This window comes from Benincasa hispida, chromosome 3, assembly GCF_027475165.1.
Source record: "Benincasa hispida cultivar pf3 chromosome 3, pf3_genome.v1.1, whole genome shotgun sequence".
Lineage (NCBI taxonomy): Eukaryota > Viridiplantae > Streptophyta > Magnoliopsida > Cucurbitales > Cucurbitaceae > Benincasa > Benincasa hispida.
In genome coordinates, this window is record NC_143480.1 from 31,460,912 (window position 1) to 31,532,433 (window position 71,522).

At 35.4% G+C, this 71,522-nt stretch overlaps 5 protein-coding genes across 23 annotated transcripts; all 5 read right to left on the reverse strand.

Annotated features, from left to right (window-relative positions):
• Positions 1-2,688: 2,688 nt before the first annotated feature.
• On the reverse strand, positions 2,689-18,794 carry LOC120073126 (Zinc finger C-x8-C-x5-C-x3-H type family protein). 13 transcript variants are annotated; one of them, XM_039025756.2, is made up of 5 exons: positions 18,536-18,747; positions 12,600-12,955; positions 10,260-10,694; positions 7,764-9,948; positions 2,689-2,941 (listed from the first exon to the last, which is right to left on the reverse strand). In XM_039025756.2, the coding sequence occupies exons 3-5, from the start codon at positions 10,658-10,660 to the stop codon at positions 2,909-2,911; spliced, it is 2,619 nt and encodes an 872-aa protein (XP_038881684.2). In that variant the 5' UTR covers positions 10,661-10,694; positions 12,600-12,955; positions 18,536-18,747; the 3' UTR covers positions 2,689-2,908. The 13 variants fall into 13 exon arrangements, with proteins under 13 accessions (XP_038881684.2, XP_090167879.1, XP_090167878.1 ...); XM_090311753.1 differs by lacking the exon at positions 12,600-12,955 and adding an exon at positions 15,703-15,968; XM_090311752.1 differs by lacking the exon at positions 12,600-12,955 and adding an exon at positions 15,599-15,968.
• Positions 18,795-21,385: 2,591 nt separating this feature from the next.
• On the reverse strand, positions 21,386-25,052 carry PGSIP1 (plant glycogenin-like starch initiation protein 1). 2 transcript variants are annotated; one of them, XM_039025285.2, is made up of 5 exons: positions 24,982-25,052; positions 24,342-24,451; positions 23,657-23,839; positions 22,953-23,581; positions 21,386-22,713 (listed from the first exon to the last, which is right to left on the reverse strand). In XM_039025285.2, the coding sequence occupies exons 2-5, from the start codon at positions 24,386-24,388 to the stop codon at positions 21,686-21,688; spliced, it is 1,887 nt and encodes a 628-aa protein (XP_038881213.1). In that variant the 5' UTR covers positions 24,389-24,451; positions 24,982-25,052; the 3' UTR covers positions 21,386-21,685. The 2 variants fall into 2 exon arrangements, with proteins under 2 accessions (XP_038881213.1, XP_038881214.1); XM_039025286.2 differs by lacking the exon at positions 24,982-25,052 and having other exon boundaries at positions 24,342-24,577.
• Positions 25,053-28,706: 3,654 nt separating this feature from the next.
• On the reverse strand, positions 28,707-32,557 carry LOC120072600 (Ribosomal protein L17 family protein). The gene is made up of 6 exons (XM_039024998.2): positions 32,375-32,557; positions 32,243-32,297; positions 31,709-31,759; positions 29,539-29,630; positions 29,376-29,453; positions 28,707-29,121 (listed from the first exon to the last, which is right to left on the reverse strand). The coding sequence occupies exons 1-6, from the start codon at positions 32,428-32,430 to the stop codon at positions 28,974-28,976; spliced, it is 480 nt and encodes a 159-aa protein (XP_038880926.1). The 5' UTR covers positions 32,431-32,557; the 3' UTR covers positions 28,707-28,973.
• Positions 32,558-57,472: 24,915 nt separating this feature from the next.
• Positions 57,473-61,156, reverse strand: LOC120072549 (Amino acid kinase family protein). The gene is made up of 7 exons (XM_039024938.2): positions 60,624-61,156; positions 59,366-59,516; positions 59,214-59,267; positions 58,912-59,003; positions 58,326-58,552; positions 57,937-58,113; positions 57,473-57,788 (listed from the first exon to the last, which is right to left on the reverse strand). Exons 1-7 carry the CDS (start codon positions 60,836-60,838, stop codon positions 57,679-57,681), a joined length of 1,026 nt encoding a protein of 341 aa, XP_038880866.1. The 5' UTR covers positions 60,839-61,156; the 3' UTR covers positions 57,473-57,678.
• A 1,086-nt stretch (positions 61,157-62,242) lies between these two features.
• On the reverse strand, positions 62,243-69,335 carry LOC120073335 (Transducin/WD40 repeat-like superfamily protein). Of its 6 annotated transcripts, none has more exons than XM_039026117.2 (9): positions 69,186-69,335; positions 65,972-66,377; positions 64,607-65,617; positions 64,439-64,529; positions 64,194-64,351; positions 64,031-64,082; positions 63,854-63,933; positions 63,677-63,770; positions 62,243-63,152 (listed from the first exon to the last, which is right to left on the reverse strand). In XM_039026117.2, the coding sequence occupies exons 3-9, from the start codon at positions 65,564-65,566 to the stop codon at positions 62,584-62,586; spliced, it is 2,004 nt and encodes a 667-aa protein (XP_038882045.1). In that variant the 5' UTR covers positions 65,567-65,617; positions 65,972-66,377; positions 69,186-69,335; the 3' UTR covers positions 62,243-62,583. The 6 variants fall into 6 exon arrangements, with proteins under 6 accessions (XP_038882045.1, XP_038882044.1, XP_038882043.1 ...); XM_039026116.2 differs by lacking the exon at positions 69,186-69,335 and adding an exon at positions 66,471-68,202; XM_039026115.2 differs by lacking the exon at positions 69,186-69,335 and adding an exon at positions 67,643-68,189.
• Positions 69,336-71,522: the final 2,187 nt, after the last annotated feature.

The following is a 71,522-nucleotide window of genomic DNA, read 5'->3' on the forward strand; positions in this document are numbered from 1 at the left end:
TACAATGATTTGCGTCTTTCTTAAGTATAATATTTGAATTTTTAGCCAAATTCCAAAAACAAAAACAACTTTTTGAAAGCTATTTTTTCCCTCAAAATTTGGTTTGATTTTTTAAACCATTGATGAAAAGTGAATAATAAAATAAGAAATTTAGAGGTAGAAGTAATATCCATAGACTTAATTTTCAAAAAAAAAAAAACAAAACAAAAAACAAAATGGTGGAGATTTGATTTTTACTCTTTATTTTCAATATTAAGCTTATGTGCCAGTTTCTTCCTTTTAAAATCTGTTTGCTTAAGAAGTATTCTTACAAAATGATCGAACAACAACAAATAATAATAATAATAATAATAATAATACATTTTTTATAAAAAAAAAACTGTTTAATTATAAAATAGTTTTTACATAAAAGGCCCAAATTATCTTCAAACTGAGACTATACATTTGGTGTAATCTATATTGATCTAAACCATACAAATTAAATGATAATAGAAAAAATCAATTCCTTCTCTTTTTCATAAATCTTAAAGTTGGTAACTGCAAATTGTTGATTTTTTTATAAGAAAAACCTTAATTATTAACATTTTCAATATAAATTTTGAAATATATTCACATATTATATCTTCTTGCATGAAAATTATTAATAATATTTAATCAATTTTGATAAAAAAAAAAAAAAAAAAACCAAATTTTAGATTTATTCAAAATATTGAAACTAAAATTCAACCACCTAAAGTATTATAACCAAAATTAGTATTTTAAAAAAACTCATGAGAAATTTGAGGCTGTAAGCCAAAAATTGAAAAATTATTTAAAAAGGAAGATAAAAGCTTTTATGATTTGGAAAGGGGAAAAAATAACAGTTTACGAGAAGGATTGGTCTTTTTGGATCAGAAAACCATGCGTTTTCATTAATTTCATTAATTCCATTTCACATGGAAAAGAAAAAAGTGTTTATTGAAATGAAAATTCCACCCACTACCCCTCCTCATAATCTGGACTCTGACTAACACTTCCCCTTCACAACCTTTACTATTTCTGCAAAAAGGTCGTCCTTAACTTGTTTGCCCTTAAATTAGCCCTTTGAAAAAAAACATTCATTTCTTTTTCTTCTTTCCTTTTTCTTTTACCTTTTTTTTTAAAAAAATTCTTTTTCGTTAAACTATTTGTTTGACTATGTAATTTTGGCTCATCTCTGTTCGAAACGAATGATATTTTCACATTTTGATGAGTATACTACAATTTTAATCGTTGAAAATTGAGTTCGGTGTCTATTTAGTCGTTTAGCGTTTAAAAAATAATCACTTTAGTCCTCAAATTTAGAAAATTATTCAAATGGTCTATGACCTTATTTGATTTAATAAAATATTGAGTGACTATTAAGATGTTGGCTAAAACTTCGATGATGTTACGATTTTGTTTTTTGATGGCACACATGGCCTTCTTTCTTTCCTCTTTGGCGTAAGTGACTTTCGTTCATCTTAGATCACTTGTCCTAATAATAAAGAAAAAAAATTAAAAATTTTTTTAAAAAATTGAAATATCATATCAGATTTTAGAGTTTGTTCAATTTTAATTCATTTACTTTCAAATGTCCGACTTTAATCACTATGTTTTCAATAAAATTTAAATTTAGTCCATCAAAATTAACTTTTGTCGAAATTGCTTGAATAATAACAATAATTTTCACGAAAGTATAATATGTGAATAAATTTCCAAAATTCATATTAAAATGCTATTATATGATAAAAAATTTTGAAAAATCAACAATAAACTAATTTAAAATTAAATTTAAGATTTATTGAAAATATAACCTATAAAATTATACATAAACTAAAATTAAATAAATTTTAAAATTAGAGACTAAAATAATATTTTAACTCAAATAACATCACCAATCATAATCATGCTTTAGCTATAAATGAAAATAAATAAATCAAAAATAAATTTGAAAGAAGATAGTCAAAGAATTCGACCTTTTTTCAAGTTCCCCCAAAATATTGATTGATCAAGGGTTTGTATGATTGTGGGATTTCTTTTTTTTCTTTTATTTTTTATACTTTAAATATCATACCCATAAACAAGTTTATTTTTCGAAGTCAGAAAACTACATCTAAAATCATATTCAAATATGCACCCTTGTTAAAATTTCTTCAATAAGCTATTTTCTAAATTCAGAAGCTCGTGAAGATGAGATTTAAGAAGATACGTGTGGACGTATAAAAATTAAATTACAAATTTAATCTATGAAATTTTAGTCTTGTACCATCCTGAAACTCAAAATGCTTTTCATGATTTTTAATTGTCTAAAAAGATCCATTCAACTTGAAAATTTTAAGAAGTTAATTGATATATCAAATACAGATGAATTTTATGTCAACTAAGATAAAATATAAACCTTTCAAATTGGTGTCTAATAGAATAAAAAATATCAAACCAATCAAAATTCATCTATTAGACATAAAGTTGAACGTTCAAACCCCTATTAAAACATTTTGAAGTATAGAGACCTCTTGAACACAACCACAAACTTCAAGGTTCAATAACCAAATTTGTAATTTAACCATATATAATAATCCATCGTTTTGGATAAAAAAAAAAAGAAGATAAAAACTTTAAACCCTAGGTCAAGAAGACTTGGTTCTTGAAAAGTGATAGCCATTCATTCAACAATAAAAGACGGAAGAATGCACAAACTAAAACCAACAAATTTCCATATATCTAATTTGCAGAAGGCTGAAGAAAGGTGTAACTAAGACTGCTAATGGGAGATACATTACACTACATTAGTAAGACATCACAAACATCATTCCGAAGGCTGCAACATTCTTTAACAAATTAGTACATCGGATGATTTTGAAAAAGAAAAAAAAAATACATAAGAATGTACTTCGACAACCTCGTCTTTTCAAGTCGTCTTCTGAACTCTGTCCACGTACGCCTGACAAGGAAATGAGAGACATTGAGGAAACATATTATACAAAACAGAGAGTAAAAGCTATTAGTCTCAACCAAATCAGAGAGGTAGAAGATAGATTATTCTAATTTGTAAAGATCAGCATCAGAACACTTGAGAAACTGAACCAAATACTTTACCAAGAATGAATACACAACAAAAGAGAAAGGACCATGAAAGCTATGGATATATATAGCTTTAATAGGAATCCTAAGAGAGCTCCCATAAAAGCTTGATATCTTTCATTTTACAGCAATTTGATTGCCATCTTCAAAGGTCTAGGTGTAACGGAGATGATGCAACTGGAAGACTACCATTGAGTCAATTACAACGATACTGGAGAGGTTATAAAAGGTATATCTACAAGCATTCGGGGTACACTAATATCTCTAACCCTAACAATTACCCGAATGGCGAAGTTGCTGCACAAAGTGTTCACATGTCAACTGAATAACTAAAATAATAAATAGGGGAGTCCATTTACTAATTACAAATAGGTAATTGACACACGTATTCGACCAACTCTTCTTCAATTTTCTAACTGTTATTATTTTCTTTAGTTTGTTTCAAGAACCAGCAGAAAACCTTTTGTTGATGAACTATATACCAAGGTTACCCTTTTCAAGCTTTTTTTCCCCCAGCAAACTGCACAAGTTCCATTTGTTCCAGACAACTTCTGCACGACCCTGTAATGGATTTTACACTGCACTTTAGATACAACATCAGCTGATTAAGGAGTATAAAATTCCAGTCAGTCTAAGTGCTTCAGTATATCTCCTATTTCACAGAGTAATGCTAGATCCTACTGTCCAGGTTCAGGTACGCTCAAACATCTCACTGAATCTCCTACTGATTTCCTAACCTCTGTTAGACCATTAGTTCACACTATGCAGTGCTAAGCTTCAATTTGGCCCAAGATTTTTTTTCACGGTAATTTCCAGAATAGATAATAGCCTCAAGCAGCATCGCCTGTCATGCAACAGATGAAGGGTTCCTATACCTATCAACAATAATGAATATTGCTTTGTGAACACATCGAGAATGATTTTTTTTTTTTGACAACCTGACAAAAATTACTCAATGCATTACCCAAGACTCTTTATTTTAATTTTTATCATTGATACTATCTCATCGGTACTCTTGGCTTTTCTCTCCTTTCCAGTCACTATATTTGTTCAATTGACAGAGGGAACGTTGGCTTGGGTGCTGTTTTGCATTGGTTTGATTGACAGAGGGAACATCGGCTTTTCTCTCTTTTCTCTCCTTGGACTGATGTTTTATTTGGTCTCCCCATATTTGTAGGCTTCTTGCATCGACAATCCATTTTACATCTTTCTGTTGAGGTATCGCTTTGTTTGGTTCATCTTGTACTTGGATTTTTACGGCAATCTTTAGATATTTCGTTCATCAATGAAATGGTTTTTTTATCCAAAAAAAAAATCACTAGTATTAATTTTATTGATAGGAAACTGAACAACCAAGAGGGTCAGCTACCCAACTAATCTTCATAATTAAATACTGTTACTTTATCTTGTTAAAGACAGATACTAGTTAATTCACAGTTACAGACAAATAAACAATCTAAGGACAACAGGGAAAGGGAACTCTTTCCTGAGGGAGGGATCAAACAAAGGCTCTTCAATCTGACAAATCGCGAAAAGGAACTAGGGTTTGCAACTTCTTGAAACTCTTGAGCAAAATGTCTTAACAAGGAGCCAAATCTTTGGATGAATGAAAGCCATCTTGGCTGCATCCGTTAATATTGTTTTGAGAATCAAGTACCTTGACCTCTAATAATTGCTTAGAATTAAAATATCCAGCCCTGAAAATAATGCCTCCCACCATTACAAAGCACTACCAAGCACTGTTTGTTGGAACTTTTTGGCATGCTTCACTGGGTTTCTCACTGCAATATTCAATAGGATATCGTCTATCTAGAAATAATATTCCTCCAATCCTTATCCAGGGGTGTCCATTACGAATATGAAAAGCTTGTCAAACTGTGGTAGAGGGAGCACAGTTGTCAAACTTAGCTTCTGTTTGATGTGATCTAGATTGATCTTAACTTAGCGTCTGCTTGATAATAGCAGAGCTTTGTTCTAAGTTCTAACATCTCACCCCGCTAGAGCTTCCCTTTCTTCAGGCATTGCACTTGTACTATAAAATACGAGTTCATAAAGCTCTGTACTTCTTTACCTGTTGAAAGGTTAGACTAGTTTTGTATTGCTCAAACTCTATTTTCATCAATCTTCAAAAAAATTAATGCAGTCAGATTGGGAATTGAAATGTGAAACATTTTTGTAACCTAATGTGGATCAGGAACCGTATGATTCATTTCATTTATATATTATAATTTCACATTTAATAATTGGCTTGTAGCAATCATATGGATGTAAAATAAATTTTAGAAACGTTAAAACATAATATGTACTTGTTCCCCAAATGGTGGACTAACACTCACTAAGAACTACCAAAAAGAAAGGCTTTTTTATAGCTTCATGGACTTGGTTCTGTCTATTGCTTTATATTGGTGCAAAACTAGGCACCCTTTTGAGAATTTTCGTCTTTCTTATTTAGTTTACGATTGGAAATCTCTTCTATAATCACCTATAGGTGCTTTGGGGTCTCCCTTGTTTCATTTATTCATTGAAATGATTCTTCTCTAAAAGGGGAAAAAAATCTAGAACCACCACCTACATTTAGGTTTTAGGTAATTCTTTCTCTTGCTCCCTTCCCTTCCTCATGCAGCTTCTTCACTATTCATTTTCTAATATTTACATAAATGAACCCATCTTTTTCTTTTTCTTTTTTTTTTTTTAAGGATAAAAGGCTATCCATTAAAGACTGATGCTCAGAATAAATGAACACATCTTAATCACTTGATCCTGATAAATTTATGATATCAAACTACTATGTCACATTATGTTTATAAATTACATATTGGATCCAAAAGTACTAGTTTTTTTATAAATTATTCCAAAGATTTGAACAACGATGAACCAAACAACTCAAGCCCACCCAAATATTCCAATGTCTGGATTGACTCCACCACCTATGAGAATCATTAGGTTGTAAAATTTTGCAGCCCAGGCAATTGACAGCATCCATACCAACCCATGAATACCCTTCACTAGTCCTAAAGAGCTTATGCATCCTTTTGCCACTACACCCGAGACAGACATGATCTTCATTTTACAATGAACAGCCAAATTTCATTTAAACAAAAGTAAAAAAGAGAGGGCCACACAAAACCCCAAGGGAGGCATTAAATGGACCACAAAACGAACACTACTTCTAACGACCCATCTAACACAATGAATGTTCTCCTATTTCTTTCCAGCCATATAAACCACAAAACAGTGAAGAAGCAAACTTGTCATAGCGCACACACAGCCTTTCCTCCAAAATGGAAGATCAATACAACTTTCTCCAGCATCCACACAAGGCTCAACCGCTAATAAGCTAAATATAAGGTCAAAAACTCAATCATGCCAAACTCTAAAAGCAAAAGGACTCTACTTTTCTCTAGCTTAAGTCGCAGCAATTTCAAAATCTGGATCAAGATTACAAGTAGAGCTTCTCCACGTAGTGTTTAAGGTGCTAATCCTTCCCATGGCTACTAGCCAAATAAAGAGATAGATCTTCTTGTGACATTAAAGACCCCTGATTGATTACCATTTGGTTTTTTATTTATGAAAATTAGGATTATAAACACTACTTCCAGTTATTGTTTTCAATGTTTTATTATGTACTTTTTAGGAGTGTTTTCTTTTTTTTGTTTTACTATGGTTTTTATTATGTCCCTTTAAAACTACTTTTCGGAATTTTACTAAAAGTTCAAATGATCAGTTTTATTTTTTATAAGAAACATCATGAACAATATAAAAAGAGTTCAAATGTTTAACCATAATAATAAAAAAAAAAGTTGTAAAAGAACAAGCACAATTTTCAAAAACTAAAACAAAAAACCAAATAATTTTCAAACGGGTTTAAAATCTTACAAAGAAGAAAAAAAACAAGTCTAAGAAGGGGCCAAAGGTAAAATAAAATGAAGGTATAATTACTAACAAGAAAAACTGTGATGACTTAAGAAATCACCAACAAAGGCCCCTACAAACTGTAAATAGAATGACCAGCTATAATAAGACAACCGGGAGACTAACTCAAAAGAATATCAAAAGAGGGTACCACTCACACAAATAAATAACCAATGAAAGGTTGGGGAGTCTTTGGAAAAGGTAATAGAGTAAATAAGCAAAACAATGCTGATAAAGAGCATGTATGAACCAACAAACTCTTTTATTACAAGAACATATGAGGTCTTTAGAAGGAAAACCAAAATATAAAAAAAAGTGATTAGTACTATTACAGTAAGATAGAATTGTTAGACACAGTAAACTACCGTGAATTGTTAGACACAGTAAACTACCGTGTTCCAAACAGCACCACAAATGATGATTAAGTTGAAAGCCCTTATGACGGGTGTGTGTGTGGGGTGGGGGAACACAGAAATAACACAGTGAACTGTGAAACATAAAACAAGAGTATGAATATCACCCATTCCAGTTATTTATTTGGAGATAAGATAACAGTTTAAAAAAATACAATATTCCTTTCAATGTGTATGTTGTTGTGGAAATTAAAAATAAATGATAATATAAAATAATAATAATAATCAACTCACAATTATCGTATCATCATTTAAACATCTAGAGAACTTCACTGAAGTGATGAAAAATATGATAAACCAAACAAAATAGTCAACTGTCAGTGATAGAGAAAACTCAATTAGGAAATTTGAAGTTACCTGAACAAGTTTAGTGAGCTTTGGTTTTGAAAATGAAAGATAGTGATCAATTTTCTCCTGCGTTTGAGGAATATGACCCCCCTGCAAGGTACCTGTCACTTTGTCCACCACTTTCTTGACTATGGTTTTATAAACATCTTTGCTGATATGACCTTCCTTCCATGTAGGTTTTAGAACTTCCTTGACAAACTCCACAAGTGCAAATTTAAAAGCACGAATTCCCTTAGCATCCTTACTTTTCTTCTTATCATGGACCCCATCATTCCCATTTGCATTTTCTGTAGCATCATTCTCTTGAGAATCCTCTGGGTCAGTCTTGTTCTCACTTTCCCCATCACCATTCTTCTCTTTGATAGCCTCACCATCAGCTGCTGGCTTCCCATGATTTATTGCATCACTCCCATGAAGAGTTTCTTTAGCAGAGATGCCAATCTTGTTACAAGAATCAGATGATAGAGGCAAATTTGGTATCTGTACTCCATCCTTCACTTCTGTAGTGCTTTTCTGTCCAGTGGAATTCAGCAAACAGTCTGAAGGTGTTTTAGTGACTTCAAGCTTCTTCAGCTCTAAGCTATTGCAGAGAGTAGGATCATGTTGCTTCGAGGATTCAATTATGGGACCTGACTTCATCGATACTCCCAAAGCACCCACGGATGCATCAGAATAAGGGAAGGAAGGTGTTTCTGACACACTATGTGTGTTAAGGGAGGTATACAATTGAGGCAATGGTTGCACATTTCCAAAATATTGTGCAAGAGAGACGGAAAGGTTAGTTAATTGGGTAATTTGTTCGCTGGTTACTATGTTTGGAGTGATAGTTGTTCCAGAGTTAATTCCCGGCATGCTTCCACCCTCCTCCTGCTGTTTAACTCTAAAATTTCCATCTGAAACTTTCGGATTCATTACGATTCCGCCTGGATGGTCAGTGTGATATGTCATTCTTTGTCCAAGGACAATATTACTAGAAGGATTGCCTTCAGCATGTGAAGCAATAGGTTTGTCGATTGTAATCTTATCATTGAATGCTGGTGAAATAGTAACATCTTTTGTTAGATTATGGTTTTGCCGAAAATGAGTATTATCAACTGTTATAGGCTCTATGGAAATGTCTTGCTTCTTAGCCAGAGCCTCTTGAACTATCGCATGGCTAAGAGTGGCCAAAGCCATGGAAGTTTTAGAGCCAGATTCCGGCATGATGTTGCAATCGCCTTTCACCACATGACTGGATGGTTGCACAGGGTAGTGCCAATCAGGAGACATCTCCATATCATCACTTGGCCACTTTCTGTGACCTCTAGGGTCAGAAGTGCCCATGGAACCACCAGCGTCTTCTGCCTTGCTCAGAATAGTATCCTTCTTGTTGCTCTGAACTGCCTTGATGCCAACAGTTTGATCCCACTGAGTTTTGCTCTCATTATTCAAACCATGAACCCATTTTTGTTCCGAAGGCCATGTATAACTTGGTTCTTGACTAGCAATTTGTTCGCTTTTGTCCTCCCTCAACTGAGTGAAATCGGAACCACCGGCCAATTCACTCGATTTTGTGCCATCCCACAACCGATCCCTACCATCTGAACTTTGAAACTGTTCCCATCTATCAGTACTTGATTTTCTCTCTGGACTTGGACGTGGCTGGCTATGATGAGAAAACTTGCAATTCTTTCCATTACGACAAGTTCCAGCAGCAAAAAATTTACAGATAACAAGACTGCTACTGCAAGGTTCACGCTCACCACGTGAGAAGTATGGTTCTTTACTCCTATCATTGTCCCTGTCTCTACTAATATCATTTGGAGAACCTCGTGACAGTTCATGAAATGCACTGTCATGAGGATACTTGCAAGAGGCACCCCTATGACACCTTCCCTTCACAAAATCGGTACATTGAGCAGTTGATCTTCCACCCCTGGGATGGTCCCTAAAATCATGGGGAGTTGATCTTAAAGGTCGCCCCCCCTTCTTGTTCCTATTTTCCCAGCTATCATCCAGATTTTGATTGTCCTGGTGAAGAAATTGACAACCATTACCTCGCCTGCATCTTCCAGAAGCAAAATCTCTGCACAATTGAGTTGAACCACGGGATCTGTTCCTGTTTCTATCATGAAACCCAGAGTCCCGCTTAAAACTATGAGGACTTCTACTTCTACTCCGGCTTCTACTCCAACTCCGGCTTCTACTCCTACCCCTGAAACACAATAAAAACAAGCAAGTTTAATAAACAAAAAATGTAATTGCAATAGATCATCCCATCCCTTGGAAAAGAATTAATAAATCCTACTAGAAATACATAGGTCCAGGTACTCTCGTTCATATGACATAACATGGATACCCAAACAAGCATGAAAATTGAGGATCAAACTTGAGAGATTTGTATAACTGACATTGTGTTCTAAGCAAAAAGTGCAACTTCAGCGACAAAATTTGAGATTGAATACTTTTGCGATTAGGAAGTTGATATAAGCTCTTGAAGCTACCAGTGTATCTAACCTCACTGACCTGCTCCGATCATTTCTATCAGACAGGTTAGAGCTGTGTCTTCTCCATCCATCTAGACCAGGAGACATTCTTGTGCCGTAGCTTTTATCATCACAATCCTGTTCAGCCGTGCCTTCCATATTTTTATTATAACCTTTATTATTGTAATCCTCCTTATGTGAAGCTCTGGCAGGTAAAGGTTCCTCCGACAGCAATCCCCAATCTTGCTTAGGTTTTGAAATGGTATTGGTGGTTCCCATACCAGACCACTTGGAACCATCATCACTTGCAAGTTCAGGAGAAATCCAACCAGGACGTGATTCTTTTCCAGGCCAACCATGTTGTTGCACACTGTCAGTTTCCAAGTGAGAATCTTCTCTCAAATCCCATTTTGACGTGCGTTTTCTGCCACTTCCACTCATAACTCTAAGGATTTTCTCCTAAATACAGTAAAATCTGAAGGCAGGATGAAAATAAGTTAATTTTAGTGGTAAGTCCTTCCCACTTTGTTGTCAAATCCAAGTTTTTCATATAGATTGAATTGGTTGAGATTCAGCAAAGAATAGATTAGACTACATTTCCCCGTTGAAATTACCTAAGCTCATTTAGCAGTATTCCGTTAGCTCTCATTACAAATTATCCGAGACATTAACACTGAACGAGATGGGAATCCCCCAACACAGAGAGAAGAAAAACCCAGTACGTACTCACACGGTCCAGTCAGAATATAAACAAAAACAACATTTTATTGCCCAAGCTTTTTGTTTATAAAATGAATTTTCTCACTTGTAATCAGTCATATAACTAGTATATCATAAAATAACCAAATTTCCTGCCAGTCTTTTAAAATGCCCAAGGCGCACAATGGCCTTCTGGAGCCTAGGCGCATAAAGGTGCGGACTTTTTTTTCGTGAAGCACACTATTATAAAAAATATAAAAATATATATATATATACTATATAAATGTTTATTTACACAACCAAAATATAGATGGATAGAAATGTGACTTAAAGAAGAATATACAAAAAAAAATAAAAGATAGATATTAGTCATTGTCATTCAACACCAAGTTAAGTGAAATGACATAAAAACAATCACAAATACAATTCTAAAATCCTAAATATTAAACTCATCTTCACTAAAGAAGAAGAAGTAGTTGATTCGGTGAAAAAGGAAGAAGAAGAGGAAGAGGAAACGGAAGAGGGAGAAGAAGAAGAAAAGACTTACAAACCGTGAAGGCAAGTCGTCCAATTTCAATAAGACGTTGATTTGTTGTTGTAGACATCGTAGGACTTGTACGTAGTATAATGATGCCAAATTAGGTTTAAAAAACTATAAATATAAATATTATATTAAAACGCAAATAAAGTTGCGTTATTTATAAAAAAAAAAAAAAAAAAACTGATAGACGCGAGGCGCGCCTCGGCGCTTCATGGAAGGTGCAAGAAGGCACACGCCTTCTATCATGCACCTCGTCTTTCCGAGGTGAGGCGCCACTGTTGCACCTTGTGCCTAGGCACGCGCCTGGCCACGCCTTTCAAAACACTCTTCCTGCCAGTAAATACTCCACCTCTAGCTACCAACCAAACTTCAAAAAATTACAGATGCACTTTGCTCAAAAGTGAGGGTATCAGAATCAAAAGAAGCTTGTATGAGCAACCAACTTCAAGGAAAAAGTATTTGCAGTACTTGTGATCATGTAAAAAGTCTAGCAAGGTATACTACCCCATCATGATGGGAAGAGAAATCTGGGAATATAAACCAATCTGGCGAAGCAATTAATCCAACAGCTCGTCATAAAACGTGGCATTTCATGTTAACTGAGATATAATCAACATCACAAACAAGGAAAACAGTCAAGCATGCACACGAAGAGCACAGCAAATCACAATCAATCCAAAAAACATATGCAATGTTGATGAAACTAGACCCTACAAGCTCTCCATATGCACTATTGTAATCATGCCATAATTATATTTCATTTAGACGGAAAAAATTAAAAAAATCAAAAATCAAATCAAATATGCAGTGTTCAAGTTTCACATAATTTTCAATTCCAAACAACTAATTCCTAGACATCACATTGACACTGCAAAATATCCAACTCCATGGAACCACAAACCTAGGCAGCCCAAGGACTTGAATTTCATAAGAACGTGGAAATTAGTTCACATTCAATTCGTAACCACTATCACTGGTTTACATTGACATTTGTTAAATGCCAAGGGAAACCTCTTTCCAAAAATTGTTCCATAGGGAAATAATGCTAAGGAAACTGCTTTCCAATAAACTAGAGAAATCTTCTTCACAGGTTACCAACCCCAAAATCCTACCTATTTTTTTATATAACAAGAGACTAACCTTAAAAGAGAAACAGACATGTTAAATCTTATGCCTTCTGTTCAGCGATCCATGTTGGATTGCTAGACCTCCGAAAGGATTCTCCTTGGAGTCCTTTTTTAGTATGTTGTGTAGCTCGAGTTCCCTCACCTCCCCAGTCCTTTCCTCACTATGAAAGGTGACTAGGTGAGTATCCCAAAAGGTCAAATTCCTAGTCTTGCAAATTCTTCACACGGAGTTAACACCATGGATTGAATTTAGAGACACTCTTCCTTTGCTGAGAGGACCCAATGGTGCATTTCAAACTTCTTGGTTTTCTTCAAAAGCTTCCATAAAGAAGTTGCATTAACTATACTAGTCGGATGTAGCATCCCCACCTGTTAGGAGGACAACTAATAAACATCGTCAAAAACCATTTCTCTTCTTCCATGAAAATAGCTTTACCCATTTTGATAATGAGGTTGGAGCAAGAAAAATCGATACTAAAGGGTCATTTTCTTGAGTGCATTTTCAAAAGCCAAAGGCCTCACAACTCTCAAGGGTCGTAAATTTGAATCTTCAGCCACCACATATATGTATCATGATATTCTAAAAAGCCATCATATGAAGGGACTACTTTTTTGGCATCATTTAAAATCTTTTGAAAAAGTGGACTAAACAATGATCATTACAAGAAGACTTTTACGTTTTTTTTTTATAGACCATAATTTGCATCTAAGGGACTAGAGTTGTTAAGGAAATGTTATAAGAAACATAAAATCCACATGATGTCTAATTGAGTAGAGTACAAAGATCCCCATGAAAGCAAACATTATTTCCATTCAATATTTTATAATAATAGCTATTATTATTTAGATGAAACAAACTTTTCATCAACAAAAGATGAGTACAAAATGAGGGGAAATGAAATATTCCCACACACCAAATGCTTACAAGAAGGATGTCCAATTGGTAACATTTTTTGGGGGGGATAAGAGAATTTCATCGATAGAATGAAAATCCGAAGATATCCAAGGGTATAAAAGGAACCAATCAAATGGTATGTAAAGATGTTGCCAATTAGCAATAAGGAAAGACGAACTATGGCTTCTAAAAGCCGGTATATCTTTACAATAAAAAAAGCATTAGAGATGGCGGCGTCAAAAATGTCCTTTGAAGTCTTGTACTTCTCTTGGAAGATTTGAGCATTTCTTTCATCCTATATCTTCCACAAAACCACTTATATAACGCATGTCCATATGTGTTCTTTAGTAGCATTGAGGGGTAGATCAAATTGTTCGAACCGGTAACACTTTGAGATAAGCTATAATTACAAAATGATTTAGAAGTGCAAGGCAAAGAAGAACCAAAAAGAGTGACAAGATCCTAAACCACCTCCCCACAAGAATCATGGCTATTAAAAATTCTTGAGTTTCTTTCAAACCAAAGGCACCAAGGAGGGCAAACACCCCACTAGACCAAAGAATCACGGGTTGCCCTTTAAAATGTGTGCCACCAATGAGTTGACATAGGGCCTTCTTTAAAGCTTTGCTAGCCCAAAAACCTTTGAAGACTTTGAGAAGATCTTCCCAAATTGTATAGCAGAAAGACATGAGAAGAATAGATGCATCAAGGGTTTTTCAGTACCCATACATAGAACACTCCAATTTGGGGAGAGAGCCATATTTTGAAGGACCCTTTGAATACCACATAACAAGTGTTCAATCTTTCAACATGGAAAATCCACAAGAAAATCTTCACATTTATTGGACAAGAGGCTTGCAAAAGTAGGTCAACAAGCTAGAAACCGAAGGCTTCTTAATGAGTGGTCAACTTAGGCAAAAAAACAAAAGCCCCCCAATTCTCAAGGGTCCATAGTTTACATTCTTGAATTTTCTTTGACACTCAGCCTGATGTTAAGACAACAAATGAAACAAAGAAGCTCACTCTTCCACCTCCAAATCATTAAGTTTCTTCCAAAATCCACCTTCCATTCCAATCATGAACTGACAACGACCACGAATGGATGAAGAGCTTTGAGGCTTTGGAAGAAGGAAAATTGTCCAACATACCCTAAGAGTGGGCCTCTTTATCCAATCATTTGCTTTCTATCCATATTCGAGCTTCTCCAGATATTTGGATATGGCCCCTTGATTCCTCTTTGATATTTTCTGTTAATCTCTGACGACTGATCTGGTGAGTGTCATGGATTCGATTTTATCTGATCTTTATTCAGTCATTTGAAAAGATAGTTATCCAAAAAGGATTAAAAATTTTCTTTAGGAGCTTAGTTGGAGTGCCATCAATACTGCAGACCGTTTACGACGTGCCATGCCTTATATAGCTATCTCTCCCTCCTAGTGTCATATGTGTTGTCAACCGGCTGAATCTCCGATTCATTTGTTTTTTCCACTATTCTTTTGCTGTTAATTTTTTGGCCATGGTTTTGCCTGCTTTTAGTTGGTCTTTCACTTGCCCCAAGTCCATTTAAGACGCATTGGTTTCCTTGTTGGTGGGTCATACTTTTGGTGGTACGAAGAAGTTGACTTGGTTGGCCCTCTTGCATGCTTTCTTTTGGAGTTTATGGGGCAAGCGGATAGACATCTTTTTCATGGTTCTCTTTATACTTTTAATCGTTTCATGGACTCCATTTTATCTATGGCTTTTTCCTGGTGTAAAACAAAGTACCCTTTTATACACTTTAGTTTATCTTTTTTAGTCAACAATTGGCACTCTCTAATGTAATCTTTCTCTGTATTTTGAGGTCCTCCCCTTATTTCATTCATAAATGAAATGTTTCTTTTACCGAAAAATGAAATCCTCCCTCCCCAAACTTTCGTCCACCTAATTTGTCATTTTGGTGCTTGAAGATTGAAAGATGGTAAGTTATGGAACATTAGTCACTACTAGTATAAGGGATCTCTCATGTAGACTTCCATAAGAAAGCCACTTAAAGGTCACAAAGTAAATGGGAGTTACAAATTGAGTAAATGACATTGCCTTTAAGGGTACATTTACAATACTCGAAGTGGCCAACATACATAAAAGTAGACCAGTTGAACTATTACTCTTGGCAACCCTTCAAACAAATCATATGTATTCTTCAATGACTAATGAATTATGAAGTCAACTTTTCAATCCATACATCTCTCCCTTCACCAAGTAATCATCCACAATTCCGAGCAAAATAAAGTTCACAAGCACTTTGTCCATGATTCATTCTCCTTGTGTTTGATGAACTATAGTTTTCTCATAAAATCCTTCGAAACAAGCTTGAATATAAAAATTGACTTAGTTCCATGAATTTTGTACTAATGCCCAATTGCTCTTGTAGTGGAATAGAAAGCCATTGCCATAAGTTATTATTGAACACCCTTGCTAATCTTTCCATCAACCGACCACGTGAAGATACTGCAGAAAATTATATGTTGACATTAGCACACTCTACGTGATACATTAACTAAAGAAGAGGACATCTATCAAGGAACCTAATAAGTTGGGGTCTAATCAATTAACTTCGGCAGGAAAAAGAACCTAAGACTTAAGCAAGGGGTAAATTAATAGATACACATCCAGTAACTAAATTATTTAAGATTCAGCCTAAAGCTTTAATAAGAAATATAAATGATAACAATAATTTACAACTTACAACAGAAAATCAGTCAAACTACAAATGTTTAAACTACCAAGACCTCCCATACAATATTTAAAGAAAAATATAAACAGAATACCACATTCTGTGGAGAATCTTCTTTTTTTTTTTTTTTTGGAGCTTAATATAGGCAAGAAAGAAAAACTAAAAAGGGGAGAGAAATGTGCAGACAAATAGGGACTACTCCACAAAACCCTACAACAGAATCACATGGAAAAACATGTGAAAGAGCATGTGAATAACTGACAGAACCAACTTTTGGCTTTCTTATCCACACCCACAGATACTATAAATTGAGCTCCCCACATTAGATTCCTATGTTAATCAGATGATTGGTTGCAGAAAATAAGAAGCATGCGCCCAATGTTTCTACAAGCAAACCTAGATTGCCAATATAAACTTGAGCCTTCCTGTTTCTTATAGATACTTTTGTTGTGTGTGTGTGTGTGTGGTGGTTGGGGGGAGGGGACTAGAACTTTTTTTTTCTTTTTACTAATGAATTGAAGTTCATTGGGTTAGTTTGTTAGGTTTTAAGTGTTTGTTTTTTGGTGTCTTATCCTCATTGCATCTCAATAGTATTGTCTTCTTTTGTTTTTCTCGGTCTATTTTCATTTTTAAATGAAAAGTTATGTTTCCTTAAAGAAAAACTAAACTTTCATTGAAAAAAAAATGAAAGAATATAAGAACATCCAAAAAAACAAGACCCAGTAGGGCTCCAACCAAGTAAAACAAGACCCAAAGAACAATAAATTTTAAAGAAAAAAATGCCCAACCAAAAGAAAATATAGAATCTAGTGAGAGAAGAAACATAGCTAGGGTCATTCTCAATCCCTCTAAAGGTCTTATTATTCCTCTCTCCCATCAAGCCCCAAACACAGCACAAAACCCCACTTGAACAAGAACCTTCTATTCTCCCAAGAAAGACAAATGGAGAAGGAACTCATCAATAATCTCCCTGTACCCGCTATGTCTGGCAAACGGAAAGTCAAATACGACAAACAAGAGACTTCAAAAAGTCCAAGCAAAATTGCTGCTCCAAAGAATATGCTCAAGATTCAAATAGAATAGGTTGATACCTACCTTGAAATTCCATCCACTTGTCCAAGAACTTTTCTTCCAATGACATCACTTAGAAAACATATTCCAACAACTATAAAATAAACAAGGCACGAGCATTCCACTCCATATATGCCAACATCAAGAAAAGGGAGTCCAATGTTGCACTAATAAACACCAACAATCTGCACACAACTCACCTTTTTCTATATATGAACATGCACCTACGAGATGTGCTTAGAAGAAATTCTCTTTCACTTACAATCATTTGAATAAATTCTTCCACAAGCTACCAACCAGAAATTCTCTTTCACTTACAAACATTTGAATAAATTCTTCCACAAGCTACCAACCAGGCACAAGGACTTTCACTTGTAAGAAAAGATTAAACGAGATGGAAAAGTCAAGTGTGCCCCTGCCATCTTTCTAAAGCAACAAACAAAAAACTTGCCTTCAACAATAACATGGGGGGGAAGTGTCCAATATTTTGAGACCCCCAATAGAATGTCATGGCCGCATCTATAGGGGTAGCCTGAGCTCCCTATCTCAAACTCCTCCAAAGGTTGATTGAATTTAAAAACCATACTAGAAGATATATGACTTCTAAGTTACAAAAATTGAACTGGAAGTGTAACGACGGTGTGAGAGCCACCAGGCAGTACACGTGTGGTTAGATTCCATGGGAAGGATCATAAATCCACTTAACCTTTTCTTTCTTAAGAAAGACCACTTTCAACAATGAAATAGAGAATAAAAGTTCTATCAACTCCATAATATAGCATTTGTCAACAAAAAGAACAAAGTATAGCATTCCTTTAGGACACCCGACGTTAATCTTCAACTCAGCAACTACTCAATCCATCAACTTAACTTCGCCTAAAATCCAGTCGAACTACAGCTCTATGTAAATGTAATCAAATCCCAAGGAAAGATCATTTCCTTTTCCCAAAAAGCTACCTCTCATTTGAAATACTTCACCAGAAGGCCAAAACAAAATCCCAATTTCAAATCACCGATTCCCAAAGATACCCATAAGCACAAACAATCTCGACCACAGAAGAAAAAAATACACTGAAAAAAAAAAACGCGTTATTCTTTGCCCTGATGATATGGGGAGTAATAGCCGGAAAGCCCCAAACTTTAAAGTCGAAGAACCTCGACCCACATACAGTCTCACACAAAACGAGTAAGAGATCAAGACCCAGATAGGAAAACATCTATACAAACAAAACTGTAGAAGATTAAAGGAAGAGGGAAACATAGAACTCACATGAAAGAAGAGAACTTCCGGCAGAAAGCGGCAGAGGTGTAACCCTAGAATATGATTGAAGGAGAATAACAGGCGCGAACTAAGCAAAATCAATCTTTAGAGAGGATATTTTGGGCATCTTGTTTGCAGAGTGAGTGGGAGGAAGAAGATGAAGAGTGAGGAAGTAGCAATGGGCGAAAAAGGGTTCAAAGACTTTTGGGGGGCGAGAACACAGTTTTTTCTTTTCGCGATTAATTATATAATAATTGTTTTTTCTTTTCTTTTCTTTCTTTTCTTCAATATTTTGATCTAATTCTCGAGAATTTCAATAGATTCTGTTTTTTTTTTTCCACAGCGAAGATAAGAATGTCCTTTTTTTGTTTTTTTGAAAATCAAATTTAATAAGAAGTGTGCTTCCCTTTTTCTTTCTTATATTATTACCACATTGATTCTTTTTCATTGTCTTTCCCCCCTTTTTGGAAGTTAGAACACAAACAATGGTAAAATTTAGAGAATTTATAATGGAACAAATAAAATAATTTTCAGGTTTGCAAATAGAGCAAATAACTTTTTAGTTTGGTAAATATGGTAGGTTCTCTTAACTTACAAATTTAATCCTATGAAAAAAAAATATTGGATTCTAAAAAAAAAAATATTGGATTCTAAAAAAAAATATTGGAATTTAGTATTTATAATTAGAATTTAATTTTTATGGTTGGATAAAAAAGCTTTCTAAAATATCTTTATGGTATAGATTTTTTGTGGGTGGTTATCAAATCATATAAACCATTTATGAGGATTTATCAAAATCAAAAAGACTAAATTTTACCCTTTATTTGGATACGAGAAAGTCTAAGAAATGGTTTGGTAAACCATGTGATTTGAAATCCGAAAATTTATTTTGTTTGGAATGAGAAACATTTGAAATTAATGTATTTGAAACTTTGTGTTTGGATGGTAATTGAAAAAAAAAAAGTTAATTTATTAACATGGGTTTTTATATATGATGTGTTATTGAAAATTAGAATATAGTGAGTTTAATTAAGTAATTTACTTTTAGATCCTATAAAATTTGAGCATTCTAGTCCAAAAAGAAAAATTCAAGTAAAGATGAGATTTGAAATCACTTCGAATTTTAAAATCAGTATCTTTCTTATAATAACAAACAAAGTAATCTATTTTCAATTCGTTATGAATTGAAATCTCTCAAAATCATAAGGTTCCAACCTAGTCATTAACTTTTAAAATTATATTAACTAAATTATAACTTTCTTCTAATTATAGGAACCAAATTTGTAATTTAATTCAATATCTAAATTTTATATATAATTTTTAATTATGTTAATTTTATCCCACCATTATTTCAGACATTAGCATTAGGTTTATATTTTAGATGTATCATTAATATATCAAAACTCATAATCAGATAGTTCAATATTTTGATCCCTTTAGTAATGTAGCAAATTAAGTAAATTACGGTCCTTTTGCATTCATATTGAGTATAAAAGATAAGATTTAGATTATAAATAACATAAAATTCATCTAAAAATGGTAAATAACACAACATAACCCAATAATTTTTTAGACACTCTTGATACTTAAAGTTTGAGGTTTATATCAACTTGACCTAATATTTCAAAATAAATATTTATCATTGAGGTTTTAAAAAACCTGATAGGAAGTTAAATTGATGGAGGGGATGGGATCAACAAAAATTATCTCTATTCTCGCACCCACCTCTCGGACATGCTCAAATACCGACGTGTCATCTCATTCTTTTCTTTCTACCCTCTCCATTTTCTTTTGTCATGTGTTCATCTACCTTCTTCTTTGTCACTCTTTGAACTATATCATCATATTCTCAAAGTTTCATTTTTTTTTTTTCAAATATTTTTGTTGATAGCAATGTTGTTCATTCATGTATTAACGAATTTCATTTGATAAACAAATTTATACGCACCCAAATTGGAAAGATGGACTAGTTGAGATGAACAATGTTGTGCATCCCCCACATCTAGAACAAAATGGTTAGATTGTGCATTTATGGCATATAGAAAGAATGGTTCATTCCTTAATATATAAAACTAATGATTTTCCTTGGTCCTTAATTTGAGACAACTAAGTGACTATAAATGTCACCGATGGAGAGTGATAATGACAATCAAGTCTACAAGAGAAGAAGGAGATGACATGTTGACAATCCAACCAACAAATTGCAGAGTTTAGGTTTAGCCAACTAATATTCAAACGAGGTTGAAGCTCGTTTAAAACCACATTTTTCATATCCATACACTTGAGAGTTTGTTGTCATCCGACCACATATCTTTTGATCGCTAACACATAATTTGGAGTCATGCGACATATGTGATTCCATCCTCCGTTAGTCGGTGTGTATGAGCTTCCCTCCAACTAGCTCTACACGGCCGTCAATCACTTTCACTTTTCTACCATATTCATAGATTTAAAGTTGAGTTGTGTTTGCTTTGACCATAAGATTAAGATTTTAAAATCTCATTATTAGACATGATAGTGAATGTTTAATAAATTATTAAATACTTTTCAAACTATAAACATCAATTGATACAAAATTAAAAAGAAAAATTTAAAAATAGAAAAATAAGGGAAACTATTTACATAAAATAACAACATTTAATATTTTTTAATTGAGATTGATAGAAATTTATCAGTGTCAATCAGTTATCACTAATAGAAGTCTATTATTGATACTATGTCATAGATGTTGTATCTATCAATGTTTTTTTGCTATTTCGATAAATAATTTGCCATTTTTTCCTGAAAATTTCCCAAATTAGAAGTTAGGAGCATTTATTTTTTTAAAAAAATTATACTTATGTTTAATAAGCTTGAAACTTCAATAACTAAAACTTGTAATTAAAAAAAATTAATAACAATGATCTTCTTCTTTCCCATGAGATAAACTATGAACCCTGTGTCCAAATATGAAATGATCTCAGTCACCCTAAAAAGCCACCAACTTCATGAAATCAACTAAAACCCTAAACCCACTTCAAATACAGTATAAAAATGGGGTAAAAAATTAGATCTTTTTAGCTTTCTTCAGAATTCCCACCTTCATTCTACACAAAGCAAGAACACGATGAGATTTCAGACCCCCATCAACCAGAATCGTCAAAAATGGTGGCAAGGAATTCAAGCAGAGAGGGCGGCAGAATCAATGGCCGGCGGCGTAGGTACGTAAAACTCATCATCGGTCCAATTCGTCTCCCCCCAATGCCTCAACATCCCTTTCCAAGAACATACATTGTCAATGCATTTCTTCAATCTCTTGTCCTTTACTTTGATTCTCCAGTGGCCGTCTGTGTAATTCCCAATCTCTGCTTGCCTTCTGTCCCATTCCAGTTGAGCCTTTTGTTTCGATCTCAGCAGGCAAAATTGTTGCAAGAGCTCTGGCATTTGGTCGTGGACCTTCCACCACCGTTGATGTGCAACATCACTTGCAAATTCTTGCATTATGTCCACATTCCAATTGCAGTCATAATCTCTGAAGCACATCCATGGCTTTGTTCCCAAATAGTGAAGAACATAAAGGATTGGTGGGTCTGCCCCAAATAGCCTTGTTTTCATTTGTTTTGTTTCTTCATCATCACCCATCCAGAAGTTCTTCAAGAAATTCATGTGCTTTGGGATTCTATGCCACCAGGTGAATACTTCGTTTAAGTATCCTTGGTCCCCTCCATTATAGGATTCAAATTCGTTTATGTGATCCATTAGAAGTTGGAAGGTGCAATTTGAAGGCTCTATAAGCATTACCCCTGAGTTAAAGAGTGTGCCATTGTTTCCTGTTGCTGAGATCTCTGGCATTCCGAATAAGAAGTCGATGTTTCGGAAGATTAGAAGGTCGGCATCGATGAAGATGATCTTGTCATAGTCTGTTAGTTGCCATAGCCTGAACTTGCTGTAGTTCCACTCGTTGTATGCATCTTTCTCTGCTTTTGGATTCCTGATCCTTTGGATTATCCTTATTTTCCATCCTGCAGCTTCTAGGCCACTCTTGTGATAGGAACTGATTGTCTCGTCGACGAGTATCACGAGGTCCCGAGTCGACCCCGACATCCGAATGCTTTGTGCTGCTGCTATCGCACCGCAGACATAAACGTGAGCCGAATGGAGAATTGTTGCATATGCTTCTCGGAGCATGTTTCCTGAGTAAGCAACCTCTGTTTTGAAAGAGAACTTATTAAAGAAGAGAAAGAATTATTGCTGATAAGTATTATACTCAGTTTAGCTCAAGTTTAGCTCAATTCCATTTGGGGTTAAAGATTTCCTAACTTCTCTTAAACAAAACTGCATTTCATCATAGGAAAGATATTCACATGAAGTCTTTTGTAAAAGGATGAGTTTGTAGTGTCATTGTTATCTATCATGATTGTGGAGCAAAGTTCTATCATGGACTGACCTTTTCCTTTTAGGGGAAGTGCAAGTTCACAAGAACCTACTGGGAGCTGGATCTTTTCCCTGATCACATTCAAGTTGGGTCGGTACAGCCACACATTTCCTCGCCGTGCAACGAGATCCTTGCACGTAAACAAGTTTGGTATCGGAAAGCATTTTGTGATGAAAAGCAAATGGACAGGATAGTTTCCTTTAGCAGAGGCTGCAACACTAGCAGCTGCAAGCTGCAAGTGCAGTCTAGCCACATCTCTAGACCAATTACCCTCATTTCGACAAGGAAGCTTGACAGCGATCAGATCAAGCCGTTTCCCTGGCGCTCTTAGCTTTGGCAAAGACGGGCAAATAGGAACTTCAGCTTCTTCTTCCTCGTCAATCCATTCAGGGTATAAGGAATCCCATGTCACATCTTCCTCAGCATATTCCAGATTCAACACTGTGTACTCTACATCAGTATTGAGCTGCTTCCAATTGATGACTTCATTCTTGTTGAAGTTTAAAAGTCCAATTCCTTGATACTCCTTTTTATCTCCTAACCTCTCAAGGACTTCAACAACATCATCCCAAACAATATCGAGACGAGATACATACCGAAGATCCGGGCCGCCCCATATCCATCTATTAACGAACTTTGGCCTGCAAATAAACAAGTTTGGTCTCTTTGGGATATACAAACTGCAGAATTAACAGCAAAAAGAGAGCAAAGCATACCCAGAAGCTGTGTTTGATATATGGTTGTTCACCTCTGGAGAGTATAAAAGTGTAATAAAAGTGCCAGAAACAGCAAACAGAAGAACAAGTTTCAAGAGAGGAAGCTTGCATCTTGAAAATCTTTCATTAGTTGATAAGTTGAAGGGCTTGTCCAGATCTTTCATTTTGCTTCTTTGCAGTTTTCTTTTGGAATATGTCATCATAAAGAAATATGGTTTTGATGTCAGAGCATTTAAAGGCTGGAAAATGAAAACAATATCACAAGTTTGCTAGAGAAAACATAGAGAAGAATGATCCTGTTGAAGATTGAAAATGAAAGGAAAGTTGATTTCTAAGCAAAAACAAATCTGAAATCACAAAAAGGAACAGAATATTAAATATAGAAATTTAGTTTATCCTTGGCATATGTCAAACTTTCAATATGGAATGTCGATAGAAAACTGTACATATGGACGAATATTACTCCAAGAACACATGGAGGTTACTTTGTCTCTAGAAAAAACCCAAATCATAAATGGTCATGAAAATATAACTTATGGCTCTAGTTTCTTTTATGTCTATTGTTACTTATTGTTGGAAAGGATCCCAAGTTTTTAGCTATGAAGCTAAATAAACCATAAATGCAAACTCATACCAATTGGATTATGATTGTTATAACAATGCTTTGAAGTGAAGAAAAACTTACATTGATGAAGATAATCTATGTCTGGCCTCAATTGGGAAGGTGCCCATTGTTTCTTTTTACACACAAAAATGGCTCTGAAACATTTGCTCTACAAAACAAACAAAAAGAAACTACAAAAAAAAACTTAATGGAATCAATATCCCAAGTGAAAGAAGAAGATGTTCAGAAGCCAAAGCAGAAGGAAAAACCAGATAATATATAGACTTCAGAAAGGAAAAGGGAAAAAAAAGGTGGTCAAAACTGGGAAATATGATGATGCACAATAATTAAGATTAAAGGAACAGTAGTTAGAGAAGTGGTTGAGGTTGTTGTTAAGCAAAAGTTGTCAATCAACTCAGTGATGACTTAAAGCATAGAGAAGGAAAAGAATTGAACTTGAAAAGGAAACATGCTCAACACTTCATTTATGGGTAAAAAGGCAAAAACCTAGGAATGTAGGCCAAGTTCGATAACGATCTGGTTTTTGAAAATTAAGCTTATAAATAATACTTTCAAATCTGATTTTTTTTCTTATTTTGTTTTGTTATCCACTTTCTAATTATATTCTCAAAATTCATATTTCAAGTCTTAGAACACCAATGAAACTAAAAGTGTTATGAGTTTGAAAGCCATAGAAGCTAGAAAAGGAGAGAGACAATACCTGAGAAAGAAGTTGTTCAAGTCAGTTGAATAGAGGGGAAAATGTGAAGAGTGAGTTTAAGGACATAGCAAGGCGGCTGAGTGAATATAGACATGTCAAGTTACTTGTACATGAATATTCATTTTCTATTTTAAATTGTCATTTCCTTTCTCAATTGATTTGGGTCTGTCACCAACTTTTTTTTTCTTTGAAAAAAATAAAGTAATATCAATTAGAACATGCAATGTGGATAGTAAAAACCCAAAAAAAAAAATTGTATATTTCAAAACACCCATTTGCTTGTGGTTGCTTTTTTTGTATTTTTAGTTGTTTTGTTCTCATTATATTCTCACTGGATACCCTTCTGATCTTACAATACTTTATTTAGTACAACAATTGCAGGATGGGAGATCGAATCTTAAACCTCTAGGGAGGAAGGTCATACCAATTATTGTTAAGTTAAGCTCTTGCAATATTTGGATGTCAAAGAAACTTGTAGGATATTAAATCATAAGTAAAAGATACTATAGATTGAACTCGTTCCATCTAAGCTCTTTACTATTACGTTCCTTTACATTTAGAAAGACATTTGTATGTAGATTTATATATATATATATATATATATATATATATATATATATATAATTGCCTTGATATTGTTGGAAATAGTTGTTAGATTGGGTAAAATAGTGAATAGTTTTCACCAAGTCTGAGTGATTATGAATGTCATCTTTGAACTTAGGACCAGAGATGCATATATTTCATCTAATTAACCCCAACTAATACAATATTCAATGTATCTCTCTTTTCTTATTATATTCATCTCAAAAGCAAGACTCAGTTATTGCAATTTGTTACCTTTTAGTTCCCTTTATTCCCCTAATTTTCTTCAAAGTGAAAGCTCACTCTGTGTAGAAAGTAAAAGTATTTTGAAGTGGGGATTGGGAAATTAGATAAATGTGTGGGTATATTGGGAATTAGATTGCCCTTCATTTTCATTTTTCTAACTTTGATTATTATGTTTGCTGTTGACCAAAATAAGTTGGCATATAACTTCAAGAATGAGATGGATATATACTTCAGCACCTAATTTAATTTCACAGATGAAAAAAATATATATTGGAAAAATAAACAAAAAATACCCACTTATTGTATATACATATATATTGAATTTAAATTATTTCTTATGGAAAAAGTAATACTGGAGATGATTGGTTGATATAAGGTTTAAAGGGCACTTTCATCACCTAACTCATAGCATTAATAATGATAATTAATCTTAGTCAATATCTCATTAAAAAAAAAAAAAAAAATCCTACAAAGATGTACAAACCAACTTCTCATCCTATTTTCTATATCATGATTATATACATTCATCCATCTTACCATTCATTAATTATTATTCTAAAAGTTGATGGTTTGATTCTCTATTATATGTTATTACCATAAACGAATTTACCATAGATCCAATGGTTCGAGCCACCCTCAATTTCAATATATTTTATATGAGCATAAAAAAATCATTTTAGTTATTAAAATATAATGATAAGACCCTCCCACCCCTAATAGGCTCAGGATATAATCCTTTTGTGTGTAAACATAAACTTAAAATAATTTGTGTGAAATAAATCTAAAACTTTCGATATTTATATTCAATTAATTTATTTTAAAAACGAAGATGTCAAGAACGTATTAGACAGTAGATTTGTAAGTTAATTAATTTATTTTGTAGCCATTTTAATATTTTTGGAAAATTTTAAAAAAGATGATGAGATGAAGTGAAGAGTGAGACGTGGAAGGTGTAAGAGGTTGTTTGTGATGAACGTCATGCATGGTGGTGGGAGAGGGTTTGTTTGCACCTATCGCTACGTATTGCATAATTTTTCCAATACTTTCTATTTTTCCCATTTATAGAAAATAATAATATTATTATTATTTAAGAGAAGGACACAAATGGAATTGTGAAGATTGAATTGAAAGCAAAGCAAGGGAAAGGCAGAGTTTGGAGAGTGTTGTGTGAGAGATGTAGTGGCTCAGGAGCTTTGCTTCCCCGTTTCATTGTTCTTTTTTCATCCAATTTCAACCAATTTTTATATCAACCAAGTTTGCACGGATTTTCATTTTTTGGTTTAAATTTTAATTTTTATTGGATATCGATTCATTTTGATTTCTAAACATACAATTTCGTTTCATTTACATTTTCGTCCTATAAAAATAAAACGAAGGTCCTTCACATTACTTTTCGTCTCCTCGATAATTGGAAGTTTTCCAAAAATATGAAAAGTTTGAGGACTTTGTACCATCCATTCTAGGAATTGATCGAGCCTCTTGCAAGTTGCAATTCTTCCATTCTAGGAATTAATTCCACTGGATTGAATGCATCCCTTATTTCATCTTCATAGACCTTACCGGAAGGGAAACAAATAGAGAATGAAGGTTGAATTCAATTTATTTCACCTTTGTGCCTTATCATACGCACGAATTTAACTCGTTGATTGCTCCGACAACATATGTATCAATAGCTTGGCAGGCGCACACAAGAGAACACTGGAATTAGCCGATCTGACCTGATGGAATATTAGAGCTGGATCCCATCTCCCATTTTGGACAGGCCGGTATACAAAGAAAAGATCAATCATAACTTTTTCTTTTCTCTCATTCACTTTGCACTCTCTCTCTCAAACTTTGTTAAACAAATTTTAATTACCAATAATCCAACTTGAGAACCCTCTGATTTTTTTATTATTTATTTATTTTTATTTAAGCTTATAACCAACGGGTTCATTTGTTTTATTGTCTAATTTGTAAAAATATTTTAAACAGTTTTGACCAAAAATTGAAAACTAAATAAAAGCTTAATAAACTTTTAAAACTTGTTTATATTTTTAAAATATGACTCACAGTTCACAGAAACAAGAGAGAGAATCACAATTATATTATATTATATAATATATACATATATTTGTGTGGGATTAAGACCTAAATTGTAAATAACCGCTGACATTAGTGAAAAACAAAATCCAATTGTAATTTAAAAAATGAAAAGTTAAAGACATATAGCCCCTATTTTAAGGTATTTTATGTCAAAACCCTTTTTATGTCGAAACCCCTTGAAGAAATCCTCACTAAAAGTACTGACATATCTAGAATACACATTATAGGGATAAATGCATTGACTTTAAAGAATTATAAATGAAGCAAATTTTGAAAAAAGAAGAAAAAAGAAAAAGAAAACAAACCTGACCCCTTTCCTTCTTCCCTGTGCGAACCAACCATCACCAATTTGCCTTGCCTCCAAACCAAGCAAGGTGAGTTTCAGGCTACCTGTGTGAGAATTTGACACATGAACATAAAATGCATGCACGTGGAGGCATGGATCGGAGAGAGAAAATTAAGTATTATAATATTTTTCATATTATCTTGCTGGACACTAACATAGCATAGCATTCAATAATTATGTGAGGTCCACAAAATAAATAAATACATTATTTAATGATGTACCAAATAATGAATAGGAGTATTCATTTTTAATCATGTATCAAATAATGAATAGGAATAGTAGATCTATGGTAGATCATACACGATTCAAAATATTTGAAGCCATCAAGCAATTGCTGGCTGTCAACAAGACGACAAGATCGGAATTTGCAACTCCAGATGCACAATCCACCATCATCCTTGGTCCTCACCTATATTCAACCAAAATCACCTAAAGCATATATATTTTGAATAAGTTGAGATGAGACTTGAGAGAGACTCGGCCTTTATCAGTTTGAGGTCCGATGTCATGTTTTATAGATAAAACAGTATATGGAATTCTCGAGAAATGGGGAACTTTGAGAGCTGAAAAATACTCCTTTTGTTTGAGGGAAAGCATAAACATGTAAAGATAATACATGTAAAAGCAGTGTCTATACTCATTTGGTTTACAACTGAAGTTTGCAAAACAAATTGGATGGGGGTGGCTAGATGAACTTCTGGGGGAAAAAGGCCTTCTTATTGAACATGAAGTATCAGATTTCGGAGTCAGATTTGATCTCTTTGGGTGGTGCGAACTGCTTGCTAAGCCGTGATCTTGTCCATGGATCCAATGGAGCCCTCTGCGGTGGTGGAGGATTTGGAGGCTTTGACTGTCTGAGCTCATTTTCTCTATCGATAAATCTGTATCAATAGCATAGAGAAATTACGAATTAATACAATCAATTCAACTTTCATGAACAGTGGGTTATCAAAAAGGTTATTGTTTTGTTTCCATCCCTACCAGTAAATCTGTATCAACAGACAAATAGTCAATTAAAAATTACACCAGCAGGATTTATTTACAACCGATTATGAGAAAAATACATCAGCTATTGATCATGTATTACAGTTGTATTACTGGAGAAATATAGCAGATGCCGATGGTAAGCACTTACTCTATGTAAGCCATTGGTGCAGCATCGCCAACACGTATACGAGTCCGCAGAAATCTTGTATATCCACCAGCTCTATCTCTGTTAAACATGATATCTGTCCAATTTAATAATCATAAATAAAAGCATGAACTAGAGCCTAGAGCCTAATAGATTTGGGATTCACTTGTATCGATAAGCCATTTCTGTGAATAGTTTGTGAAGGACAGCATCGCCTCTTACAAATGCAGCAGCACGCCTTGCAGCACAAAGTGTGCCCTAGATTGAAAACAAAACAAAATAAGTCACAACATGCTCATCTTTTATGAATCAAAAAGCAAATAGTGACGAAAGATTTTTTTTCCTTATATAAAAAAACCCATACTTTCACGGAGAAATATGAAAGATGGCAACAAAAAACACTAGCCACAACACAGGAAAGGAAAAAAAAAAGAAAAGAAAAGAAAAGGAAAGGGAATCTGACTATAACGACAACTGAGGAGATGGCAAATCGAACATCGGACCTTTAGTAAAGAAGGCCATGTCAATTCTCATTGAGTTAAACTCACTTTGGCAATAACCACAGAGTCCAAAAGAATATGACCAAACTTACAATACAAAAAGACTTAGGGACAAACACCCACAAAGAGGCGTTAAATCTAACCACTTCCTGAACATCATCACTCAATTTCTCCACCTCTCTAAAAATCCTATTATTCCTCTTCATCCAAATATGAAAATACCCCACAAAACAATAAAGAAACTAGCCTGCCACAGACGACAAAGCTCTACCATGCTCATTCAATGAAAGGGAGTGCAAACTCACCTTCTAAATCTGGTCTTTACCATCTCTATTTCAAATCTAACAAACTCCAAAAGCTCTCAGCCGGCAACTACAAAGGCAGTGAGCAAACCAGCAAAACAGAAGAACCAAATCCTCCTGTGCCGAGCAAACCGGCAAAACAGATGAACCAAATCCTCCTGTGCCTCCTACTGGAGTGCACCATTGTAGACACAAAACATAGGAAGACTGTCTTTGCACACAATCATGGCATAATAGAGTTATTAAACTATCACACCAACTCTATTAGTGGGTTGACTTCGTTGTTTTTCTTCTAGATCCCAGTCTGTTAGTCTGAAGTAAATGACAAAGCGTCCTTCGTGCAAACAAGAGTAGGCAAAAGCAGAACCAAATGCATTCACCATTGTGTAGTGCAGAGCCATTATATTTTAAATTCAAATATTATAGTATGTCTCTCAAATTGCAAAGCCACTTCAATTTCAACATCCAGCGAACCTCAAACCATTGCTCCTTCACTTTCAAATGGTTCCAACTAATCTTCATTCTGAAGATCTTTCTTTCTCGTATCGATATCCCATTGTTAATTTCTGGTTTCCATCTTTTGAGGATTACTCGACTGACGTAAGAAGCATTTGAAATAAAGGTGTCATCCTCTGCCAAAATTTCAGTGGTCTAACCTATTAATTGGACACACCTCTTTCTTATTTGGCTTAGCTTCCAATGTTGGTGGCAGGCCATATCCAATTTTCCTCCTTCGCCCGCAAGCATATTTACCAAGCCCATGCCCAGTGCCATCATCTGCTTCCTGCATTCTTGAATTGCAAACTTGACCTCCGTGCCTTGTCCTTTTTCTCTACCTTGAAGTTTTACATGTTACTAATTTAAGATCCGCTAATCTTGAACCAGGTGCGTTTTTTACTTATGAATTAGCCCTTTATCAACAAATTTAATATCCTAAGACTAAGTGCAATTTCATATATAATCTAATTGACAAAGAATCCAACCTAACATGCATGGATGTATATAGACACAAATACAACATGACACTCGCACAGTAACAGGCCATATTTTACAACACAAAGAGGACACATTTATTAAAATATGCATTTTTTAAAACTATACATCCTTTTTATACAATATGAAAATTCACAAGTCAACAAGTTTATGGACTTGTATAATTGAAAAAAAGTTTGAGGCATCTTTTACCCAAAATTTATTTATTTTTCCTATAATATTGAGTCTATTAAGTATGCTTAATTAACAAGTGTTCAAGCATGTTTAACAAATGTTAGATTTAATATTCACTTTGCACAACTGATATTTAAATATATCTATTGTGCTACCAAGTGTCTAGTACGTGTCCAATAAGTGTCTGAGTGTCTAATACACATCGGCCACAAACATGTTACCCAAACTGAAGTGTCGGTGCTTCTTAGAATCCAACTAATATCAAATTTTGAAGGCAGAACGCAGCCTCCCCAACAGAAGAAAAAGAAGAGGAAGAAAAAAGGTAACAAATTGAGAAGGAACATAAAAAAGCTAAAGTTCTACGGACCTCTTTTCCAAATTGAACCATGTTATCAGCAAGCCGCCGAACTTCTTTAGCCTACAAACAGGTTGGCAGAAAAAGGCATTAATAAGTTCAAAATAAGGTCATAAAATTCATAATAGTTTTGATGTTACAAATCCAAAATATCTATTTGATCTCAAGGAATGATACACATCCTTCAACACAAGCTAGTTGTTAAAATCTGAAAGAACAGAAAAGATCCAAACCAAGGGGAAAGAAATAACATATATCTAACTATCGCAAAACTGTAAATTCAGAGTATAAGAGGGGAAAAAAAAAATTCAAAATCTAAGATCAATTTAGGCAATACAATACATCAAACTCAAACCTCCAGACATATCGCATTTACAATGCAACAAACCTTTGATTACTTTACCTCTTAAAAAAATAAAACTAGTAACCATTGTGATACAGGGAAATTTCATCACTCGGAAAAGCAAAATTCAGCTAAGTTGAACATCGGGATCCCAGGATGATAAGAAGAAAGTCATTGGGGGTTGAAATGAAGGATATGAATACCTTAGCAACAGTAGTCTCAATACGTTCGTGCTTCACCAACTGAGAAACCATTGTTCTGCCAGAAGAAGAGAAAAGACATTAAAAAATTGGGACATAAAACGTAATTAATGGTACCTGGAAGAAATGAGGAACCTGAGCATGGACATCCGGTGTTTCGTATGTCGACCAAGCTTTCTGAACTTCGTCATCGTTAATGGCGAATAGAGAGCAAAGACTGAGCTAGAAGATGAAAAACCCCTAGGTTTCGTTTCGGGGTTTTTGATGCAATGAAGGAGACGAAGCCGAAAATGCAGCGTCTGGGCTTCAACCTTGGCCCAACCAGAAAAGCCACGTACTCAGCCTAATTTTAGTTTTTTTTTTTTTTTTTCTAATTTTCTTTTTTTACTATATATAAAATTACATTGCATGGTTGCGTTTAATCACCGTTTTGTTTTTAAAAATTAAGCATATTTTCTTTTAAATTTTTATATGATTTACACAGTGAAAAAATTAAGGAATATATATAAATTTAATTTTAGATGTGTCACTATAATATTCAAGTCATATAATATCATCAAAGCAAATATAACTAATTGACACACAAATGTCATATTCAAAATTTCATGTTAGGGACACAACTTTATATAATGTTATAATTTTCGCCCAATAACTTCTAAATTTATGTCATATATAGATCTTGAACTTTAAAAAAATATATTCTAAATCCTAAAATCACAATTTGTGTGTCTTATACATAGTAACTATTAGTTACAAATTTGATAAATTGAGCTTCAATGAGAAACAAAAATATTTTTTCTTGTCTAATACAACGGTTACTTTTTAAGTATTTTTTTAAATATTTTATGAGGTTTTTAGATACTAAATTGAAAGTTTATATATTTGTTAGACATTTTAAAATGATTGTTTAGTACTATTTTTAAGGGACTTATTAGAGTTAAAATTGAAAGTTTAAATATTTATTAGCCATGATGATTAAATTTGTATTAACTTAAATATAACTTAAAATAATGGTAAAGTAAATAAAAATAAAATATTAGGTGTAAAAATGGTGTTGCATGCCTTAATTTACAAAAACTAAAAACCAATAACTATTATAAATATGATAATTATATAGATGTCCATGCATGACCTTCATAGGTTAAAACTCATCCATTAGCCTCTTCAATTAGTCCTCATAATTATCTTGTCCTCACTTTATGTTTCATTATCGTAACCACCATTCTCACAACCCTATAAATAGAGGTTGTAGAGATCATTTGAAAACACACCTCAATTAAGTATAACACATATGTTCTTAACTTTCTTCTCTCCATTTCTTCTTATGTTCTTATGTTTGTTCTTCTCTCCTCTCTACTTTATAACACATTATGAGCACGAGTTTTTAACATTGAAATGTTTGTAGAGGTTGGAGTTGGTTCACTAGAACATCAAGAACGTTAAAGACCCACTTGAATTATCTACATATTTTCAAGGCATTTAAAATTAAAGTTTAAATAACGTGAGTACTCTATTTTAATCATATATGTGATTCATGTGTTTGAAAATTGATTTATTTAATAATGAATTTTACATTTGATCTAACCAAATTGTAAAACTCATACAAAGTTTTATGTGAGCATTAAAAAATCTTGGTGGCTTGAAGCATTTTTGAGTTTTTTTTTTTAGCATCATTTGCAATTTGGGTTTACATCCTTTGTTGGCTAATTTGGAACTTATTCTTTGTTGGCTTCTTATAAATTAAAGGGAAATCTTTTACAACTATTATTTACTTTGTATTTAAGTGAATTAGGTCATTGTTTGTCTCTAAGTTTCTCAAGCATATTAAATTTGTTTAGACATATACTTGTTAGACTCCAAACCGCACTCTTCGAAAATTAAATTTTAGTTAAATTTTATATGGATATGTCAAATATATGCTATATAGTTTTATGTGTATGTTTATAATTGTTGTATAAAATATATCATAGACTACAAATTATACATCTTATTTTTAAATATAATTCTTATTTTTGGAAGATTTGATTGAGATGCTTTCCAAATTAATTCATATTCCTATATCTTTGAATATAATTGTTATATATGAAAAATTAAATTAGAATATTTGTTTTAATAATTGGATTGCATAATTCTATTTCAGATTTGAGTTCCTTTTAAATAAAGGTAAAATTCTCTCGTAATAATATTATTTTTATTCGTCAAGATTCTCTTCTAATAATATTGTTTTATCTTTCAAATATGAGAATAAATATTCAAAATTATCTTTAATTTTATTTGCAAAGATTCAAGATATTAAAGATTATTTCCTAAAGTGAATTTGTTTTAATAATTAATAATTCACTTAAAAATTAACTCCTAATTAAAACATTAATGAATTAGAAATAAAAATTGACTAAGGAAAATCTATCTCAAGATGGTTCTAGCTAGACTGAGGTATTTAAGTTGAGCATAAGAGAACATTTCTACCTGGGAGTTGAATTAGTCAACTTTTGTTTGCTATGCTAGAATTGAAATTAATTTGATGGTTGAGTATTTAAATTATTCCCATATAAATAAATTTGTGAGCTTTTGAAACTTATGGGCTTCAGTCAAACCCATGTAGCGATGTGGTGGGCCCATGACCCACAGGTCCGAGGATCGAAACATGGCTCTAAAACCAATCGAAGAAAATCGAATCTGAGATTTCTATGAGCAGCGGAAGAAAGATTATTCCAAATCACAATCATGAATGAACAATACATTTACAGTCGACATCAAACAAGCGGTTATACAATTCATACAGAAATTACAGCATGTAAAACTCAAATGAACAGAGAGCAAACTCTAAGCACATTTGAAGATGCGTCTCCACGCTCTGTTGCACGACCTCTCGAACAATCAGGAACCTCGAACGCTTGATCTACGCGACCGCAACACAGCAACGAACATAGCACGAACACTTCACGCTCGTCCTCAATGATTGCCTTGGTTGCGAACTCCTCAGCAACAGGACGAACAATCTCCAAAAAAACTTCGACGATGTCGAGTTGAGTCTTACACCACCAACAAGGCTACCTTGTTATTCTCAGTGTGAGAATCCAGAGGGTGGGCTCTGTTCGGACTTGGTATGAGGCAGACGAAGGAGGAAACACCGATCGTGTACTCATCTGGGCAAGTGGAAGATGGCGGAGACCTATCGTATAAGTCGATGCCCAATCGTTTAGATAAAGCTATGTGATCGTCTAGCAAAAGTTATGCGATAGTTTAGCTCGATCTGTCGCCTACAGACACTACACGATCGTTTACTTAGGGCAAGCGATCGTCTAGCAAAACTATGCGATCGTTTAGTAAATACTGCACGATGGCTTAGCTCGCCACTACAGATCGTTTAGCTCGTCCAGCCATCGTTTAGTAAATCCGTATTTACTTGACGACTACCATGAGATTCTTTTTGCGAAGAGAGAAATCTCAAAAAATTTTATCAACCTTTTGTAAAAACTCTTTTTGAAAATAGGAAAACCATTTTTCTTTTAAACTCACGGTTACCATGAATCCAATAACCATCTACTAACTTGGTTATTAAAGAAAAAGAATTAATTATCCAATAATTAATATTATTATAAATATAAATGATAACCAACTTATCATACTATATTTATAACATATAGTTTTAATATTTCATCTCATGAAACATATAAACCATAGTTCTTTTTCTATTCCATGGTACTGAATGTAAATCTCATTTACATCAATCCTCCACTAGATGTATCTCATACATCATACTGATTATATCATATATAAACAAAATACCTCTTGTCAATTTGAACATTTCAAATCAACACCAAGAACTGATCCTCAACTAAATCCATTGAGCTACCAAGGGGACCTTATGGACCTGTAGCTCAAAGCTCTAACAGTATGTGAATAACTCTTTAGTCACGGGATCCACCATCCATTAACTGTCAGGCACTCCACTACAGACTGACAGTTGAACTCTCCTTACCATAGATATATTATGTGTCTATCTTAACCAATCAGCAGTGCGACAACCCTTCACATATCGCTCGTAAGTACAGCTGGGCCAATAACCATTATGCCTCTATGGTTACATCTATCTCCTTAAGTACCACCGATCCCTCTAATGAATATAAGTCGTAGTCCCACTATGACTGAGTCTTCTCTTCCAAAGAGAAGATGTGGCCACTATGTTCAAGCCCCAGAATCAGCCCTTAAGAGAGCAATCTCTCTACTTATCCCTGCTTCGGGAAAGGAGTGAATTCCATCTTGTGGATTGAGTTTCCAGTTCCCAGATCAGACAAGTCCCCAAAAAGGTAGTCATGTTGAATTGGCAATCTGGTCACTCTCACCCATACTAATCAAAGGACTGCCCTCAAAGGCAGGAGTTCCTAAAACATTCAGGATTCAGGTCGTGTCACCTATGGTCGTTTAGGTGAGATGCAAGTCTCTAGTATCAACGACGTTATATACAAAGTCTAGTCATCTCGTGGTCCAGGTCATATACAAACTCTTTGTATAGGACACCCCCGCTCCACGTCTCCACATGAATGGTCAGGATCTACCATCTGTAGTAGTTTACAACACTTGAAACCTCTACAAAGCGGGCCGTATCCATAGTGTCACCAGGATCAGGTATCCCATCTTAATCCTTATACTACAAACTGATTTAGGTTATCACTTAAGGCATGATCCACTTGTATATCACATATACATGTTTATGTTCACATAAGATAACCAAGGAGCTTTGTTTATTGGATATGAGTAAATACTAGAATTAAATAACACTTATTTTATTCATTGAACAATGTGTATCTTTATAAAACAACGAGACTCTGGGAGAATTAGGACTTCAATCCCAATAGATATATTATGTCTACATGATTTAACCGTAATCAGCAAGTTGACCCTTCATAGGTTGTTCGTAATAGCGGCTGGGTCAAATATCTGTTTTACCTTTGAGATTACGTCTTATTCCTCAAGTCCCTACCGATCCTCTAATGAACAATTGGTTTGTGATTCAATCACTAAACCAAAACTCTCTCAGCCTAGTGAGAGGGTGGGACCCCTTGTTCAAGACCTGATTCAGTACTTGAGAGAACAACCTTTCTTCTATCCCTAAATTGGGTAGACGTGAACTCCGTCTTGCACCTTATGTCCCCAGCTATCTATCCGGTCTTACCTCTGAAATGGGAGTCTTATTGAGCCGGCGCTATTGAGCCAACCCTCACCTATGCAAATCTAAGGGCAATCTCGAATAAACAGGAGTTCGTAGTTAGCTCAAGATTAAGATCGAGTTACCTAGGTCATCTAGGTGAAATAGTCAGTCTTATACAGTAAGCAACATTATAAAGAAATAGTGACTTATTTCTTGGTCCTGATCTTATGCATACTCATTGCATAGGATGCCTCCACTCCGCATGTCATAACATGTACGAATTAGAATCACATCGTATGTAGCACTTTACAACTCTTGATAACAACTACAGAGTAAGCCGCATCCAATGGTATTACCAGAATAAGGTACCCAACCTTATTCATATACCATAGATCATTTTAACTATTTACTCGAACATGTTCCACTCTTATGTCTCCACATAAAGTTCAAGTACTCATACAATAGTCATAGGTCTTAGTTTATTGGATTTAGACTTTCATACAATTTATGAAATCAATAACAAGTATATTGATTATAGAAAATATTTATTATTTTACAAACTACGAGTTTTTAGGACATAAAACCCATTATACCTCATGTTTCTTAAGTCTCATTGATCCTCTAATGAATAATTGATTTGTGATCCAATCAACAAATCGAGTCCTTCTCAGGCCAATGAGAGGGTGAGGCCCCTTGTTTAAGACTCAGAATCAGCACTTAAGGGAACAACCTTTCTACTATCCCTAACAGCGGGTAGGAGCGAATTCCTTCTTGCACCTTATATCCCTAGTATCTATCTGGTCTTACCCCTGAAATAGGAATTTATTGAGCCGGCACTGTTGAGCCAACCCTCACCTATGCAAATATAAGGATAATCCCGAATAAACAAGAGTTCATAGTTAGCTCAGGGTTAAGGTCAAGTTACCTAAGTCATCGCTTTGAAATAGTAAGACTTAAACAATAAACAACGTTATAAAGTAAGAGTGATTGATTTCGTGGTTCGATCTTGTACAAACCCTTTTGCCCAGGACACCTCCACTCCTCATGTCATAACATGTACGAATTAGGATCACATCGTTTGTAGCACTTTACAATTCTTTGTAATAACTACAGAGTAGGTCGCATCCCATAGTGTTACCAGAACAAGGCACCCAACCTTATCCATATACTATAGATCATTTTGACTATTTACTCAAACCTTATCCACTTTTATATCTCCACATAAAGTTCAAGTACTTATGTACTAGTCAAGGGATTTTTAGGTTTATTGGATTTCTCATAAGCAATACATTCAATAACAATTTATTGAATTTTCAAAATAAGTTTTATTGTTTACAAACCACGAGTTTTAGGACATAAAACCCAACAAACTCCTACTTGGACTAAAACTTCAGTGGTAACTTATATATATGAGTATAAGACTGAGTTTCTGAGTTTCATAGAGAAATACAATAAACTAGGGCATCCCATACCCATGGTTTACCATTCGGTATCCCATACACGATATTTCTCCCACTTGCCCTAGGTTATTTACCTGGTATTCCTAGTCTTACTAGGTGATTCTCAAACACTTTAGCTGAGAGAATCATTGTAAACATGTCAATGTACAATAGGCTTTTAATTAAACTATATGGGAATACATCTTAGTCTCAATAATGACTAGGAAGTCATACTTTCCTCCCACTATATTGAGGTACTCTCAAGTCTTTGTGTAAGACGCATATGACCAATCTTAACAACTCTTGTTAACAGTCAGATCTATAAATTTTTAAATTTCCTATACTTTGATCTAATTGGTTTCTTGCGTTTTTAAATATCTGAATATTTGCAAATGGCTCAGATTGATTCTTAACAGGAGTTGTTATGAGATAGAACAAACATAATTTTTGAAAATGAACATTTCATTTACAATAAAAATATATACATTTTGTTCTTTACAAGATAACAAAAGCAAGTAAGGTTATCATCAGACAGCAACATCTCCCACTGGTCAAGCTGAGCAAGCAGTCCTCAATAACTAGTTTGTTGTTTAGCTTTCTCTGCTCTTTTCTCAGTAAGGTACTGAGGGCAGTTTCTCTTCCAGTGCCCTACTTCGTTGCAGTGGAAACATTTCCCTTTGTTTGCAACATTATTCTTGCCTTTCTTTCCAGTGGGTTTTTTCTTCTCTTTCCCTTTATTTTTCTTCGCATGAATACTTTTACTCTGTAAAGAGGAAGCAACATCAGGCTTGGAAGACGTTCCTCTCTTTTTAACAGTAGTAACGATTACTTCTGATTCTAGACCTTTAGTTCTCTACATAGTCTGGTAAGCCTATAGCTCATTCAGCAGAGTAGTCAAGCTATATTCAATTTTATTCATGAGTGTATTCATGCAAAATTGTAGAAAACTCTTCGGAAGAGATTTTAGAATAAAATCGACTTGACTTCTCTCGTTAACAACAACACCGTTTACTTCCGCCACATTAAAGTGGACCATCATGTCCAGAACATGTTCACGAACAAAGGCACCCTCTTTCATGTGGCTGTTGTCAACGTACTTGATAGCATCATGCCTTAAGGTGAAGGACGGTTGCCCAAACATCCCTCGTAGAGATTCCATAATCTCTTTGGCAGTATCCATATCCTCATGTTTCTTCGCCAAAATTAAATATGCTAGTGAGGATATAAGCACAGGCTTTATCATTCATCCTGATCCATCTATCATACGCATCCCGAACAGTTCGATTTGTGTTAGAGCTCGGAACAGGAGAACAATCTTCTGTTAAGATGAACCGCAAATCATCTATCACCAGTATAGTATTCAAATTTGATTTCCAGGTCACATAATCATCCTAATCAGTTTATCCGACACCAACAATTGTATTATCGAACTCGTCATTCTAAAATTATAAAGAAACTCTATAAGTGAATTTCTTTTAAATCCAATCAAGTTTTTAGAAAAGTAATAATAATGTACCCATAACCATTATTTATTTGCAACAATACTATAGCAAGACATTCTTGACTAAATACTATCTCTAGAATAACTCATATTTCGATAGTCATTTAGGTACCGCTTTTGGTTAGAAATTACTAATCCTTTAGTGATTCTATAAGTGTAACCCTCCGTTTTCAGACGTCAGAGGTCGACCCAACTATGCTACCAAAATGGAGAGTCAAGGTTGGGAATGGACCTAAGAAATTTTATGCACTCAGTTCATATCTTTAAGTTCGATCATTGACAAGGTTCAAAGAAAGGGTGAGCCATTGATAAAGAATTGATTCCAAACCACATTGGCATCTTTCTGTTCAACTCCCATGCTTTCTATTGGTCACTAGAGCTTGAGTTGTTCTGAATCCTATGTTACAACCTTCCAAGGGGATAGTCGTCGTTAAACGACTAGCAAAGGGCCGCTTAAAGCTAACCAACAAGTGAAACATAGGAATCTCACGGTCCAAACTAACGAAAGAGACCACGGGATATGTTGACACATACCCTTCACCCACTTACTATAAACTATTTCTCCTGTTTACCTTGTTATTGACTCATACAAAACACTTTCCATATGGAGGTCACTCCCAAGGTGACACGAAGCATCATATGAATCTCACGGTGTAAACTATGTGAAGACGTGGCAGCTGAAATCTATTGAGCAAATGGACGTGCTGAACTTTGAGAAATGGACAATGAGACCCTAAGCACCGCCTGGGTGCGATTTCAAAGATTGGTGAAAAACTGCCTGCATATCGGAATACCCGATTGCGTCCTGATGGAGACATTTTACAATGGCCTAAACAGATAGACACAGGCTGTTGCTGACGCCTCCGCAGCAGGAGGTTTTATGGACAAGACGTATACCGAGGCCAAAGTCATCCTTGACTGTATATCGCGGAACATGGATGACTGGATTGATGATGGTTATGGAGGCAGAGGCTCTGAAAGAAGAAAGAATGACACTGCCATTGTTCCTGCGGAGACAATGACCACACTGGCTGCTCAGATGGCCGCAGTGACCCTAATCCTTCAATAGATGGCAATCAATCAAAGAGCCCCAAACAATCAGCGCAACCTGCTGCGCCGGCTCAAGTGGCCGCAATAAGTTGTGTTAATTGTGGAAGGGCTCATGTAGCAGAAATGTGCCCATCAAATATCCAACAAGTATGCGCCATCCAAAACAACCCCTTCAGCAACACCTATAATCCGGGTTGGAGGAACCATCCTAACTTCGGTTGGGGAGGGAATCCTAACCAAGGGGGGCCAAGCAACCATCAAAGTGGCAGTCAAGGGAACCCTCATCCTTTTCACCTTAACTCGAATCAAGGGCAATCAAGGCAATCGCATAATCAACAACCCTCATCTTTAAACACCTCTGGAAGCTCATTGAAGGCCCTGCTAAAATAGTATATAGACAAAAATGATGCAGTGATGCAGGCGCAGACGTCTTCAATTCGAAACTTGGAGATTCAAGTGAGCCAGCTGGCATCTGAGCTTAGAAACAGAGCACCTGGTACGTTGCCCAGGCACTCCAAAGCCCCAAGATCTCATGGAAAGGAGCAATGTCCCTAGGACATTGGGCAGGCAAGCTGTACCGTCTGCAGAGTTGTGGATTGCACTCATTCAAAGAGAATCATCTTCCGGTCCATATCTCACATCTATGTTTAAATGCTTTCTTTAAATCTTGTCTTTATGAATTTCTGAACTTTGTCTTTACTGCTTCATTTAATTTGTTTCATGACTTTATGAATTTATTCTTCATTTACTGTCCTTGCATTTATTTCTACACTTTTTTTAATTCCTTTTACTTTTCCATCATTAATACGTTATTCTTTAATTGGTGAATGATTGAGTAATGAGAAGAAAATTGATTACCGTAGGTCACAGCCACTTACGTTGATGAAAATATAATGAAAGAAATAATAATAAAACAATCAACATCCAGTATGCATGGCGATAATGGACGCATCTTGAACCAACAAGATACGCTTTGTGTTCATCCAACTCAAATGCGTTGATTTGAGGGGTGTGTTGCGCGCGCGTGTGTCCTTCGCCCGTCCTTAGCAAAATGCACTATGTTGAGGTAGTGTTGCGCTGGTAGCAATACCGTGTGCTCGATCCTCCAAAAATGTGTTTCATTAAGGGGTGTATTGCGGGGATGTATGCGTTGTTGCCCGTCCTCTGCGAAGATGCATTTGCGTTGGTGAACACATTGCGTTAATCTTTATCTTGCGTCCATTCAAATAAAATATTAAAGATAATTCTTTTTGCAAAATTGAGAAGTCCAATCATTCCGTATTCCAAAGAAATGATGAGTCTGCAAACAAAAGGACGTTTTTCTGAAATCTCATAAATGAGGGAAGTTCGAATGATGGGCCTTTTGAGTGTCTCGAGGCCTGCCACCGCAAAAATCGTGTTGGGCCCACTAAGGACCAACCTATAAATAGCCACTTCCCCCGTCTGTGAACACTTTACCTCTTTTTGCAACTTGAAAACCCTAGTTCCCCTTGCATACAGAGCTTTCTTCTTCCCAGAAATCCCAAGTTCTTTCAACTAAGCATCCATGGCCGACCAAGCTTCCCAGCCTTCTGCTTCACCCTCAACCCCTTCCACTGACCAAATCTCCATGCGAGAGGCAGCATTCCTTGCTGCCAGTCGCTGTCTTGTTGCCTAACCACACACCGTCCCCAAAATCGCCGGTAGACCCCGGAGAAACCCTTTAGCTGTAGGCCTCCTCAGTTCAAGAGGGGGCAAAGCACTGAAAGCACCCTACTCCCAATTCCAGCCGTCTCAACTAAAAGTGAAAAGAAGAGATGTGGTGACAAGGAGGTGTTTGGAAATATTCTGAGCAAATTGAAGGAAGGAGGAGGACTGCCCGAGGCAGGGGTTGTAAACCAACCACTGTCTACGGAGGAGGTGATGGTGGCGGTGACTGAAGAAGTGGTGGTGACGAAGGAATTGATGGAAGAGGAGACAAGAAGAAGCACTCTGGCCATAAGGGATCCTGAGGAAACTACGCAAGTAAAATCCTATGAAGAACCCATCAGAGTCGCATTAGAAGAAGTCGCGACAGAAAAGCAACCAGAGGTGGAAGAGGAGAAAGGGAAGAAAAAAAAGAATAAGGGAAAAAAGGTTGGAGAAGGAGAGCCATCCCATCATCGCAAAGAGAAAAAGAATAAAGAAAAGAAGGATGAAGAAGATGAGGAGGCCAAGCTAAGGAAGAGGTAAGAGAAGGGAGAAAGGAAAGAGCGCAGGCGTGAAGAAAGGTGTCTAAAGAAGGATAAAAAAAAAAAAAAAAAAAAGAGGGCTGCAAGCCCAGAGATGGATGGAGAATCCACCTCCGTGAAGGAGGACAGGAGGAACCAGTGCAACTTAGGGAGCTGGTGCAACCTGAAACAACGCAATTGGTTGCGACTGACGAAGGCGAGAAAAGAGATGTTACCCCCCTTGATGCGTCGTCGTAAGGAGAATGTGCCGCAAGGGTCTACCATTGACCCTTCAATTTTGATCAACACATTAGAAGAAAAGGAAAGGAGGAGAAAGGAAGAGGAAGAGACACAAGAGAAAATGGAGCGGGCGAAACTCATCACCGTAGAAGGTGATAGAAGAAGAAAATTACGTGATGAGCAAGTTCGCCGCAATAATGAGATCTCGAGGCTTGAAGAAATAAGGCAGATCGAAGAGGAACAACGCCTTTTGTTGGCCTCTGAGCAGTTTGTGGAAGAGTTTGAAAGAGAAGTGAGAGAAGAGGAAGAAGAAGAAAAGAAAAGAAAAAGAAGGCAGAAGACGAAAGGAGAATGAGAGAAGAGAAGGAAAGGAAAGGAAGCGCGAAGCCAACAGGCAGCGCTTAATTAAGAAGAAGGGCAAGAAACTTACCGAACGAGAGAAGAAGGAACAACGCAAGGAACGGGAAAGAAAACAAAGGCAACAATCCTGCCTTGCATTGGCCAAGGGAAATGGAAAAACGGTCACAGAAAGCAGCAAGCCCGCGTTGGCAAATGTGCGTCCATCAAGAAAGAAAGAGAACGACGATTTGTTGATGGAGATGGGCTTTTTCCCTGCGCCAACGCCACTACCAGATATGATCATGAGTGTGATAGTGGAGCATGGTTGGGACACATTTTGCCAATGTCCAGCCATTGTTGTTCCAAAGGTAGTGCGTGACTTCTACTATGGACGACTGCATGGCACCAAGGATGTGGTGACCATAAAAGGGCGAATGGTGTCTTTCAGCGCAAGAGACATCAATGAACTATACCAAATGAAGGATAACCTGGATGCACTGGGCAACAAAATCATTGATGATCCCACTGACGAGCAGATGGAAGATGCGCTACGAGTATTAATGCAACCAGACACTAAGTGGTCGGTTTCTTTAAAAGGCATCAAGACCCTAGCATCCATGACTCTGCTTCCGGAGGCACGGTTTTGGGTTTATTTGGTTAAAAGGCGGCTGATCCCAACTTCCCATGACAAGATAATTTCAAGGGATCGAGTTATGGCCGCATATTGCATTGCGCACGACATTCCAATCGATGTAGGCTAGTTGATCGCAAGTCGAATTTGAGGCTTTGTGGGGCACATTAGAGGATAATACTTCTTTCCATGGACTATCTCAAGTCTGTGCATGTCAATGAGCGTAGGCATTAAGGAAAAGCCCATACACGAAGTCCACGGCCTTATCAATAACAAAATTTTGAGGTTGCTCCTCAAAGACTTCCCACATTGCCCAGAACTACCTTTAAAGAGGTCCGCAATCGATCTCAATGCGCCGCAAGAACCTAGGCCAAAGAGACAGCACAGAGAGGATAAGGGAAAAGAAAGGGTCCAAGAATTACCATCGCAAGAAACAGAACCTTTGGACCCTTTACCCTTAGTAATCCGCCCTCCAAGCCCTTCGAGCCCACCCGCACAACCTTCTTCTCCACTTCATGAGCACTTTACCAACCTTCTCCTTACCCCAAATTCTCCAACCGCATACCCACCAACCTACTCATCTGCAGCATCATCACCACAACATTCCCTTCCACCGCCGCATGTTGATGACCCACACGATTTGGGTGAAGGCACCTCTGCACAACCCCAAAACGTTGCTAGCGAGATGTCATAGGCACCACCCACTGTCGCCTCCTTAGCTACTGAGTTAGCAGAAATGCAGTCCCTCTTCTCCCAACAACAATAACTCTTTGTTCAGCAACAAGCCTTCTTCAACTAGAGATTTGATGTGGTCATGGAGTAAGTCGACGATATACAGCGCAGTGCTGCTACATCAAGAGAGGCATTGATTAATATTCAATGCAATATTTATAAGGTCCATCGACACCAAAGACAGATTGCGGAACGAAACCATGAGTACTTTGATTTTCTCACAGCATATCTTCATGGTCCCATGTTGCCTCCACATCTCAGGCAACACTTGATTTTCGAAGAGACTCCACCCGTACCGCATCAGAACCCTCCTCCAGACCCTCCTGCTCCTCAACAATAATCTTTACATTTTTACGCGGACATTCTATATTTTTATTCAATTCATTATTTTTCTAAGTTAATCTAAATTCTTTGATTCTTTGTACAGGCAACAATTTTTGTATTGCATTAATTTTTAATTATTTGTATACTTAGTTAATATTCAATACAATTGAGTACATATTCTCTTTTTTTGCCTATGCCTTTTTCTTTATCATCCTTTGTCAATATTTGCGATGTTCTTGATCTTTTACTTTTGCGTTATTCTTGCGTTGCCATGATGTATAATATGTTCATACTTAGAAATATTTCCCACACTTTGTAAATTCTAACTAACACTTAGTTAATTTGTAGCTTAGTAATAATTTACCTTATACCCTTCCAAATTCTGCTCAAACATTCTTTTTGAAATTTTTTCTAAGTGTTTGTCTATTCTGTCCAAACAACGTAATGAGAACCTTGTACATCTATAAATTTGGGGGTGGGGAAGTTCTGAGTAGATGAGATCAAGAATATGCGGTCATTAAAGAAAATGCGTTCATATTTTCTATAAAAAAAATCATACAAAACTCCAATGTCAGAGCAAGGGAAAATTAAAAAATAATCCCAACCTGATATGAGTTAGTTGTGAAAGGAATCTGCTCGTAGTTGGATGTTTGCATGACACCCGTGGGAGCAAGCCAAAACGAAGGTGGATTTCCAAGAACAACGCAATATGAAAAAGAAAAGAAAAATAAAAGAATGCAAGAGACAACTTATCTGAATATCATGAGTTAAAGTTGAAATTGGCACACAACCGTGGTTGGATGTTCGTATGACACCCGTGGGAACAAGCCAAAATGAAGGGTGTAACCATGATCAACGGTCTCTAATAAATGACGCAAGATTTGACCACCGCATATAGACATATCAAGTTGTTTTGACAAGAAGAGGTAAACATTCTATTTTAAAACTAGAAAAGTATTTTTTAGCAGAAATTTGTTGTATAGAAGAATAAAGTAGGGTTTTGTTAGGAATTAGCAAGGATAGAAGGAAATTGCGTTGTTAAGTAATATGCCTAAGTGGAGCATTCGGAGCAACCAATCGACGCAAAAATATAGGATAGGTATTGAGCTTTATTGCCTTAGTCGAAGATATGCTTGAGGACAAGCATATATCTAAATTTGGGGGTGTGATAACTTGTAGAAATACAAGTTATTTATACTTCTTTATTTAGATATTGCGATTAAAAGAGAGGAAAGTTGCGTCAATTGTATGAAAATTGGTTAAGAAATACAATAATTATAAATTGTCGTCAATACACCCACTTTGCGATAGTAGAAAAGAATATTTCAAGTCTTTTTTGTAGGAAATGCAGTCACCATATGCATTCTTGGCTCAAGAGAAAAAGATTAATGCATCTACGTCGCAAAGCCCCCATCATTCAAGAATTAATAGATGATCAACGCAATGGCGGCGTATGCGACAGTCGATCCAGAGCTGAACTTCAACCACATGCGGTAATAAAACAACACCACATGCGGACACACGATCGAAAGATGCAAATGAGCAACGCAATCGTGGAGGATTTTGGCATGTGTACAACTAACCGTTGTGCATTTTCGACGAACTAATTGCATAACAGAAGGAATATTTATTCCACCATTTTCAGAATTTCCATAACAATAAAGTGGGGACCACATGAGTCAGAGAGTCAAAGCTTTCCTCTGAATTCACTGAAATATATACTTGATACGGGGGATAATTGATACGAGGCTATTGAGAGAGAGGCTAATCTTAGTGCTGATCGGAGAAGATCCAGGAAGAAAAGAGACAAGGTCGAGAGGTGAGTCTCAGGGCGAATCATTCCAAATCCCCACGTGAAGCTCTGTACCTAGATCAACTCTACCGGTTAAGCAAGCCTGAGAGGGAAGCTCATCCTTCCATTCACTCCATCTATGCGGGCGGGCAATCTCTCCATCCAAATCGGTGTCAAGACATTAACACTCTTCTGTATATGTTTCTAACTCTTATTCATCAATTGTATTTCATCTTCTTAGTCTAAATAATTCACAACCATGTATCAGATGCTTGATTTTATAATTAATTGTCATGATCATTCTCATCCACAACCATGATCATTCACAACCATGTATCTTATTCATCTTCTTAGTCTATTTCTGTTCCTCCATTAATCGCTTTCTCCACGATGTTTTCTTAATCCCTTGGTGATTAATATGAATTAAACAAGTAACTTAATCTGTGCTAAAGAAATAAAGATGTTTAGCTAAAGCATACTAGACGGCATCTTCACCTGTGAGAATAGAAGTGAAGATGCCATTCTGATCTTTCGAGAGAAGATAAGAAGAATGTGTTAATTAAAGCAAGAAGTACTTCCAGAAATGGAAGCAACCTTGCATTCACTACGTTCGTCCCTGTTTCACCATAGAGATGTGGGAAACGTGGCCGATCACCGAGAGGTGTACGCCAAGGGAAAGCGGAACCGTACTTATATCTTTAACGCAATTAGGGAACTTGCAATGTTCATATTCATTATCCTTTCTATTTCTACTTTGCACATAAGCCTTGCCACCGCATAAAACGACCTTTGTATATTCTTCACAGTCAATCTCAACCTCGGTATCTTGTATCATGTAACCTGTATCTTGTATTATCATAGCTTAGGTTTATTTTATCGCAATTTACTTTATTATCACATTTTTTATCGCTTATCTTTACCTTAATGCACAATTTACTTTATCGCATTTTTAAATACATGTACGCATAACTTTTATTAAATTGAAAAACCCCGGTCGCATATATCACAAACATAACGCAATTAACCTAAAACAATCCCTGTGTTCGACCTCGGATTCCACCGCAAGGAAACTTGTGACAACGCATAGTATACTACAAGATTCTCATAAATAACACATATCTAGAAGTAGTATCGCATAAATAGAGTGTGTCTGAATAAGCATAACACAACATCCACATTCCATTCCCATTCCAAGTCATTGAGTTTATGGTAATATGAGCTTGTATGATCCATCATTCATCACAATCCATATGCCTATTTAGAATCACCGCATCTTAAGCGTTGTATGACATAAGAAGATAAATTTTATGCACATCAAGTTTATGGAATCATCACATTCTATTCTTGCTTGCATCATTGTATAGCTTATGTCTTAACAAGTTTATGGCACCGTTGCCGGGGAACTGGTAACGGGGACATGGACTTGTATCATACATTACACATCATCATTCTTATATCAACAACAACTATAAGTTTCATCACCGCATATCAGAATGGTTGCGACTGAAGATAGAGAAGATCCTGACATCACCTTTCTTATGCGGCATCGCAAGGAGAATGCGCCGCAAGAGTCAACAAGTGACCCACTATTCTTTCAACGCATAGTAGAAGAAGAAGAGAGAAGAAAAAGAGAAGCAGAAGAGAAGAAAAAAAAAGTTGTCACGTACGCGCCAAATCATCGCAGCAAGCAATTTAGCGAGAAAACACCACGATGAGGCGGTCCGCCGTGACAACGCAAGGGCAACAGAAGAAGAAAGAAGAAGGCTCGAGGATGAGCAACACATATTGCTTGCCTCAAAGCAGTTTGAGAAAGAGATGAGAGAAGAAGAAGAAAAAGAAAAGAAGGAGAAAGAGGAGAAGGAAAGACGCCACAAGGCCAATGTGCAACGCGTCAGAGAAAATAAGAGAAAAGAAGTGGAGGAATGGAAAATCGAAAAAGAAGAGCAACGCAAAGAAAGGGAACACAAACAAAGACAAAAATCCCGCCTTGCGTCCGCTCAAGACAAGGGCAAAGCTAAAGTGGAGAGCAGCGAGCTTGCATCGACCAGGAGGCACCCATCAACAAAGAAAAAAAAATGATGATAAGATGATGGAAATGGGTTTCTTCCCTGCATCGATGCCACTACCGGATCTGATCACAAGTTTTGTGTTAGAACATGGGTGGGAAATTTTCTGCCAATGTCCCTCCATTGTTATTCCTGCGATAGTAAGGGCTTTTTATCACGACCAGCTCCATGACACCGAAGATGCGGTGATCATTGAAGGGTGGACAGTGTCATTCAGCGCAAAGGACATCAATGAGCTCTACAAGTTGAAGAACCTCCCGGAAGCACTGGGTAACAAGTTAATTGATGATCCTGAAGAAGTACACATGGAGGATGCACTGAAGGTATTAACATAACCGGGCACCAAGTGGTCGGTATCATTAACAAGCATTAGGACCCTCACCTCCAACAAGCTGCTCCCAGAGGCGCGACTTTGGGTTTATTTGGTGAAACGGCGACTCATCCCAACAATGCATGACAAAACAATTTCAAGGGATCAAGTCATGGCCGCATACTGTATTGCGCGCGGCATTACAATCGATGTAGGCCAACTCATTGCGAAGCTGATTCAAGGTTTTGTTGGCCATGTGAAAGGTCAATACTTATTTCCGTGGACGATTTCGAGCCTGTGTCTCTCTGTCGGTGTAGGCATTGACGAAGAGCCCATGCCTGAAATACACGACATCATTCACACAAAGATCCTGAGAATGCTTCTCAAGGATTCCCCACATTGCCCCAAGCTTCCAACCAAAAGGCCCCTCATAGATCTGAATGCACCGCAACCACCCAAGCTAAAGAAGCAGCGCCGAAATGATAAAGGAAAGGAAATAGTCCAAGAACAATCACCGCAGAAGCAAACCCAAGTACCCTTGGACCCCTTGCCTTTAATCATTTGCCCACCAAGCCCTCCAATAGAGCCCCTTTTCCCTCTCCCCGAACACTTCACAAACCCCCTCCTTGCTCCAGATTCAAACCCCGCATCTCCAGTAGCGTCTCCCCACCATCCATCTCCACCACACTTTTCACCTCCATCGCCGCATGTTGATGACCCACATGGTTTGGGAGTAGGCCCTTCCGCTCAACCTCAAACTGATGCTAGTGAAACATCGACGGTGCAACCCACCACCGCATCCCTTGTTGTTGACTTAGCTGATATGCGAGCCTTCTTATCTCATCAGCTCAACTTCTTACGCCAAGCAATAATGGAGTTGCAGGAGAGCAATGTAGAGTTGCAACGCAGTAATACAATGGTGCGACAGGCGATGGTTAATATTCAACGCAATATCTATACCATTCGCCTGAACCAAAGACAGATTGCAGAGTGCAACCATGAGTACTTCAATTTCTTAACAACATATCTACATGGTCCCATGGTGCCTCCGCATCTACAGCAACCTTAGCAATTTCAAGAAGCGCCTCAACGAGCTCCTCCACAACATACTCCTTAAGAGCCCCTGCCGCAACTCTAAATTTGAGGGTGTGCCACCTTCTCCTCAATTTTGCAATTTTTCTTTGTAGCCATTCATTCAATTTTTTTTATATATAGAAAGCTATACCTTGTATTCTTTTGTACATGCTACAATTTTGTGTTGCGATATTTATAATTCTTTGTGTACTTAGACAAATTTTATACAACTGAGTAATTATTCTTTCCATATGTGTTAGCCTCTTTACTTTAATCATCCTTTGTCAATTATTGCGGTAACTTTTGTCTTTTCTTTTGCGTTGTTAATTGCGCTGCCATGATGAGTAGTATGCATACCCTTAGCAATATTTCTTTATACATTGCATTTTCTGCCTAACACTTAGACAATTCATCGCAATAGCTCTACTTTACCTTCTCTATTACAAGACTCTGCTCAAACCTTTTTTTCAAAATTTTGACTAAGAGTTTTGTCTTTTCTGTCCAAAACAACGTAATGAGAACCTTGCGCATCTCTAAATTTAGGGGTGGAGAAGGTCTGAACAGATGCGATCAAACGAATGAGGTAATATCAGGCAAATGTGTTCATCATACCCCAAAAAAAAAAGAAAAAAAAGAAAAATCCGCTGTCAGCACAAGGAAAAATCCCAACTTGATAAGAGTTAAGTCGTAAAAGGAACTTGCTCGTAGTTGGATGTCCGCATGACACCCATGGGAGCAAGCCAAGATGAAGGTAGGCTTCCAGAATCGACGCAATAGAAAAAAAGAGAGAGAAAATGAGGATAAAAAAAACAACTCCTCTGACCAGCAAAAGTAAAACTTGGCTAAGGATCAAGAGTTGAAGTTGAGATTGGTACATAACCGAAGTTGGATGCTCACATGACACCCGTAGGAGCAAGCCAAAACGAAGGGTGTAACCATGATCAACATTCTTTATACGATGACGCAAACCAAGCCACCACATAAAGACGCACTTTGTTGTTTTGCAAGAAGAGGTAAAACATTCTTCTCAAAACTAGAAGGAAACTTTGGGTAGAGGTTTGTTGTAGATAAGAATAAAGTAGAGCATGTGAATAATTGTTAAAGAATAGAAGGAACTTGTGATGTTGAGTAGTTTTGTAGAGGTGGAGCATTCGGAGTAGCCGATCAACGCAAAGTTTGGATGGGGGTTGAGCGGAATTGCCTTAGTCGAAGATATGCTTGCGGAAAAGCATATATCTAAATTTGGGGGTGTGATAACTTGTAGGAATACAAGTTATTTATATCGTTTTATTTAGATTATGCGGCAAAAAGAAGGAAAAATTTCGTCGACAGTATAGAAATTGGCTTAGAAATATGAAAATTGTAAAGTGTCGTAAACACACCCACTAACCCCATTGCGATGGCGGAATGGAATGTCCAAGTCTTTTTTTTGCAGGAAATAGGTCACCGCATGCGATAATTTCTTGAGGACAAAAAGAACAACGCATCATCACAGCATGCGACAATCGATCAAGAACGAAAAAGATCAACGCAATTGCAGCGCATGCGACGATCGATCATGGATTCAAGCGATCAATGCATTTCCACCGCATGCGTAATTCAAAACAACTACACCGCATACGGCGATCGATCGAAGATGTGAAGAGCAACGCATTCACATGGATTTCTGACAAGTGTACAACTTTTCTGTTGTATGATTCTGACAAATTGATCGTGGAGCAGAACGGGCATTTCCATTACGCCATGGCAGGAATTATCAGATTTGCAAAGTGGGACCACTAATACTGAGAGCCAAGGTCTATAAATAGCTTCCTTAAATTCAATGCTAAGGAGGCTGGTCTGAAGAGATAATACAGAGAAAATCCGGGAGAACGACGAGACAAGGCTGAAAGGTAAGTCTTCGAGCAAAAAATTCTTTCCATTACCGAAGAAGAAGCTTTGTGCGAGAGGTCACTTCTACCTGAAAAGCAATCCTGAGAGGGAAGCTTTCCACTCCATTTCATCCACACGCCGGCAAGCATAACGTCTTCGATTGGGATCTGTGTCAAAACATTGACACTCTTTCCGTATTTGTTTCTATTCTTCCATTCATCTTCTGTGTTCATCTTTCTTTAATCTTTCATTCACGATTTATATCAAACGCTTAATCTTTAGATTCAATATCATTATCGTAATCATTGTCATTTCTCTGTTCTTTCCCACACATTCATCATCCATTTTCTCCATCACGTGTCACTAATCCCCTGGGTAAAGGGAAAGGATTAAGCGAGTGAGTTAATCCTTGTTAAGGAAATCAGCTGAGTTTAGCTAAAGCATGCTCGACGGCATCTTCACCTGTGAGAGCAGAAGTGAAGATGTTATTCCGCCTATCGAGAGAAGGTTGGAAGATGCATTAACTAAAGCGAGAAGTATTTCCAAAGATGGAAACAACCTTGCGTTCATTACGTTCATCCCTGTTTCACCATAGACATATGGGAACGCGGCCGATCACTGAAAGGTGTAAGCCAAGGAAAAGCGGAACCTTAGTTGCGTTCTCAACAAGAATTGACAAACTTGCAATGTTCTTTCCCTCAACCCATTCTCTTTCTGATTCATTCACAAGACTTGCCACTGCATTCACTAGATTATCTTGCACAGCTTCACAGCTAGGCCTCAACCTGTATCATTAATAGTTTAGACATTTATTTTATCAACGCAATTTACTTTATCACAATTTTACTTTTCATCGCAATTTACATTTCTGCCAAACCAATTTTTTATTCTTTATGATAAACTAGTCACATTTACCACATTAGTATCACATCTAAACAACAACAATCCCCATGTTCGACCTCAGATCAATCTGAGAAACTTGCGTTGGAATTATACTTGGTTCCAACGTAAGAAAACTTGTGACACGCATTACATCATCGCATACTACGAAGCATATCATCATCAACGCATATATTTAGAGCGTAGTATCGCAACAATATCTTTATCGCAAAGCAACTTGAGCGCATAGAGCATCATCATTTTCATTCATTAGCGCATAATAAAATAAAGATAAAGAGAAACACAAATTTCGTCTAACAAGTTTTTGGCGCCGTTGCCGGGGACAAGAACTTGAATCATTCATCAGTAGTGCATAAATTTAAATAATTCTAATTAATTTCATATTAAAATAGTTTTACACAAATTCACCTTCATATATTTAAATCATATTTAAATATTAATTTTCCAATTCCGTTTAATTCTTAAAATTGAACGTGTAATTATATCTCATATAATTACTAATTCCTTTAATTCTAATTTGAACATTTCAAATTAACTTATCACGCTACTCTAAAGCTAATCCATTTACAAGCTAGTAGAGGGGGACCTCACGGACCTACAGATCATGAGCTCCAACTATCCGAGATTAATTGGCTAAACTCATTACACCAAATTAACCCTCTTTCGTTAACTAATGGGTCATTCCACTAAAGCCCACATTTGAACTCCCCTCACTATAGATATATTATATCCACTCGATATAACCATGATTAGTAAGTTAACCCTTCACAGGTTGTTCGTAATAACGGCTGGGTCAAATCTCTGTTTTATCCCCGAGATTACCTCTTGTTCCTTAAGTCCCACTGATCCTCTAATGAACAATTGATTTGTGATCCAATCAACAAACTGAGTCCCTCTCAGACCAATGAAAGGGTGGGGCACCTTGTTCAAGACCCAAAATCATCACTTAAGGAAACAACCTCTCTACTATCCCTAACAGCGGGTAGGAGTGAATTCCTTTTTGCACCTTATGTCCCTAGTTATCTATCCGGTCTTACCCCTGAAATTGAAGTTTATTGAGCCGACACTGTTGAGCCAACCCTAACCTATGCAAATCTAAGGATAATCCCGAATAAACAAGAGTTCATAGTTAGCTAAGGATTAAAGTCAAGTCACCTAGGTCATCGCTTTGAAATAGTCAGTCTTAAACAGTAAACAGCGTTATAAAATAAGAGTGATTGATTTTATGGTCCGATTTTGTACAAACCCTTTTGCACAGGATGCCCCCACTCCTATGTCATAGCATGTACGAATTAAGATCACATCATTTGTAGCACTTTGCAACTCTTTGTAACAACTACAGAGTAGGTCGCATCCGATAATGTTACCAGAATAAGGCACCCAACCTTATTCATATACTATAGATCATTTTGAATATTTACTCGAACCTGATCTACTTTTATATCTTCACATAAAGTTCAAGTACTCATGTAATAGTTAAGGGACTTTTAGGTCTATTGGATTTCTCATAAGCAATACATTCAATAACAATTTATTGCATTTTTAGAATAAGTTTTATTGTTTACAAACCATGAGTTTTAGGACATAAAACCCAACACTCTTTATGTTTCATTCTTGTAACCACCATTCTCATAACCCTATAAATAGAGCTTGTAAAGATCATTTGAAAATAAACTTCAATTGAGCACAATACATATGTTCTCTATTTTCTTCTCTCTATTTCTCTCTTATGTTCTTATGTTTACTCTTAACTCCTCTCTATTTTATAACAATAACCAAATAGTTATCACTAAAAAATATTTGTATATAAATTTATACGCAACACAACTGTGTCTTTGTTGGTTCAATCCAGTACACCAAAGTAACATAGTCCACTACACAACCACTGAGCCAAATCTTACCTTTTAACCTTTGGGGGCACACGAGAGTATATATTTGGTAAATACTTATTTTTTTTTATATTTAATAAAAAATAAAAATATATATAAATGTAACTCGTCACGTCGTGAAAGGGGCTATGTACCATCCTCGGCCCCTTCATAGATTCGCCCTTCATTTATATACAAGAGTTGAATACTCAGTCAAATTTAAAAAAAATAAAATAAAATAAAAAAATACCTTTTTTTTTTTCAAAACTTGGTTTGGTTTTGAAAACATTGGTAAAAATTAGATTTTAAAAAAACAGAAATTTAAAGGAGAATAAGTGTTTATATGTTTAATATTTAGAAACTAAAAATTAAAAATAAAATCATTACCTAATAGATTTAACTATCAAATATTTTTATTTTGTTTGTCTGGCTAAAACCTCAAACTTTTATAGTTATGGCAAATTTCAAAATTTTAAGGTCTAAATTTATATTTATTCTTAAAACAATGTATAAAACAATGTATAAAATTACAAGTTTGATTATTTATTACACATAAAAATATAAGTTTAGCAGACTTTTATTTAAGATTATAATGTCTTAATTAGTTGAATTATTGTCGTCCCGTTTCGTAACTGTTTTGTTTTTAAAAATTAAGCCTATAGACACTACTTTCAACCTTTGAGAACTAAAAAAAGTAGCTTTTAAAACATTGTTTTTGTTTTTGGAACTTGGCTAAGAATTCAGGCTAAGAATTCAACCATTGTACCTAAGAAAGATGCAAATCATTATAAGAAATGTGAAAAAAAAAAAATAGCTTAATTTTCGAAAAAAAAGTAAAAAACGAAATGGTTATCAAATGGGATCACAAGCTTGATTTACAATTGTAAAGTATGTCAAATTCACAAACACACACCACAAATCTTATCTACTAAAATTTTAATATTTATAATTCTTCAAATCTAATAAATAGATTTGAAAACTAAAAGTTGACCATATCATTTAAGCCTTATTTGGTAATCATTTAAGTCTCATTTAGTAACCATTTCATTTTTTGTTTTTTGTTTTTTAAAATTAAGTCTACAAATAGTCTTTCTACCTCTAAATTCTATGTTTTGTTATCTACTTTTTACCAATAGTTTTGAAAACCAATCCAAATTTTGAAAAAAAAAAAACAAATAGTTTCTACACACTTACTTTTGGAATTTGGTTAAAAATTCAACTATTGTATTTAAGAAATATGCAAATTATTTTTAAAAAAATTGAGATGAAATAGACTTAATTTTCAAAAACAAAAAACAAAGTGGAGTTTTTAGTTTTTGAAAATTATACCTATAAATACTATTTCCATTTATTATTTTCTATGTTTGATTGCCAACGTTTTAAGAGCATTTTTAAAACCATGACCAAAATTTGAAGATTGAAATTTGACACAGAAATCAACTCTTGTATTTGAGAAAGATGCAAATTATTGTGAGAAGAGAACTTGAGGAAATAAGTTTAATTTTCAAAAAATAAAAATAAAAAAAATAATTATCAAACGAGGTCTAAAATATTTATTTTTGTTTTTGGAAATTGAAATTGATTACCACGTAACCACACAATTCCTTGTCCAATAGAAGTTGATAGATTTTCTTACCAATTCTTTTTAAAAAAGGGGGGAGGGAGAGGAGAAAGAAGTAGAAAGATTTCAGTACCTTCAATAAACAAATGAAGATTTAAAATTCATACCGCATGCTGCGACAATGAATGTGCAATTGTTCCAAAAAAATCTGATGTCCATTGAACATTCAATGAAGAACAGGGGTTTGCTTTCAGTTTCACTGGGTTATATACATAATAAATCATTTCATAAGTTCAAAACGGCTATCAATGTGAAAAGATAAAGAGATAGCTCTAAATCTCCTGTAAAATCCCTACTAATGAGCTCTTACATAATGGACGGCTCATACAATCACCACCTTCATGTACTTGGTACCATTGAGTTCCATGTTCCTCCAATCAACGTCCCAACTCTCTCACCCTTTATGGCTTTCGAGATGTTGTCTGGTTTTGTTAGATTGAAGACAACAACTGCAAGAAGAAGCAAAATAATCATTAGTTCAGTTTATTCTAAGCCCATGTCAATAACTTGTATGCTATTGCCTTCTGTTGTTTGTTCAGTTATTATTTTAAAGAACAGTGATCTAATATATACTATGAAGAAATATACAATACATACCGGGAATGTTGTTTTCCTGGCATAGAGTAATGGCTGTCATGTCCATCACCGAAAGGTCCTTCGAAGTCACCTCCTGGTACGTAAGAGTCTCAAGTAACCGTGCATTTGGGTTTTGCCTCGGATCATCATCATAAACTCCGTCAACGTTTGTCGCTTTCAACAGAACTTCAGCGTTAACTGGATATAGACAATTTGAAAGTCAGTGTTACAGAGATGATTCATTGCCAAACACTAAACACAGTTTCAGTAATTAGTTAAAGTAAGAAGTTTGTGTCAGTTTGGAATAACTTCATAGATGTTTAAAAATACTTTTTCTTAATCATTTATAAACACTTTTCTAAGCGCTTAGAAAGGCATTCCAATCAGACTCTTAATGTGATTTGACTCACTTTCTGCACAACGTAGGGCTGCTGCAGTATCTGTAGTGAAAAATGGATTGCCTGTACCAGCTGCAAAGATCACAACTCTTCCTTTTTCCAAGTGCCTCACAGCCCTACGTCGAATATATGGCTCTGCAACCTCAGACATGCGAAACGCAGTCTGTACTCGTGTAGGAATGCCTATACTCTCCATTGTGGCTTGAAGAAATATAGCATTCATGACTGTTGCCAACATCCTGAAATATAGAACTAAAGTTTCAAAAACCAGTAATGCACAATGTCCACCAGCATACTTGAAACAATCTTAGTACTAGAAATTACTAGTCAAATATCTAGTGGTGGTTGTTTCCAGGAATGTAGTCCGGTACCATAGAGAAGATGCGGAATTTGTAGGGAGGACAACATGAGTGGAATATGTTCTTGTTTTCATGTGAATAACAAGTATGATATCCTTTCATTTACTCAACATAATAGAGATATATTCCTATTCCATCTTCATTTTGTGTGAACTTCCACGTTGCTTGCATACAGGTATGTGCAATGGCAAAATGTGGTACCAAAAGACTCCAGAAATATATAGTACAAAGGAAATTACCCAATGTAATCAGCAGATGAACGGTCCAAACCACTAGATCCGGCCCACGAGGATCCACGGAAAATGTTACCCCCACCAACTACTATAGCAACCTGAAATAAAACACCATCCACAATGATTGCACATTCCAAACAAGGAAAAAGAATTAGCTTCAGAACTCCATTACTTAACATATTCAATCAATGGATTTGTATCTCTCCAAATAGTTACAGATTATTGCTGTTACAGCATTGAGATTCAATTGAACAGATGCACGGAATCATAGAGAAAAGGATCTTGTATGCATATAAAGGTCGAGCTACCTCAATGCCCAGACGGGTCACAGCTGCAACCTCCCTCGCAATTGCCATAGTAACCTGCAGTCAAGAAGTAGCTCAAAAGTAAAGCAAGGAATCAAAAATTATGAAAAGGACACAGCATACATGTAACACAAAATCATCCTTCAAACACCAACCTTTGGATCAATATTCTGCAACCGATCACCAGCAAGTGCTTCACCGCTTACTTTAAGCAATACTCTTCGCCATTTATACGATGGCATGGACATGGAAGCTTCACTTAGTGTCATCCCACTAGGAGAAATAGATGATATCTGATGCTTCATGCTAGAGAGAAAGAATATAATAAAATCAAGGAAAAACTTAAATAGAAACGTTATCTTTAAACAAGAGCATGCGAAGCATAGATCATTGGAAATAGAGAATCTATTTAGAGAAGGCCACAGCCAACAAAACAACGAGAAGTACTAGGTCATCACTAAGTATGAATAGCTTTACAATCTAAAAAACACTCTCGTTCCCAAGAAGAGCAAATGGAAAGCCTTCTCCAAAATCAATTAGGAGAACAATCCAACGTTAGCTTAAAAGTAATGAGTCAGCTTTCAATGCTAACTGACAAAACCAACTCAATGACAGGGCATACTCAATATGGTAAGGGAGACAAATTGAAACTTGTACTATCATTGACTTCTTAAAGCAAAACGGCATTTTGTTGTTTTTAAGCCATTGATGAGATCCTTATCATTTCGTTTACAACACAAAGTACAAACCACGTACATATGTTCATAGAGGAAAAAGAGTGAGTTTCTACTCCAGAAGCTTCACAGACATATTGTTGTGTTTAAAGTGTTGTTTACAATCTGAAGTCCAGAAGTTGAAAAATAAGATTCATGTACGGGTGCACAGCACTCCTGGTGGTGGGCAATCTCATTTAACACGGTATTATGTTTAATGTTATAAAGAAAGAAGACAAAAAATGCACGAATATCCATTCGAACCCGAAGAAGTTTGTTCGGTAGAGAAGAACAAAGATAACGTCATTCCTTCCTTGAAGTTATCGTCTCCTTACCATCATAGGAAACTCCAACAGTAACAGAAAAACAACAACAAAAGAGGAACTCAATCTCCAAAACAATGGGAAGCATCTTATCCTTCACTCATACAAACTCTTACAACAGGGGGGGAAATTAAAACTCTGCTAATCACTCTACTTTACGACAACAAAACTATCTATGCAGGTACACAACAATAAACCAACATTAGAGATTGAACAATTTCCCATATACAAATTATAATCACTAGCTCAGTATTTCATTCCATCTCTCCGGACTCGTAATTTCAAAGCAATTATCAACTAAAAATTGATTAACACACACACACACACAAACACACAAATACAGGGGCAGGGATGACGGGCATATCCACTATCCATACCTCCGGTTCAAAGGGTCAGAGTTGGAACCCATTTCGCGAGCGGAAGAGTTAACAACGAGAGACCCATTTGAGGTGGGGTTATCCATCTTTAAACCATGGCAATGGGGTTTGAAGGGATTAAGAAATTGCAAAGAAAACGAGGAGGAAGAATAAGAAGCAGAGCTGGAGATAGTATCAAAAGAGAAAGTGGGAACGAGGGAAGTGGGAATTGCCATTGAAGAAACGAAGAAGGAAGAAAGATTGTCTCCCCCACCCAAAAGGGCGCCTTTCCCGTCTGTCTCGGCTTCCAAATGCCGAAGTGAAAGTGGGTTTAGGGTTCTTTCTCACAGTCAGCTCCTTGTTGTTGGAATCAAGAGGGGGAATTGGAGCTTGTGTGTGAGTTTTGTTTGTAGTGAATCAGTGATTATCTCAGGGAAACAGATAACATCATTTTCTTGAAGGAAATATCTCGTGCTTTTGTATAGAGAGGTTGAAGATACTCCCGGATCGCTATGTGTCCACGTAAACCTTTATATTTATATATTTGAATCTTTCTTGCCGAGGATAAGTGGATGTTAATTGTTAATTACTTAATATCGTATTTATACCATTTATACTTCGATAATTTTCTAGGGCTACAGTACTACCATATGCTTTTTATTATATATTGGTCTATATAAATATGAGTACATCCCAAGGTAAATATATAGTGAAAGTGTTCAAAAGTATTTACATAAATATTAATGGAACTTGCATGATGTTTAAAAGTGTCACTTCTTAAAAGTTATTATACTAATCACATATACATTTGGTTTGTAATATAATTTCAACCAATTATCTTTTAGACAATTATCTTTTAAATGTATATTTAAAAGTAAATAATTTATCTAATTTTTTTAACATATATATTTTTACGTACGGCAAACATGATACCTTTTTTGTTTTTAATCAAGTAATATATATTCGGTAGAAGATGATTTGACCTATTAAATAAAGTATACTCAAACTAGTTGAATTATGTTTTGATTTATATAAGTGACCTATACTAATGAAATGTTTATTGTAAGTATTTTAAACGTTTGTGACTGTTTGAGTTAGGGTGCATATATCTAGATTAATCTTGGGTGAGAACTACATAATTTGACTTTATTATTTGAATGTGTCGCAAAAAGATTTCATTAGCTAATCAAATAATTCCAATTTTTTTTTTTAAAAAAAAAAGGTTCAACGTTTAGTTAAAAAGAAATTAATCATTAAGTTATCTATTAAAATGTTTCGTCATGGAAACAAAACATAGTAGATGCATCGCAAATTTTATAGAAGTTTGAAGTTGAATTTAAATAGAATTCAAATTAGACTCTCCCAGTTCTATGAATATATACATCAATAGAATCTTTATTTGGGGCCTTAGGGCACCCCCAAATTGAGCTTTCTTTTCAATTGTTGATTCATGATTTATTAGTATTTTTGTTTCTCAAACAAAATTTGAACAGAGAATATGCATTATCGAAATTATGTAAGTAAAAATTACACGGATTAAATTGGAAGTAAACTTATAGTTTTAAGAAAAAATGAAAATATTTCTAAATATATAATCTTATATCTATTTTAAAGCTACTTATTACGAACAAATGTACAAATTTTCTTCCAAAATTTAACACTTGACTATGAAGTGTAAGAAAAACATCCAAATGACAAAAAAATCTGCTAAGTGTAAATACATTGGCAGGTAATATTCACAAAAACAAAACAAGCAAAAATGGTGGCCTGCCTCTTTAGAGCTTTCAGACCTCTGAAACATACTTTTTTAGAATAAATAAACAAATAGAAAGGGATTTCCTCTATAGCTCTGGTTGGAAGATACAAACAGGATAAAGAATCAACCACATGAAATTTCATGTTTTCTCAGTTTCTGAAGCCTTTTCTGCTTTTGGAAGCTCAGATAAATTGAGCTATATCAAGCACAGCTTCAATTGAATTCCTAAAGCTTGATGGGCAATCCATAGTTGTGGAATGTCTTTATAGTTCCATCTAATCCAGCCACGACGATCACAAGTCCCCATGTGTCGAGTTGAGATGCGTGGCCATAGACATTGTTATGATGATTTAGTTTCTTTTGATGACAATCTTGGTATTGCAGGTTGCCATTTTCATCTTCTGCAATTGGTAAATCCCAGAGAGGTAGTCTCTCTTCTGGCCATGTTGCAGAACCTCGGCGTAGAACCTCGGCAGAGAACCAATTACCGAACGAAAAACGCTCGTCTCTTGTCCAAGAAGCAGCCCTTTGGTAATTCTTTCTCTGCGAAAACTGTGGTTTGTTGTTACTGAAGCACTTTGGTTCAGTTCCAATGCCAGGCCATGGGATAGCAACAGACACACCATCAGAAAAGAAATGCTCACAAGACTGCTGAGATTTTGTTTCTTTCATTGATGGAAGGCGAAGGCTATCGTAGTTCCACATATATACACGAGAGTCCTCTCCAACCGATACTATATGTTTCCCATTTTTCGTAAAGGAAGCAGACATCTGACTCCCCGACTTCGATAGACCTACATTTCGAAATCGAAAACCAGAAGGTAAGCATCTAGACCTTAAAGATTCAATGAACTATAAGTCACCTAAAATTTCTAGCCTTTATTCCAATGCTAGCAAGCAATATATGATGGCTAGCTCAAATTACAGCTATCAAAAGAGAAAAACACAACTTCCCATCAATAGATCTTTACAAGTCAAGTGCAGATTCAATGGACATCTCAATTTTCTAATTTAAATATGGGTTTCAATGCCATCCATCAACAACTATTTATGAATAATTCAAATGAATAAGCATAATGCAGCCCCCCTCCCCCTTCATGCTTTAACTAAGACAGCTTGCAGATTTGAATACTCGCATTTGGTAATTGAAGAGATATTTGAGCAATTAACCACTCATGGTTGCAATGTTAAACATCATTTTTTTCAAAATGGATTTTGGAACATAATTATGCTTCCTATCAGAAAATTTTACTCCTAGATGAAGGCCAGAGATTATTATGATAGATTATCCAGTAAAATGAATTCTGATGAGCCATACCTTTGTATTTGCTGACGATTTCAGTTCCTTCAAATATTCGTATTTTAGAGTCTTCCGAAGTTATCATCACTCTCTGAGAATTTTCCCGGCAAAACTGCAAAGAATGGCTTTTAAATTGAGGCAATGTTATTTAACATAATACTTTCTTAGTGGAACTATCAACGTTATGAGTAAAACCTGAATGCCAGTGATCCTTTTGCCCGAGGCTTTTTTTCTACCTTGAAGATTGATCTGTGCATCCAGATGAAGATAATCACCTACAAAACACCATAAAAATCTAAATCAGTAAAGGAGTTGAAGGGCAAATCCTGCATACACTTTAAAATATTATGAGGGATGCACCACGGTTTGTACCTGATGTTTTGTAGAAACGACAAGTGCCGGTAATTGAACCAACAGCAAACCCCTGCTCGCATATAAGAACAATGCATATCAGAGCACAGCATATGTCATATGTTACCAACCATAATAACGGTCCAGGCATATAATCCATTTTGTGAGAGCTCATGATTCGCACCTTCCCATTTGGTCGATAAGATATAGCGGTAATTAGATCTCGGATATCAACCCAATCAACAACACGCTGCTTCTTCACACCCCAAATCCGGATTTTGCCATCAATCGAGCCACTAGCGAAGTAGTTTTCATCCATTGGATTGAATTGGATACAAGTCACTGGTCCCAAAAGAGAAAGTAACAACAATTTAGAAAAGAGAATAGAGCCAGTAGAAGATTGAAGGGATGCAGAAATTAACAACTTACCATAGTTTTTATGGTGGAAAACGTTGAGACATTGGTCAGAGCCGATTTGCCACAAGCGGACGGTTTTATCCTTTGAGGACGACAGAAGACACTGCAGCAAGAGATTCTAGTTAGCTTTGTATCTTTTGACAGTTTTGAAAAAACAATCAGTTGTAATAGATAACTTACGTTGGAACTAGACCAAGCTATGTCCAAGACATCACTTGAATGTCCATGGAGTTCTTGTATTGGCGACTCATCAATCTGGAAAACCTTTTCAGGAATGACAACAGTAGCAAATCTTGACGATTTGCTGCTGAAACTAAACTTCCCTTCTCTTGGTTTGGTGTTATAATTTTCATCACTTGTTAAAAACTCACTGGAAGCATTTGTATACGTTACATGCCAAATGCGTACAATTCCATCTTCTCCTCCGCTCGCCAAATACTTACCATCTGGACTAAACTTCATTGTCCAAATCAATCCCTTATGTGCACAAATCTGCTGTTTCATATACAATGCACTAAATTCTGAACACCTCTTTTTGTGTTGATACACCTTCATTCTGCAACTTTTGGAATTAGCTGGATTCAATTTCGATTCCCCAGAAAACTCTGTACTCTTTCGTCTTCCTGCCTTGTTTTTAAATGATCTCCACCAAGTCAATATTTTCTTTTTACCCACATCAATATCCTGGCAAGCTTCATCATTAGCTTCACCGAGGCACCATCGAAAGCTGGAGTTGGAAACAGAAGACGGTTGACTGGTTGCCTCGTTGCTGAATTCAGCAGTTTGCATCTCATTGTGGCATACTACTAAATCATTATCCTCCACATTACAGCTAGGTGTATAGTCAGAGCTTGAAACAGCTCCACTAGACTCTGTAAGTCTCTCCAATTCCATCCTCTCTGACGAACTACTAGATTCAATCTCTGAATCCTGGGCACAAATACTAGAAGATGCAAATTCGACCAAACCAACTTCTTGAAGAAAACGGTCCCTTCTCTTCTTAATGCTCTGAGGCTCACTCATCCATATTTCATATCCCAACTTGCTGAAATCCGCTTCTTCAGCTACCAAGGACTCCTCTAATGGCAAGTGATCTTCTGAATCAAAGAAAACGTCTGCATCTCCATCAGAGCTCAGCATGTCTTGTTCGAGGAGCAGTATTCCACATCAAAGGCCAAACACTAAACAATTCTACAAGAGAGCAAAGGAGGAAACTCAGCAACTTCTTTAATATGCACGTAATCCAATTATCACGGGCCGAGTTTTACTCAGTAATAATATACTAAACACTGAACATGGTCTACAGGCAATGAGTCGGCAGAAATATAATATACAAATAATTCTAAGCGCAAAGGACCAACTCAACTATCAACCTCAGGAATGTACCAAAGACACTGGTTTTTGCATGTTCTAAAATTTTTATATGCAATTACTTCACACGACTTTGGATTAAAGAAAGCAAAATGGACCCAAAAGAAAAGGAAATGATGGGAATAATCAAATACAAGAAACACAGCCCAAGAAAGCGAGGTTCGAAGGCTATACCTCGAGATCACCACAAAGCAACAGCAAAATTCGACAGTGTCACCGACCCGGCTAAGATTATGGCTAATGAAACTTCTCACGAGTCAATCCCCACGTCTTTGAACAAAGTATAAAACAAACCCAAAAAAAACTAATCTAAGTTCTTTGTATCGAGCTCAAACCCAATGGAGGGAGGAAGATCAATCTCTACATAAATAAAGAGAAAATGGCGGGGGAAGGGAAAAAAAGAAGAATTGGGCTAAAAGCAAAACAGATGTCAGTTATTGTAGCGAAGAGGAAAGGGGTCTCGAGATCTGTGTTTGAAATTGTAAACGCACGAGCGACAAACAAGAGCGGCGCGGTCCGATAAACAGAAGCCTGTGGCTGTTGTTTTGCTTCTGCAGCCACTCTGTGCTCGCCTACTTATCTGCAAAGCACAACAATCTATGTAAGCGCAACCAATAAAATGGGTATTGGATACATATATAGATATTCATGATAATGAAAGAAGTTAAATTACATCAAGTCAGAGAAACCCATTTGAACTTTTGAGTACAGGAAGATATGGATCGTGAGGTTTCTCAGAAATGATGCTGATTTAGTGGAGGTAATTCAATGGAAAACCTAACTCAGGGAGAAGTTTTTAAGCCACTTTCCACAATTCAGCCGAATCCAGATGGGAAAATTACAAGAAATGTTCAAATAAAGCCAAATTCCAAAGACCCAGTAGAGAATAAAGAGAGATTTAAGCAATTAAATTATCAAAAGTAAAAAAAAAAAAAAAAAAAAAACAGTTGGGTTCAGCTCAGCATCATTATAAATATAATAGCCTTTTTTGAGTGCTTCGAAAAGAAGCATTTAATGGCACAAATTACAGCAATATAAAGAGGAAATTGTGAAAAGAGAAGCAGACATAGAGAGTCTGAGAAAGCTTCTTCTGCTACAGCCACAAACCATATCTAGTAATCCCCTAAACCATTTAGCCATAGCGAGAAAACAAACACAAAACACACACGTTAATAACTAATAATCATCCTCCTAAAGAATAAAAACCCAACCTAATTTACCTAAAACCAAACACTCGGGACTTGGCCTTTCCCTTTTAACTCCACAACTGCCCCTCAATCAATTCCCCTTTCTATATGTCTCTCTCAGCTGCCATTCTTTTATCAACTCTGATATAAATTCATTGGGGCTCGTGTAGCAGAAAATGTTTTTGTTCATAATTTAAGATGCAATGGGCTAGGCAAGCTACAGACTCATTTTTTCTTGTTTCTGGTTTCTGGGTATGTTTTTGTTGGGAGTTTTGTTAATGTTGACAGAAATAATAAGAATATTGGATTCTGGGTTTTCTCTTATTGATTCATATATTTACTTGCATCATTATAGTATATAAAGCTTAATCGAAAAAGGGTTTCTCCCTTTTACCATTTCCATGATACAAAGCTTGAAGTTGCCCCAGATTCTCTCAAAACCGATCCATTTTTCTTTCTTTCTTCTACCAAACAGAGAAATCTCACAGACAATGATAAGAAAAACTAGCTATTCCTTTCTAAAAATGTCGCAAGTTCAAAAGGGTCGGATCAGATTCATAAGAAGAAACTCACGGGACAACAGATCCAAACCAAAACACAGATCAACAAAGAGAGTAAACAAGGAAAAAAAACAAAAAACAAAAAACAAAAGAATCACCATATTTTCAGCCCTCTCTCATCTTTGTCTATGAACTTGACACGGTTCTGGATTCATACAAACAAGATATGGAAGAATCCAAGTTGAGTGTACCGCGTCCATTTCTATAAAGAAAGAGCACCAGAAATAGGGAACGAACAACAACAAAAAAAAAAAAAGAAAGAAAAGAAAAGAAAAAAACGAATACGAGAGAGATTAAAATATTCACTATGGAGCAGTAAGATAAGATTGAAATTTTGGGGGTTCCTTTCTTTTTCTATCCCCTCTCTGTTTTTGACACTCGACCTTTTTTCCGAAGCTTCCAAATTCACGATGATCCGTACCCACCGCTCATCTTGGCCTCACAAACCAGGAAGAAAACACAAAACAGAAATCCCCAAATCCCTAAATCCTCGATTTCCCATTACATTTTCGTTTATTATTTACCATAATCCCATATTAATTAACCCCCATTATCGATAACAAGCAAAATTTTGCCTCAAAGAACACAGACAAGACAACCATCAAGTGTTAGAATTAATTCTCTAATCTTTATTAAAACAAGAATAATTAAGAAAGATAAAGAATCGATTTTTATGTAAATGTAACAACTATATGACAATATTTCATTCAACCCATTATTCTATTTCTAGTCCTTGTGTAACTTTTTGTAAGGCAATGACCCAATTCCCAATAGGGCCTCATAATTGAACTATATACTAAAAATATTAATTAATTAAATGAAACTTAGCATAAATTAATATTTGTGGTGGCTATTATGAAAGAGAGTGAAAATTGTCAAATTAGAAATTTCAAGATCCTAATAATTTAATAAGTGAATGGTCTATATAGAGATAAAGATAAGGGGAAAAGGGCTAAAAGTATTATTCTCCATAGAAAGTTAGCAAAACACAAAACCCCATATTTTAATAGGAATAAATAGAAGGATAAAAAAAGTTGTTTTCTTTTTCTTGGTTATTTATTTTTATTATTATTTGGTTCTCATCCCTAAGAGGATCCCATAATTGTGCAATTTGATTGGTTGGTTGGAGATTATTTTATGAATTTTTAAGAACAAAGTTTATGGGAAAATGTTGCTTTAAAATTATGCAGCATCATTCTGTCTCAATTATTAGAATCATATGTTTAGCAACAGCATCCCCAATCACAAGTTCTGATTTTCCCCACTTTTATTTTTTTTATTTTATTTTCCTCTCTCTCTCTCATTTTCCATTTCACTGTTCATCTCAATAATTTATTTTCTTTCTGACCCCTTAAAAAAAGCTTTGTAAATTTAGTGGGAGAAATAAAAGTTTGGTATGTTTTGGACATTATTACTTAATACTGAACTATACTATTTTTTGCCATTACAAAACAACATTACATTAAAAAAAACAGAGTAATTAAGCAAAAAACATAAATGTAACACATAAATATGGAAAAAAATTGAAACTTTATAAGATGAACTATGAATTAACTTCATAATTGAACAAACCCATATGAGATTTTAGAGAGAGAAAATAAAAAAAAATATTACATAGGGGAGAGAGAGAGAGAGACTAACTGGTTGTGAAGATATATAGCAATGGCAGAATTGGCTTCTCAAAGGGGAAAATTAAACTGAAAATTCCCAAAAAGGGTATTCTTTGTGGAAGGATTTAGAGAGAGAAAGAAAGAGGGAGAGAGAGAGAGAGAGAGGAATCTAATTTGGGATGAGTTTAGGGAGGAAGGTGGAATATTTATATGTTGAATGATTTGGAAAATAAAAAATAAAGAGGAAAAAAGAAAAAGGGAGAGAGAAAAAGAGTATTAGAGAAATGGATGATGGAACCTTTTTTGTTGCATATCTTCTCTCAATCTTCCCTCGATTTCCTCTCTCATTCCAAGCCAAAAACTCCCACGCTCATTATTGTTGTTAGTTTTTTTCTTTTTAATTTGGTCAATAATTATAATTACTTTGTTTCATTTTTTACCTTCTCATAATACTAGTGAGCCACAATAATGTCCTTTTCTTTATAGGCCTTGTCCAACTTTGATCCTTAGTACATGTATGGTTCATGTCAAAATCCGATCATAAAAACAAACTTGACTCTTTTACTCGATAATTTATTAGGTTCGACCCTAAATCTTGGTCAAAGACGAGTACCCTAGCTTGGGCAAGGATCCAAGTCGATCCCTTTCTCTAGAAAGATATTATTTTTTTGTTGGACAAAGCGTGTTTGATTAGACAATTTGTTCAAGCTCTTTTCTAGGCGTTATTTTTTGCCCATATCTTGTTATTTTCTTGGACTTGTTGTTTCTATTTTTGTTTGATGTCAATTACATTCTTCGGTCTAAAATCATTTATAACATGTAGATTGATGACATTTAAAAATCATCGATATGTAGCTTAGAGCAAAATAATCGTTACAATATGGTTTTATAAATAATTAAAAAAAAAAAAAATTCTAGTTTCAGTGTAAAACATTGTAAAATGTAATAATAAAACATATCATGTTGGTGCAAAAGCAATATATATAAAAAAGGCATGGCTAAATAAAATCATCTATTTGATTAGCCTAAATACATATGAGGCCTAAAACTTGTTAAATTAAGTTATAAGTTTAAATAATATGAATAAGATTTAACATTATTTATATCTAAACTAATAAAATTTAATTTATAGGTATAACATAAATAACTAATAATAATACTTCTGAGAAAAACTAATAATAAAAAAAATCAAAAATAATAATAAAAAAAAAAAGTCAAATTATTTACAGGCATAGTAAAAAAAAAAAAAAAAAAAAACACCGATAGATATTGATAAAATTCTATAAGCGTCTATTAATTATAGACTTCTATCCGTTTTTATTACTGATACACTAATAGATTTCTATCAACCTTTATAAGAAAAATATAAATTTTATTATTTGTGTATATAATTTTTCTTATTTTTTATTTTTAAAAATCTCCATAATAATAACAATAAGATGAAGTATGAGGTTGGGAAATTTTCTCTCAAATTTTTTAAAAAGTAAATGGAAATATTTTTCCTTTTCCCTATCGAACATTTTTTTTTTTTTTTTGTTACCCTCGAGTGGGTCTCACCAAACATTTTGTGATCATATCCCTATCATCGTGTAGGATGATTTAAAGTTTTGCTTGTCGACTATTTAAAAACATAAAACTAAAAATAAGAGATAGTCGGGTTTGGAATTGTCGTAGCTTTCAAAATAATTTATAGTAATAATGTTTCAAGAATATTATTAATCACATGAAGTAAAATTGTATTTGATAAATTTCAATTTTAAACATTAAAAAATATATAATGGTGATCGATAACTTAATATTTGAATTGCTATGATTTAGCTATAATCACTAAAGTAGAAATATTATTGTATATTGATATTCTGTATCAATTTTACTATAAGATAATTATTTAAAAATTTATATGCTTTAAATTGAAAATAACTTTATTCTCATCTAAATTATTAACAGTTGTTAAAATAAATGGAATCGATTTAACTGTAGTTGATATTAAATAGAGAGGAAAATAATAATAATAATAATAATAATAAAGACATGGATGGATAAATCTGTAATTTTAAAGACATCAGTTCCTCGAGATGAGTATGAGCATGAGTTTGAATGTAAGAGCAATTTGAGATGTGATTTTTGATAAATTAATAAATAATCAAAATTTTCAAACGTCTTGGATGGTTTAAGATTCTCCCACAATTACTTTTTACTCCTAGAAACACAATCCCAAATATATCCTTAATAAATACAAAGTTGCATATTTAAAGATATATATTTAGTAGAAGATTTTAAAAAATAGATTCCACGTTAAACTTTTTTTATTTTGTGATATAATGAATTAAGTTTATGACATAAAATACTATCATTTTAATTTATTTTT

What these genes read in the sequence shown, in the direction of transcription:
- LOC120073126 (XM_039025755.2), bottom strand. Translation starts at nt 10,660, where the DNA reads ATGAGTGGAAGTGGCAGAAAACGCACGTCAAAATGGGATTTGAGAGAA. An exon ending in GATCGGAGCAGGTCAGTGAG is followed by an intron (nt 9,949 to 10,250) that starts GTTAGATACACT and finishes ATTGTGTTTCAG; the next exon opens with GGGTAGGAGTAGAAGCCGGA. An exon ending in AGCTCACTAAACTTGTTCAG is followed by an intron (nt 2,942 to 7,763) that starts GTAACTTCAAAT and finishes TTTCCTTGTCAG; the next exon opens with GCGTACGTGGACAGAGTTCA.
- PGSIP1 (XM_039025285.2), bottom strand. Translation starts at nt 24,388, where the DNA reads ATGGGCACCTTCCCAATTGAGGCCAGACATAGATTATCTTCATCAAT. An exon ending in CATAGATTATCTTCATCAAT is followed by an intron (nt 23,840 to 24,341) that starts GTAAGTTTTTCT and finishes ATATTCCAAAAG; the next exon opens with AAAACTGCAAAGAAGCAAAA. An exon ending in ACTTCCCCTAAAAGGAAAAG is followed by an intron (nt 22,714 to 22,952) that starts GTCAGTCCATGA and finishes CTTTCAAAACAG; the next exon opens with AGGTTGCTTACTCAGGAAAC.
- LOC120072600 (XM_039024998.2), bottom strand. Translation starts at nt 32,430, where the DNA reads ATGACGAAGTTCAGAAAGCTTGGTCGACATACGAAACACCGGATGTCC. An exon ending in CACCGGATGTCCATGCTCAG is followed by an intron (nt 32,298 to 32,374) that starts GTTCCTCATTTC and finishes TTCTTCTGGCAG; the next exon opens with AACAATGGTTTCTCAGTTGG. An exon ending in GCACCAATGGCTTACATAGA is followed by an intron (nt 29,122 to 29,375) that starts GTAAGTGCTTAC and finishes CTATTGATACAG; the next exon opens with ATTTATCGATAGAGAAAATG.
- LOC120072549 (XM_039024938.2), bottom strand. Translation starts at nt 60,838, where the DNA reads ATGGCAATTCCCACTTCCCTCGTTCCCACTTTCTCTTTTGATACTATC. An exon ending in TCTGACCCTTTGAACCGGAG is followed by an intron (nt 59,517 to 60,623) that starts GTATGGATAGTG and finishes CTTTCTCTCTAG; the next exon opens with CATGAAGCATCAGATATCAT. An exon ending in TGCAGAATATTGATCCAAAG is followed by an intron (nt 59,268 to 59,365) that starts GTTGGTGTTTGA and finishes TCTTGACTGCAG; the next exon opens with GTTACTATGGCAATTGCGAG.
- LOC120073335 (XM_039026117.2), bottom strand. Translation starts at nt 65,566, where the DNA reads ATGCTGAGCTCTGATGGAGATGCAGACGTTTTCTTTGATTCAGAAGAT. An exon ending in TAGCTTGGTCTAGTTCCAAC is followed by an intron (nt 64,530 to 64,606) that starts GTAAGTTATCTA and finishes CTCTTGCTGCAG; the next exon opens with TGTCTTCTGTCGTCCTCAAA. An exon ending in TCGTTTCTACAAAACATCAG is followed by an intron (nt 63,934 to 64,030) that starts GTACAAACCGTG and finishes GGTGTTTTGTAG; the next exon opens with GTGATTATCTTCATCTGGAT.